The sequence below is a fragment of the Oncorhynchus masou genome, chromosome 28 (genome assembly GCF_036934945.1).
Source record: "Oncorhynchus masou masou isolate Uvic2021 chromosome 28, UVic_Omas_1.1, whole genome shotgun sequence".
Classification (NCBI taxonomy): Eukaryota; Metazoa; Chordata; class Actinopteri; order Salmoniformes; family Salmonidae; genus Oncorhynchus; species Oncorhynchus masou.
In genome coordinates this window covers 60,289,392-60,359,937 of record NC_088239.1, presented here as the reverse complement: position 1 = coordinate 60,359,937, position 70,546 = coordinate 60,289,392, and the positions used below count along the sequence as shown (strand labels likewise).

Below are 70,546 nucleotides of genomic sequence, written 5' to 3'. Positions count from 1 at the left end.
AAAAAAAAAAACAGATTATTTGCACAAGCATTCAAACCCTATGCAATGAGACTCGAAATTGCGCTCCGGTGCATCCTGTTTCCATTAACATTTCTAGGGCAGGCGTTTCGCTAGCGGAACCCCTCCATAACATTCCGCTGAAAAGGCAGTGCGCGAATTTCAAAAATATTTTTTTGAAATATGTAACTTTCACATATTAACAATTCCAATACAGCAAATGAAAGATGCACATCTTGTTAATCTACCCGTCGTGTCCGATTTCAAAAATGCTTTACAGCGAAAGCAGAACATATGATTGTTAGGTCATAGCCAAATCCAAAAAACACACAGCCATTTTTCCAGCCAAAGAGAGGAGTCACAAAAAGCAGAAATATAGATAAAATGAATCACTAACCTTTGATGATCTTCATCAGATGACACTGATAGAACATCATGTTATACAATACATGTATGTTTTGTTCCATAATGTGCATATTTATATCCAAAAATCTCAGTTTACATTGGCACCTTACGTGCAGTAATGTTTTGATTCCAAAACATCCGGCGATTTTGCAGAAATATTCATAAAAAACATTGATAAAAGATACAAGTGTTATTCACAGAATTAAAGATATACTTCTCCTTAATCCAACCGCTGTGTCAGATTTCAAAAAAACTTTACGGAAAAAGCATAATCTGAGAACGGCGCTCAGAACCCAAAACAGCCAGAGGAATATCTGCCATTTTGGAATCAACAAAGTTAGAAATTACACCATAAATATTCACTTACCTTTGATCTTCACCAGAAGGCACTCCCAGAAATCCGTTCGACAATAAATGACTGATTTGTTCCATAAAGTCCATGTACAGTGCCTTGCGAAAGTATTCAGCCCCCTTGAACTTTGCGACCTTTTGCCATATTTCAGGCTTCAAACATAAAGATATAAAACTGTATTTTTTTGTGAAGAATCAACAACAAGTGGGACACACACAACATTTATTGGATATTTCAATTGGATATTTCAAACTCTTTTAACAAATCAAAAACTGAAAAATTGGGCGTGCAAAATTATTCAGCCCCTTTACTTTCAGTGCAGCAAACTCTCTCCAGAAGTTCATTGAGGATCTCTGAATGATCCAATGTTGACCTAAATGACTAATGATTAATACAATCCACCTGTGTTTAATCAAGTCTCCGTATAAATGCACCTGCACTGTGATAGTCTCAGAGGTCCGTTAAAAGCGCAGAGAGCATCATGAAGAACAAGGAACACACCAGGCAGGTCCGAGATACTGTTGTGAAGAAGTTTAAAGCCGGATTTGGATACAAGAAGATTTCCCAAGCTTTAAACATCCCAAGGAGCACTGTGCAAGCAATAATATTGAAATGGAAGGAGTATCAGACCACTGCAAATCTATCAAGACCTGGCCGTCCCTCTAAACTTTCAGCTCATACAAGGAGAAGACTGATCAGAGATGCAGCCAAGAGGCCCATGATCACTCTGGATGAACTGCAGAGATCTACAGCTGAGGTGGGAGACTCTGTCCATAGGACAACAATCAGTCGTATATTGCACAAATCTGGCCTTTATGGAAGTGGCAAGAAGAAAGCCATTTCGTAAAGATATCCATAAAAAGTGTCGTTTAAAGTTTGCCACAAGCCACCTGGGAGACACACCAAACATGTGGAAGAAGGTGCTCTGGTCAGATGAAACCAAAATTGAACTTTTTGGCAACAATGCAAAACGTTATGTTTGGCGTAAAAGCAACACAGCTCATCACCCTGAACACACCATCCCCACTGTCAAACATGGTGGTGGCAGCATCATGGTTTGGGCCTGCTTTTCTTCAGCAGGGACAGGGAAGATGGTTAAAATTGATGGGAAGATGGATGGAGCCAAATACAGGGCCATTTTGGAAGAAAACCTGATGGAGTCTGCAAAAGACCTGAGACTGGGATGGAGATTTGTCTTCCAACAAGACAATGATCCAAAACATAAAGCAAAATCTACAATGGAATGGTTCAAAAATAAACATATCCAGGTGTTAGAATGGCCAAGTCAAAGTCCAGACCTGAATCCAAACGAGAATCTGTGGAAAGAACTGAAAACTGCTGTTCACAAATGCTCTCCATCCTACCTCACTGAGCTCGAGCTGTTTTGCAAGGAGGGATGGGAAAAAATGTCAGTCTCTCGATGTGCAAAACTGATAGACATACCCCAAGCGACTTACAGCTGTAATCGCAGCAAAAGGTGGCGCTACAGAGTATTAACTTAAGGGGGCTGAATAATTTTGCACGCCCAATTTTTCAGTTTTTGATTTGTTAAAGTTTGAAATATCCAATAAATGTCGTTCCACTTCATGATTGCGTCCCACTTGTTGTTGATTTTTCACAAAAAAATACAGTTTTATCTCTTTATGTTTGAAGCCTGAAATGTGGCAAAAGGTCGCAAAGTTCAAGGGGGCCGAATACTTTCGCAAGGCACTGTATGTCCAAATAGCCACTTGTTGTTAGCGTGTTCAGCCCAGTAATCCATCTTCATGACAAAAACTCAAAGTTCCGTTACAGGTCGTAGAAACAAGCCAAACGATGTATGGAATCAATCTTTATGATGTTTTTAACATAAAACATCAATGTTCCAACCGGAGAATTCCTTTGTCTTCAGAAAAGCACTGGAACGAGAGGTAACTCTGTCAGGAGCGCACGTCATGAGACCAAGGCAGTCTGCCAGACCACTGACTCAGAGGTCTCATGAGCCCCTCCTTTATATTAGAATTCTCATTCAAGTTTCTAAAGACGGTTGACTTCTAGTGGAAGCCGTAAGAAGTGCAACTTGACTCCATAGACACTGTGTATTCGGTAGGCCAAGCTTTGAAAAACTACAAACCTCAGATGTCCCACTTCCTGGTTGGATTTTTCTCAGGTTTTTGCCTGCCATATGAGTTCTGTTATAGTCAGACATAATTCAAATAGTTTTTGAAACTTCAGATTTGTCTACCCACTACTACTAATAATATGCATATATTAGCGTCTGGGACAGAGTAGGAGGCAGTTCACTCTGGGCATGCTATTCATCAAAAAGTGAAAATGCTGCCCCCTATCCCAAAAAGGTTAATCATCCTTGAGATGTTTCTACATCTTGATTTGGAAAGGCACACACCTGTCTATATAATGTCCCACAGTTGACAGTGCATGTCAAAGCAAAAATCAAGCCATGAGGTTCAAGGAATTGTCCTTAGAGACAGGATTGTGTTAATCTGGGTAAGGGTACCAAAACATTTCTGCAGCATTGAAGATCCCCAAGAACACTGTGGCAACCATCATTCTTAAATGGAAGATGTTTGAAACCACCAAGAGTTTCTAGAGCTGGCCACCCGGCCAAACTCCGCAATTGGGGGAGAAGGGCCTTGGTCAGGGAGGTGACCAAGAACCCGATGGTCACTCTAACAGAGCTCCAGAGTTCATCTGTGGAGATGGGATAACCCTGCAGAAGGGCAACCATCTCTGCAGCACTCCACCAATCAGGCCTTTATGGTAGAGTGGTTAGACAGAAGCCACTATTCAGTAAAAGGCACATGACAACCTGCTTGGAGTTTGCCAAAAGGCACTATAATGACTCAGATCATGAGAAACAAGATTCTCTGGTCTGATGAAGCCAAGGTTTAACTCTTTGACCTGAATGCCAAGGCGTCACGTCTGGAGGAAACCGAGCACCATTCTTACAGTGAAGCATAGTGGTGGCAGCATCATGCTGTGGGGGATGTTTTTTCAGCGGGAGGGACTGGGAGACTAGTCAGGATCGAGGGAAAGATAAACAGAGCTAAGTACAGAGATCCTTAATGAAAACCTGCTCAGGACATCAGACTGGAGTGAAGGTTCATCTTCCAACAGGACAACGACCTTAAGCACACAGCCAAGACAACGCCGGAGTGGCTTCTGGACAGGTCTCTGAATGTCCTTGAGTGGCCCAGCCAGAGCCCAGACTTGAACCTGAAAATAGCTGTGCAGCGACGCTCCCCATCCAACCTGACAGAGCTTGAGAAGATCTGCAGAGAAGAATGGGAGAAACTCCCCAAATACAGTTGTGCCAAGCTTGTAGCATCACACCCAATAAGACTCGAGGCTGTAATCACTACCAAAGGTGCTTCTTCGAAGTACTGAGTAAAGGGTCTGACTACTTATATAAATGTGATATTTCAGTTTAAATTAGCAAAAATGTAAAAAATAAAAAACGGTTTGTTTTGACATTGAGGCAGGAGGGGTCGGGGGACACTGGCCCAGTCTGACGATACCCTCGGGCAGGGCAAACCAGTAGAATATCCTCATCCACTTTGCCAAGGTACAGCCCCCACACCACTAGAGGGTTATCTTCAAACCACCAACTTACTACCCTGAGACAAGGCTGAGTATAGCCCACGAAGATCTCCCCCACGGCACGAACCCAAGGGGGGCGCCAAACCTGGATAGGAAGATCATGTCAGTGACACGCAAACCACTCAAGTGACGCACCCCTCCTAGGAACGGGATAGAAGAGCACTAGTAAGCCCGTGACAGCCCCTGTAATAGGGTTAGAGGCAGAGAATCTTTGTGGAGAGAAGGGAACCGGCCAGGCAGAGACGCAAGGGCAGTTCGCTGCTCCAGTGCCTTTCCATTCACCTTCAAACGCCTGGGCCAGACTACACTCAATCATAGGACCTACTGAAGAGATGCGTCTTCAATGAAGACTTAAAAGTTGAGACCGAGTCTGCATCTCTCACATGGATAGCCAGACATTTCATAAAAATGGAGCTCTATCGGAGAAAGCCATGCCTCCAGCTATTTACTTCGAAATTTTAGGGAAAATAAGGAGTCCTGCGCCCATGTAATGCTTTGAGTTTGAGTTTATTTTTATTTTTACAGGGACAGTGCACATTAATCAACGTTTCAGTAAAAGTGCCGGTTTTAGCCAGCCGGCTAATTTTCAACCGCAGTCCCTGGGCAGTTTATTAAAAACAATTACAATATAGACAATAGCAACATAGAACAAGCAAGACATAGCATACAGACAGAGCAACATAGAGCAAAAAGCAGCAAGACAAATTTCATAAAAGCAACAAAGTGTTTCCACACCTCACAAGCTACAGACATGGAAAGCGGCAACACACAGCTAGGGACAATGTTCACAAATCTTTGTAGGTTAGCAGTAAAACCTTGAAATCAGCCCTAGTCTTTACAGGAAGCCAGTGTAGAGAGGCTAGCACTGGAGTAATATGATCAAATTTCTTGGTTCTAGTCAAGATTCTAGCAGCCGTGTTTAGCACTAACTAACTTTACTTTAGTGCTTTGTCCGGGTAGCCGGCAAGTAGAGCACTGCATTAGTTTAATCTAGAAGTGACAAAAGCATGGATTAATTTTTATGCATTTTTGGGCAAAGTTTCAGATTTTTGCAATGTTACGAAGATAGAAAAAGCTGTCCTTGAAACAGTCTTGATATGTTCGTCAAAAGAGAGATCATGGTCCAGAGTATCGCCGAGTTCCTTCAGTTTTATTTGAGACTTCTGTACAACCATCAAGAATCATTGTCAGATTAAACAGAAGTTATCTTTGTTTCTTGGGACCTAGAACTAGCATCTCTGTTTTGTCCGAGTTTAAAAGTGAAAAATGTGCCGCCATCCACTTCCTTATGTCTGAAACACAAGCTTCTGAAACACCAACCTGCATCTCTCTGTCTCTGTTTCTCAGTTGGACGGCTCGGAGGAGGACCTGGATATCCATGACGACCGCATGTCATACCTGTCAGCGATGAGCGCTGACTACCTGAGCATGGACAGCCGGCTGACCAGTGACTACGATGACACAGCCGATGAGGGCGGGGCTTACAACGAGCTGGACGAGCCAATGGGCGAGCCCCATCAGCCGGTGTCGGCAATCAGCCGCTCCTCAGAGCCCGTACTGACAGAGGTGGGCTTTACTACTGTCAATCACTATCACGCTCATTCAGTGTCCGAGATAGACTGGCATTTCTCTGTCCATCAACCTCCCTGTTAAAGGTGCACTGTACAGAAATTGCTCTGCCATTTCCTGGTTGCTAAAATTCTAATAGTTGGCCTAATTTCAGTTTGTGACATAAGTACCATCAAAAATGCTGTGAGTCTTATTCATAACTATAACATTGCATTTTCAACTGTTTGAAGCTGGTGTACAAAACTGAAAGTAAAAGATGAAAAAACTAAAGACTTGAAAGCATAGAAATAGCACACAGAACAGATCTACTGCTTTTTACTTGTTTTTAATAATGACAGATCTATAACTGATATTTCTATGTGAATTTGGATCGCCCCAAAAATTCCATATTGCAGCTTTAAGTATACTCCAATAATCCCTGAATCTCCCATTGTTCGTCAAATATCTTGACGAGTTGTGTTGAACTAGTCTGGTTTTTGCGCATTTATGTCTGTTGACACATGTATATGTACATCCCTCCCCTCTCTAGAGACCCCATCTTGCCCCCATACCGCGTATGAGGAGATCAGGGAGCCGAGAGGGGCTGAGAGACCCCAGTCCACCCCCCTCCTTCGTCCCTGAGCCCCCCAAGGTGAAACCCCTTGAAGCCCACCATCACCTCTCAATCCCCTGAACCCTGACTCTGACCCACATCTTGCACTTATAAGACTTACTACCCTCTTCTATTGCAGCAGGTGAGGGTGCAGTCTCGCGGGGGCTACGACTCCCACTCCAGTAGCACCATTAGCAGCGACACTGCCGGGGGGACCAAGTCAGCCCCGCCTCCAGTTGCTCTCAATCCCACCGTGGCCCTTAAGCCTACTCTGAGGGCACTCAACCAGTCATCTGAGGACCACGCTGTCCCGGAGGGAGAGGACCCGGCCAACCGCTCCTTCATGGGCAAGGTGAAGGCCTTTGAAAAGATGGACCACCTGGCCAGAGCCCAGAGGATGCTGGAGCTCCAGGAGGCTGAGCAAGCACGGGTCAGTAGTACTGATAGTGGAAACTAAGTATAGATAGGAATTCTGCATAACTAAAATAATAGAGCTACAGCACCATGCATTCTGAGTGTAATCATGTCATATTCTGGTCAACATTGCATTGCATATACCCAAAGGTATAATCAAGTGCAGATGTTGCCTTATTAGTTTAATGTATGTGCTTTGACTTAACTGGGCTTCCTCCTGATCTCTGACTGTAGCTGGAAATAGCCCAGAAGCACCCAGACATCTATGCAGTCCCAGTGAAACTACCAAAGCCCAACCACAACCGCCCACAGCCAATAGGGTAAGTTTGTATATTAACCTTGTCTGTCACCACACAAATTAGCATTTTTACTGAACTTTCCACTGCCTGTCATAGGTTGGGTTCAGGATGTGTTGAAGGTGTTTTTTTACATACTTGATGCACAACAATCAGAATTAATGAAAATGTCTCTCTCTCGCTCCTCTGTGTCAAGCTCCAGCTCCAACCCGGAGCCCCAGACCCCATCTTTCAGGCCACCGTACTCTGAGAGTAGGGGTCATTTCGACAATGATGAGGAAGAGTACCGCAGACAGCTGGCTGACCAGACCAGACGAGGCTACTACAGTAACCCCCAGAAATACAAAGACACTGAGCTGTAGGACAGACAGGCCCACCTATTGCACCCTTCCGTTCTCACCCAATCAGCGAGGCCCTCACTGTGCTCACTCAAACAGCCTAGTGTTACGGTTGCCTATCCGAATCTTTGGCCCGACCTAGTGGCAGGAGGATATATCCCGTTCCTTGTGACCACTAACCAAGTATGTGTCCTTACCTTGACTGTTTGTTTGCCTCACTATGTGGATGGTGAATCGGCATTTTAACCTCCCAACCTCATAATGTCTACCCTGATGGGTAGTTGATCTTCACCCTCAACCCCTCGGTCATATCTGCCCAGACCAATGGAGTCTGAGTACCCTGTCTTTTAAAAGAAATATAAACCTTACATTTGTGTATATATTTATCTTTATACATGTTATATACATCTTAAGCATTCTTTGTTACATTAATAGAAATGTATCTGGACGGACAGAATATTTTGTCTACTGCTGCTCTATGGTCTGCTAGTGGTGGAGAATCTAGCCTTTATCCTTTTAAATCATGCATTGCATACCCATTTGATTTACTCTACACTTGGACATTTTGTCTCCTTAAATACTAGAGATCAGCACATACAAAGTGCCTTTAGCTCTGAAAGTGTAACAGTGTCAGATCACTGAAAGAACAAACAAGCAGTCAACACTTGGCTCTCAGAGGTGATGGGCAAAACATGCCAGTTTACTTCTGTATTAGCTGCATCCATACAACCTGAGACGATCACATTTTTATGGCATATACAATATATACGTTTTTGTTTTTTTACCATGGTGTTTAGGAGAGTGACTCTTACTGTCTTTAACATGTCTGTTGCTTTGCTCTACATGTCTGTAATCCTCTACTATTTTTATTCATGTTCCTCAGGCTGCTGAAATCGACTGTAGGGAGTTTTACTTTCTCAAACAAATACACAAATAAATAACTTAACTTTCACTTGTCTTAGTTCATTCTATAAATAAAGGTGACAGTGCTGTGGATATTTCTAATGCTGGCTCAAGCAGGATGGCTTCTGGGAGTTAATTCAACCCGGTGCAAATTATAGCATAGCTGCAACATCTAAGAACATTGCCTTTGCTTTGCAGAGTTACATATTTGTACATGCAAGCCTGAATTTAAGTGTTGTTTTTTTTGTCCAATGACAAGCTCATATTTTGGTTTCCATGCCCCCATGGAGACTGTTTGCATGTGTAGTATTATAGTACATTCATAGGACCCTGAAAGACCAAATGTATTCCTTGCTCGTTGTTTTTCTTAAATATGCACATTAAATTCAGTTCTTTGGTTATTGATCAAACGCATCACATTTATACTCTGTCTGGTAAATTAATTTGTGCCTTCAGCGATGCACTTGTCATTCATATGTATAATGAAAATGGATTTTGATTAAGGCAAGTCAGTGCTGAGAAATGGGGAAGAACAAAAACATTTCAAGCATTTCAGTGAGAATGTGAAAATCAATGAATACATGGTTAATAAATAAATGCATGTAATTAAATACAATGGAAATAAATCCTCTTAATGTGGACAGCATTTTCAGATGTAGACTGGCTGTTCCTGGGCAGTCAGCAGACGGTACATGGCTGCAGGCATAGTCTTCATGTGGATCTGCAGCACAAAGAAACAACACAGGTTGCATGATCAGACACATGCTACACAGCCGGACATGAGGCTTCCTACCGTTCTCAACTCAATAAAATCCCAAAAATTAATTGTAGCACCATTTACAGACTAAATTAGAATTATTTCAACTCATTACTAAATTGTCTGAGTTCAAATAGATTGACTCAACCCTGGACTGTAGTACATTCTAGTGTCTTCCTATACCTCTCCCACTGCATTAGACAGGATGTCAACAATCTTCTCATGAGGCGTGGCCACCACACTCTGGCTGTTGATCTCAATGATGCGATGACCGACGCGGACCCCCCCTCTCTCAGCAATGCCCCCCCTCATCAGGCTGCAGATCTGTAGAGGGAGGAGAGAGGGACACAAATAGCTGATAAAGAAAACTACAATTATGTTTAAAAAAAAATATATATATAAGGGGACATCTGTATTGGTTTCTATTGTCATGGTACCCACAATCCCATTCTGTACGCTGAAGCCCAGCTGGTATCTGAGATCTGGCCTGCGGATCAGCACCATGGTGACGGGGGGACACCTGACGATGTTCAACTTGATCCTGCACTGGGCCTTCAGACCCTGGAGAGTAGAGATGAATATTTAGGGGAGGATTGTAACAGGAGTTAACAGCTTAGACAAGGGAAAGACATGCAGATGCTTGCAGAACTGCTTGACCAGGCAGTCAAAGGCAGTCAATTGTTTTCAATGTGTGCTGGCTTGCAGAGGGGCAGACTAGATTAAGGTTGACAACCATGTATCTGATTTTCAGCAGAAATGCACAGTTGGGCTCCAGTGACACAGAAAGGGAGAGGATACTGCGGAAAAAGACTTAAGGAAACACAAAAAGAGAGAAGGAAAAAAACACTGACCTTAATGATACTCTGGCAGGTGGAGAGGGGCAGTCCAACCAGACTTGTTCCATTGATGGTCATAATCTGGTCACCAATGTTGAGTCGACCAGACTTCTCTGCTGGCCCAGAATGCATCATGCTAGCAATGATGACGGTGGGCAGGATAGAGCCCCAGCCTGATTCCACTATGACCACCCCCAGCATCTCTCCCTTCTGCTTCTCGATGTTAACCTGAGGTAGGATACACAGAATAGTATGATATACCACTACTTACACAATTATGGTCAATGCAACTATGTTCACTTGAATGCCTTCATGGTTCTAGTTAGCATTCTGACTGCAATAAGGATGACATTTGTGCATCTATTTGTTACATTAACAAGAAGGGTTGCGTGTATTATAGGTCTACCTCGTACTGTATTAAAAGTAATTGACATATCCACTATAGATCGAAAATCCCATATCAATCAAGCACAACACTGGCCTGCCCCCTAGTGGTTGACTCACGTCTCTGCAGTTCTCTGACTTGGAGAAGTGGATGAGGTCATCGTTGTACATGTCCTGAGTGTTGAGCAGGTCGCTGTACTCCCTCTGACTCAAGTCCTCTGGGTCGATTCCATTGGCCCGCAGGAACTCCTGATATGCCACACTGAATGCCTGGCCAATGGACTGGGCTATGAGCTGGGCCTGGACAGAGAGAAGGAGAGGCATCATACATGACTGATGAATACAAAAATATGCACATATCACATATGTCACACAATTCCTACATCGACAGACTTGTGTCTGAGTCAAACAGATAATTCGTAAACACACACATACACACACACACTTACATCCTCTGACTCAAACACGTGGCAGACCATCCTGTACTGGGGAAGGTCGTCACGGGCAGGGCTGTTGGTGTGGTCAGAGTGGTCAGTGGTTTGGTTCAAGTTTTCCTGAGCGCTCCTGGAGCGCACCATCTTCCCTCTGGCCATCAGCACCACCATGTTGCCTATGTCAGCAATGTAGGAGATGGTCCTCAGGGGCAGGTCCATCATGGACTCCTGCTAGGAACACAGGATAAGGACATGGTTATGTGGCTGTATAGGGAAAGAGAGGTGTTTGGCAGTATAGTATGTGGGTGTAGTTTAGGTGTGTGTGGTAGCAGTGACTACTGGTGAGAGGTTAGTTTGATAACTTGTAGTGTTGGATTTACTAATATTATAGATTGTTTGGTACCTGCAACATAGTGTTTTCTATCCTTGAGTCGATGTAAAGGTGAATAGTATACAGTATTTACCTGAGTGTCTGCGTTCAGCACTTTGATCCTCTGTGTAGACATGAAGAGATCCACTTCAGTGGAGGAAGGAACCTCATCCTCAGTCTCCACATTTAGGGAGAGAGGAGAGCAGCATTTCAACAACATGAGACTTTGTTCACAACAATAACAGACAAGACTTAGTTATAATAATAAAAAGACACAGAACAAACAGCCGTAACACTGTCACTGTACCTTCTTTCTGTGTTTAGCTTGCTTTTGGGCGGTCTGCCGTATGAAATAGCAAAAGCAATAGATCGAGAGAGAGATAGAGAACCAGAGAGAGCGATCAAAACAGTGCTTAGTAAAGAACAGTAAGATGGGGCATGTGTGATGTCAGCGGTCTATCACATCTGACAAAAGTTACTGGTCCAGAGGTTATAAGGCAAACATCCTCAAAAGTTGTCCCTTTATCAATGTGATATGAGCACCCCTCAAGAAACAGACTGCATGTGTTAACAACATACACTAACTGACAGATGGCCTAGGCATTCTTCAATGCTTGTTTATGGACATGAAATAATGTTATTTGGCAGATCTATCAATAACTATTCAATAAAAATGTAATGCACATAATTATATGAATCTAAGGACATGAGAATTATTATCTATGAAAATCTTACCTCCTTGTTAGTGGTCATTTAAAAGATTGAAAAAGGAAAATTAGGGATGAGAATTGGGTCCTAGTTGATATGACCCCCATGTGACTCTCACCCTGACACGGCTCATAGCCTCCTGGGCCTGCTGCATGCGGGCACTCTTAGTGGGTGTCCTCTCTGACAGCAGGTGGGTGGAGCCCAGGTAGCTGGCTGCAAAGATGATGCCATCGATCAGGTCCTCTGGGTCACATGGCCCTGGGACTATAGACAAGACGGTCATTGAGGCTGGGTACAATCAATAGTCATCAGAAATTACAATGTCTGTACATCAGATTTGAGTGAAAACATACCACTGCTCCTGACTTGTTCCATAATGTCATTTGAATTCCTTTATACCACAGCAAAGCTTTGTCTCCAAGAACTGAGACACTCACCTTCCACATATGAGGGAAAGAAGGGCATACTCCTCCGGATCTGAAATTGGAATATTACTGTTATACATCAGTAATGGTGTTGACAGTAACTATAGAATAGCACTTCCTTAAACCTCAGTCATCTCTTTTCAGAGCAGTGTGTTCATCATGAATCTTGTAGAGGCAGCTCTGTAGAGTGGTCACTAGCTGGCACAGCCACAAAGTCATAAAATCTGATTTAAACCTAACCCTAACCTTAACCACACTGCTAACCCCAATGTCTAACCTTAAAGGGATACTTTGGGATTTTGGCAATGAAGCCTTTTATCTACTTCCTCAGAGTCAGATGAACTCGTGGATACCATTTTTATGTCTCTGTGTCCAGTACGAAGCAGAATTAGCTCGATGACTGGAAGTCTATGGGTATCTGAGAGCACACAGACTTCCAGCCATTGCGCTAATTCTGCTTCGAAATTGCACTAGCGCTAGTTAGCAGCTTCCTTCAAACAGCACACAGAGACATAAAAAGGGTATCCACGAGATCATCTAACTCTGGGGAAGTAGATAAAGGGCCTCATTGCCAACATCCCAAAGTATCCCTTCAACCTTAAATTAAGAACAAAAAAAGTGACTTTTTACAATATAGCCAATTTTGACTTTGCAGCTGGCCTAAGGAGAAATTGCTCGGTTCTGCCTCCAGTACAAGACTCATGATAAAACGTCAACCGCATTTGAAACAGTGCACAGCAGTCACTTACCTCCTCAATCGATGGAGGCCGAGGCGGTTCCTTCTGCTCTCTATGCTCCCTGTGCTGTACCTGGTGTGTTCTGGAGGACTCTGCCCTCACAGGACAGACGGGCTCTGGGACTTGCGCCAGAACTTGGGCTGGGGATGGGACTGTGTCGCGAGCTGGAACTTGGGTATAATGTGAAGGTGACTGAGAGACAGGCTGTAGGAAAGATTAAGAAATACATATAGAAAACTTCAGTTAATGATATTATTGGTGGCACATTCTGGTGGCACATTTAAACAGATCAGAGTAAATAACATTATTGCCACTGAGTTGTTCACTATATTTTTTTTGTTGTAAGATTTTATTTTAAACAATACAAAACATACACATACAAACGACAACATCACACAAACAACTATATCACACCTGGCCAGACCCCATTCTCACACACCCATAGAGTTGTTCACTATTATCAATGATGCAATGATCACTGACGCAACTCAACTATGTAAACACTTCTAACAAATATGTGAACAACTATGTAAACACTTCAAACCAATGTTTCCATAGTGATCCAGAGCTGCCTCATACTCACACTCACGTTGCCTCCCGGTGGCTGCTGTGGGGAATACTCCTCTTCAGTAGGACTGACTTCCTGTCTCATCACCCACACAGGCTCTATGGGCTGGTCAGGAGTGTAGGGCGATCTCACCGTCTTAGTCTTCACCTCCTCAATGGCCTCTCGGATGTCCCTGATGGCCAGAAAAATGGCATTCCCTGATCCTCTGACACTGTCCTCTGAAAGGCCTTCCGCTGGAAGCCTGAGCTCCATCCTGGCCTGCTCATCCTGTAACTCGCCTGAACTAGGCTGCCCAGAGCTGGGATACTCTGCCTGGGATTCACCCTGCACGTACCTGGGAGGTGGCCCCAGGCTTTGAGAGCTGGAGCTTTCTTTAAGGCTGTCACCCTCCCCATCAGACGTAGTGTCATCGTAGTGGTGCAGTCTTGAGCCAACTGAGCGACCCTGCCAAGGGGGGCTCGTCTGTGGTAACCCCACCTCCCTACCTGGCCAGGAGGCATGTGGTTGTGGATTAGTGGGTGGCTCAGTGTCTGTAGCTCCCTTATAAACATGCTCCCTCTGTCTACAACTATAGGGCTCTGGGTAGGGTTCTGCATATGGCTCATCAGGGTCGGCCTCAGATCTCATGTGGAGCTCTCTGTCTAAGTCTGGATAATTCATTAATTTCAAGGGTTCGGGGAAAGACTGGGGGTAGGATTTTGCGTAGGGCTCTGTGTAGGATTCTGTGATGGATTCTGACTGTGGGTAGGACTCATAATAAAATTCTGCATAGGTCTTTGGATACGAGTCTGTAAAGGTGAAAGATTCAGAATGGGACAGTGGGGAATCAGTGCAGCTCTCATCGTCAGGCATTATGTCAGTGTCGTGAGTGGGGCTTGGGCTAAACTCATCACTACATTGGTCTGAGAGCTCAGACTGAAGTGGAGGGGGCGAGAATGGAGATGGAGAGGTAGGTGGTGATTGGCGAGGAGGTGGGCTCAGGGACGGAGCCTCCATGCTTAGAGAGGCAGCACTATCAGTGTCAGAACAGTGGCCATTTGTTCCATCTTCCTGGTTGTCCTCTCCCAAATCCCTCTCTCTTGTGTCCTCTTCTCCAAGACTTGTCTCTTTTAGGTCCCCTTCTCCATGGCCCCCCTGCTCTTGGTTCCACTCTAGGTCTGTCTGGATGTCAAATCCACTCTGAGCACTAACAGACTGAGTTATGGATGAGCTGCACCCTTCCTCCTCCTTCTCCTCATCCTCCTGAGGCTGGGGAGAATCTCTGTTGGTAAGGGGTGGTAGCAGCTCTTGAGGGGGGATATCAGGTGCAGGGGGACATGGTGTGTGGTGTGTTGGCGTAAGAGTACCAGCAGTAAGGTCAGGTGCTCCACTGTCCTGTCTGTGGTGGGGTTGAGGGGAGTGCATGAGGTGCTGCTGCTTCATTGTTGCTGGACCAGTCATGTCACTCTGCTCAGTCAGAGAAGCGTCAGATGACCAATGATGTGGAAACGGCGGGTCGTGGATCTCTTGGATGTCTCTCGGCGCCTGTCTCCGTCTGTGAACTCTGACCCTGGGCTCCCCCTGGCGGCGGTAGCGGGCCACGCCAGGGCGGGGCGGCTGGGTGTGGCGAGGAGGCTCCATAGCCACTCCCTCCCCCTGCCTGGACAGACCCTGCCCTGAGGGTGAACGCCTATGGTGCCGTGGGGGGCCACAGCCCGAGCCTTGGTGCGGAATAGAGGGATGATGATGGTGGTGATGAAGATAAGGATCCTGCCCGTCCTGACCGAGCATTTGGCAGGGTCTCCAACTTCTCCGGACAGGGACACCCTCTCCTGCGCCTCCTCCTGCTGTGCCATTGGGATGCCTGTTTCTGGGAGCAGCTGGAGACTTCTGCTCCTCCCCCACAGCATCACCTAGCCGCTCCCCCTGCTGCTTGTGGCTCATCACTCTGCTGTAATCTGTTTACATATAGAACATGGTCCTTCCGTCTCCAAAGAAACACCACTCACAGCACTGCCTGAAGGGAGACAGGAAATTCATGAGAACAGATAGGTCATAGTTCAGGGGTCTGGATGAAACAGCAGGGTCAGGAAGGCATGTCTACAAACAGGATAATGGGATTGTGTTTTGAGAGTGAGTGATAGAGCACCACTGTGGTTATGTAGTATGTCTCACTCACCCAAAATCCATTTTGATGTCAATTCTATCCTCAATTTCGGTCAAATAGAAATATTGAGATTTGCCAATACCACACACATCTACATAGTACAACACACACACACACACACACACACACACACACACACACACACACACACACACACACACAGACACACAGACACACAGACACACAGACACAGACTACACTGACAGATAAGAAGCTGCAGGGCTCCCTATTGTCCAGGGTAAAACCAAATCTCATGTGATTCATCTGGGTGTGTTTAATCTCAGGTTATTCTCCCTGCCCCAGCAGCAGCACCACACCACACCACCACAGCACAGCAGCTGGCATTAAAGAGTAGGAAGGACAAAGCCCCAACACCACCGACCTGAAAGAGAGGAGGCTGGGCTGAATCCTGAACTGTATGCTCAGTGTACAGAATATTGATGTCTGGACTCTGGATAGATTATGCAGTATACTCAGCAGCAGTATACTGATTTCAAAGTATAGTATAGGATTAGCTTTCAAAATTTTGCAGGTACAGTATTTTGTAGCTTTAAGAGCCATAGACTTCTATACTTTATGAATTAATGAGAGTAGCTCAAATGCAAATTGGATGGATACAGAAAGCAGAGAATGTACAGATTTAATCACGGCTGGATAGCTGAGTGGAGACTAGGGGCAGAGGTTAATGCAGAACCTCAGGGTGAAAAGTAATCTTAGTGCAGGCAGAAACAGACAGAGAGGAGGACAGAGTGCAGATGATATGTTCGATTTATGCCCTTTCCTCAGTGCTTGGTGGTGCTGCTGACTGGGCGGGCACCTGGGGGCAGTGCCCGGGTCACAGATGGTCTGGCTGTGGGCAACATGGGCCAGGCAGCCAGCCGACGGAGGGAGCTGTGACCTGTGTACTGCTCCTCCATCTGTCAAGGCTCCAGTGAAAGCCCCAGGGAGGGGATTAACCAAGCCATTAACTCACTGATTTTACACTAGCCACACACACACACACACACACACACACACACACACACACACACACACACACACACACACGAGACAAGGCCAATGTTTAAACAGTTTTTACATGCAGCATCAATAGGTCTACTGGTTACATTTTGATGACATGTTTGTTGTTTCAGCAGGATGGGATTAATGTATAAGCAAGGAGGTGTGTTGACTGACTAAAGTTGATCCAAGTCCCCAGTTTCATTGCCGCAGGCAGGACATTTTTAAAAAGATGCCTGAACGTGAGGGAATGAAAAGGGTGGGACAGCAGGTACCTTGTGACAAATACTCTTCTTTTCATTGGAAACAGCCCAATGGTAGGCTATGTTATTCATGCAATACAATTGCAGTGACGACCAGCATATATGAGACATTTTAAAATAGAAAATACAAATAATTGCCATTTCCTAAAACTATACTAAACAAAAATATAAAAGCAAAATGTAAAGAGTTGGTCCCATGTTTCATGAGCTAAAATAAAATATCCCAGAAATGGCCATACACACATTAAGTTTATCTCTCTAAAATGTTCTCTAAAATCCTTTGCCAAAATAATCCATCCACCTGACAGGTGTGGCATATCAAGAAGCTGATTAAACAGCATGATCATTATACAGGTGCATCTTGTGCTGGGGACAATAAAAAAACATTCTAAAATATGCAGTTTTGTCACACAACACAATGCCACAGATGTCTCAAGTTTTGAGGGGGTGTGCAATTGGCATGCTGACTGCAGCAATGTCCAACAGAGCTGACGCCAGATAGTTAGATGTTAATTTCTCTACCATATGCCGTTTTGGAGAATTAGGCAGTACTTCCAAGGAAGGAAAACCTCATTATGATTGCTGACTGTGTCGGAGCGCAGCAATGGGTGGGACTGGGAGGGCATAGGCCCACCCACTGGGGAGCCAGGCCCACCCATTGCTGCGCTCCTGCACAGTCATGTGAAATCCATAGATTAAGCCTCATGCATTTATTTCAATTGACTGACATCCTTATATGAACTGTAACTCAGTAAAATATTTGAAATTGTTGCATGTTACGTTCATATTTTGTTCAGTATTAGTTATAGGCCTATGTGCAATAAAGTGGCTTTTCAACCGCGATATGTCCGGAGTCCGGACAGAACAGTCACTATTCTATGGGATGAGAAAGCGCTCTCCCGATTCTGTCATCCTGTGTCACAGCCCAAAAGGAAAGCAAACAGTAATTTATGCGCTCGATCCTGTGGTTAAATAATACATTTTTGTTATTGACAACTGCACTACGAATGGACTGTCGTCATATTTAAAAAAAAAAAAACAGGCACCTGTCTGAATGTCCGACGACGATGAAAGGCTGTACAATGTGACACATCTAATGAAATTATCCATATGCCAGCTGCTTTTCGTGGTCAAATAATCGGCGCAACCTCCTACCTTCATTCATTCCATTCCAATCTATATACTACCGACGGAATGCGGTCGACATGCCAGTCGCTGTCATGTTAATCGTTGCCCTATATTATGGATGATAAATATAATCTTACCTGTTCGTCAGTATGGATGGGTTGGTCGCGTAACAATCCGTTTCACCATTTTTGCTGGTCCCTCTGTACCTTCAGACAATTTGCATGGATTAGGCCTGAGCGGTCAACTCCTCCTGATCGTGACATCAGAGCGGATTACCGACGCACAAAGCGCCTTTAAAAGACTGCTGTGTTTCAACATAATATTTAAGGAGCTGCACCCGCCGTATTCCGCCTCTTCGTAGGCAACACTGCTGTGTGCTCTGCACCACTTTTTCGTGAGGGCAGTGAGATATCAGAGCCCGCCAATTCTACCCCTGGGTCTGAGAAACACCTGTGTAAACTAAGCAAAATATCCATACCCCGGTGTCAACCACACAAAACAAGCTATTCAAGGACACTCGCTCCCTGCACTTATCAGAATATACTAGGCTATATATAGGCTGTGGGCTACGTTATCTCGGGAGAACATTATTCCCTAGAACGCACTCCCACCTCAGTCACATGACTCTCTTCACCGTAACAGAGCAGTCGTTACCGTGACAACACGTGACTGAAGATACTGATGTGAGTCGTAACCATGGTAATGGTATCCAATCTTTGATCACCACCCCTCCCCCAGTAGCAGTGTGTGGGTAAAATCACTGGGGAAGCCAAGCCAGGAAAAATGTGCCATATTACAACCTGTGTTGTGATCATTGTATGTTTGCTCTACAACCTGTTAGTTCATATGCCTTGACACTGTGATATTTAGGGCTGAGGTTGAGAGACAATAAGAAGACACAGTAGCAGAATAAATTCAACCACATCTGTGTTTCATCACAAAACCAGAGAGCAACCTGTCTGGTGAAGTCCACAAAGCATATTGTATGTTACAAACAGTTAAATGACCTACAGCTTGGTCAAGCAAGTTAATGTTTCTGTCATTTTCAAGACTACTAAACGTGATTTAGAATCACAGTTAACGTAAGTCACAAAGAAAACAAGACTATTCCAGCGAGCACCATTTAAACGTTAACATTTCAACCTCATCAAATCACCAATACTTAGTCTAATACAGTGACAACTAAAATATACCTAAAACAATTTAGTTCAATCAACATAAGCAAAATATGATGTGGCTGTCCATGCCACTGATTTCTCTGTGTGTGTATGTGTGCGTGCTGGTAAACATGCTGACTCACCCTACCTGTAGAGAAACACCAATGCCATCCTCCTATCTTTCATGTTGCCTAAACGGTCTATCACTCTGTCATACAGTACACACTTTTAGTTTTTGTTGTCCTAGGCTACCTGGCTAAAATGCTTGATCGCTAGCCTAACTCCTTTGATGGGCAACGATGAGCCTGCGAGTTAACATTAGCCTTCTACATTAGCTACATATTGAACTTCCATCCTCTCAGGCAAAGGGCACAATGTATGAAATAATGGTTGGATCAGAATCGCCATTATAATCATTGGCCAGTACTGAGAATTAAGTCAAACCACAAGTCCAAATCCCTATCTCCATCCATGGCTAATTTAGGAAAGGGACCATTTTAGCTACCTAGCTAGTCACTGGAGGAGAAAAACAATGAGATCCAGCAATAATATTTTTTTCTGTAAATGGAGTTAGGCTTTTGATGTGATGTGATTAGTGTGAAGCCAAATCCAAACTGCCTTCCCTTGACACTATTTTTTGGGGGGTGTGCCAGGACAATTGAAATGTGAGCTCACTCAGCTGATTGGTTATTATTTAATTGTAAAACAAATTCAAGGGAGGCCAAATGCTTGCTGGCTTCTCTTGCATTCAATACTACGGGCGGCAACAACATCATACTCTTTTTGACCAGACAGCATCAGAAGAACCTCAATATTTATTGGAGAGGAGCATCAAGCTCATCATCTTGCATATTCACCACCCTGTGAAGTTCATCATAATTTATTTAATCTGTAGCCTAATAAATTGCATTGTTTTCTGAATCGTAGTGGGAGGACCACACAACATATCATCGTGTGACTCCAAATTTACTTTGATGTGATGGTTATAATAATCCTCAGTTTACAATTGGCTCATTCATCCCCCTCCTCTCCCCTGTAACTATTCCCCAGGTCGTTGCTGTAAATGAGAACGTGTTCTCAGTCAACTTACCTGGTAAAATAACGGATAATAATAATCATTATTATTATATCAATATTTGCTCATAAAGGCATTTCCACCATCCTTTCTCACATCGTTCATTTTACCGACACAAGATTATCCCACCATGTCAAACGAACAAATTGTTTGTCGGCATTTATACAACTGTCCAGGCATTTCATGTTTTTCAGCCCAGTCATTACTTTTTCATGTGTCAGGTAATTCATCTGCATGAATGGTTAGATGGAAACTTGGGCTTCCGAGTGGCGCATCGGTTTAAGGCACTGCTTCTCAGTGCTAGAGGTGTCACTACAGACCCTGGTTTGATCACAGGCTGTATCACAAACAGCTTTGATTGGGAGTCCCATAGGGAGGCGCACAATTGGTACAGCGTTGTCTGGGTTAGGACTTGGCTGGAGTAGGCCGTCATTGTAAATAAAAATGTGTTCTTAACTGACATGACTGGCTAAGAGCATGCTTAAAACCCATCTCTGAAAATACCATTCATAAATGTTTGATCAGGCTCATTACAGTGTTGTCACGCAAAACCCAAGGGCCACATGCAATACCTCCAGAATTGTTCATGCAGTAGCCTTCTTCCAGGCTTAAACTACACTGAAGAAAGCAAGGGATGGATGGTGTAGTATTGCCTGGGCTGGGCTGCAGGTGGCACTGTCCAATAGCTGAACTGTTCTTAATCTTCTGATATGAGTTGACCAACCACATGGTATCAATCTCCTGTGTTTATAGAATATATACTGCATGGCTTAAACCATTTCCATAACAGTCCACTCCCATAAGCAATGTGTGACATTTGAATATATATTAAAGGGTAATGTCCTATCTCTTGCATTATTACAGTAATAATATTATTACTTGGATGATCTTTGGTGCAGTTCAAAAACAGGGAGTTCATACAAACTCACACTGGTAACTTCTGGGCGAGAGACAAATGATTTTGGGATTCTGTCGTTGATGATTGTTCTGAAAGGGGGGAAAGGGGGACTAGCTATTATCCATCTGGGCTGGGCAGACCCCGCGGATAGGTGGGGCCCAGAAGGACCAGTCCTCTGGCACCTTGCCACATTCTGAACAGAACACGTCAGGGTATCAGCTTACACACAAATGCACTGTGTCGACCCAACTAGGCTACAGATGTCATATTTTTAAACCACACGTGGGTGTTAATGAAACCATTGTCCCAATGTTTACAAGGTGCTTGAGAAATGGCATGCTGTTATTTATACTGTTTTTGTTGATTGTCATTTCATGACGATTGGGGTAGTTTCCGTATAAATGGATTTCTGTGTAGCATGCTGGTTCAGTTCTCTCAATGCTTGGCCTTACAATAGACATGACCCCACTCTTCTCTCTTAGCAAATTAAATGGATTGATTGCTCAAGTGTGGCCCTCCTTCACATAATCAAGTGTATATACTGTAATATTTCACCCAGAATGGACTCCATCTGTTTTTCTCTCATAGCATTTCCCAGCACCTTCATGAAAGAGGGAAAGAAAGACCAGGCAGTTAAAGTACATATGGAGAACAAATGTGGGATAACATGTGTCTTATGACTAGCATCAGACCCTCTCTGCACAATCCATCACCCTGAAGCCTGTTTACTTTTATCTCCCTCTGACATTCATTTGCTTCAGTTCTGAAGAAGATGACAAAATATAACAGAGAACCATCTTATTATAAAAGCCACTCTAAAGCTGGCTGTCCTCTTGTGATTTACCTCTGATACTTTTTACACATAATTCCTTCCAATCAGGCCACTTTTTCAGTGTGTGTGTGCGTGTGTTTTAACAGCAAGGAATTAAGGGCTAGTTCATGATGTTCATTTTTGCATGTCATGGACATGTACACAAACCTATAACATGCATCACAGACCGGCCAGGCAAAAGGAATTGCAGCTTACAAATGTTTATTATATTTATTATATATTTCAGCTTTATTGGTAGCATGTCTTACTTGCTGAAATTGTTTTGTGTTTTGTATTATTATTATTTTGTTTCCTGTAGACAAAATGCGAGCCATAACTGAACATCATATTCTTGTGAACTGAGAGCCAGTGATTGACGTTCTGGAGAACCCAGCCAAGAACAGCTGGAGTCCAGGTTACTTTGGGACTGACTGGTCAAGAAATACCCTGGGGTAAACACACCGATGTTAGGCTATGTTATTCATCAATACAATTTCAGTGATGACCAGCATTATTAGAGACAAATAAAAATAGAAAATAAAAATAATTGCCATTATACAAAACAAAAATATCAACGCAACATGTAAAGTTTCATGAGCTGAAATAAAAGATCCCAGAAATGTTCCATTCACACAAAAAGTTTATTTCTCATAAATGTTGTGCACAAATTTGTTTACATTTCTCCTATGCCAAGATAATCCAGCCACCTGACAGGTGTGGCATATCAAGAAGCTGATTAAACAGCATGATCATTGCACAGGTGCACCTTGTGCTTGGAACAATAAAAGGCCACACTAAAATGTGCATTTTTGACACAACACAATGCCACAGATGTCTCAAATCTTGAGGGAACATGCAACTGGCATGCTGACTGCAGGAATGTCCAACAGAGCTGTTGCCAGAGAATCAAATGTTAATTTCTCTACAATAAGCCGCCTCCAACATCGTTTTAGAGAATTTGCCAGAACATCCACCCGGCCTCACAACCACATACCACGTGTAACCATGCCAGCTCAGGATCTCCACATCCGGCTTCTTCGCCTGCGGGATCCTCTGAGGAGGGGTGGTGCTGAGGAGTATTTCTGTCTGTAATAAAGCACTTTTGTGGGGAAAAACACATTTTTATTGGCTGGGCCTGGCTCCCAAGTGGGTGGGCCTATGACCTCCCAGGCCCACCCATTTCTGCGCTCCTGCCCAGTCATGTGAAATCAATAGATTAGGGCCTAATGAATTTATTTAAATGGATTGATTTGCTTCTATGAATTGTAAAAGTAAAATCTTTCAAAGTGTTGCATTTCTGTTTTTGTTCAGTATAAATACAAAAGCAGTATACCTCAAAGGCTACTTCCCACAATGTAAATTAAGACAAAATCTTGGGGAATCTGAAGTGAGAAAAATGAGAGATTTCTGGAGCTCTGTAAGAGTCTGGTTCAGATTATTACCAGAGTCTCCCTCCCTCCTTCCCTCCCTCTCTCTCTCCTCCTCACAGCACTGCTGTCTGGACAGAGTCTTCTTATCTGAGACTGTACAGTGTGCTGGCAGTTTGTGAGCTTGAGAGATTGATATTGATTGACAGACACAGACACACAGGACCAGACAGAGAAATACTGACGGTGTGGACCACGGGCTGGCTTTGATTTTGGTTGGGACACACAATCGCTCGTGCATTAGTTTGAAGGTACTTCCGCTTGTCTCCTGTTTTGGGATTTTTTTTAAATTTAAGACTGCAATGCTTCCATTCTACCTCTTCACCCTGTTTGGTGAGTATAGAAAACAAATCTACAGTGAATATGTGCATGTTTTTATACATGCAGTGGTGCTTGTTTTAGTGTCTATATGATTCATCCATTTTCTCTCTTCTCCCAGCCACAGTCCAAGCCCAGATCCAGCACTTGCCAGGCTCCTGTAGCTTTGAGTCCAGCACCTGTGGATACACGTCAGACCCAAACTTTTTAAGCTGGACGCTCAACAAAGATGGTAGGAGACTTTGAAAAAGGTTGAAGACTATCCCCTTTAATAACACTGACAAGTGCCTATAATACAGTAGCTTCCCACTGCACACAGACATCAATTCAACGTCTATTCCACATTGGTTCAACTAAATTTGATTGAAATTACATGGAAACTACGTTGATTCAACCAGCATGTGCCCTGTGGGTCATCCCCCTTAAAGTGGTTGAAATACATGACAACTTGTTGCTTATTGAAAACATGAGAAGACTGTCCTCTCTTCTATACAGCAGAGATGATAGGGATTTATTACAAGGATTTTAGGTTTCTAGTAGTCTGTAGTAGTGTCTGTAGTAGTGTCTGTAGTGGTGTCTGTGGTAGTGTCTGTAGTAGTGTCTGTAGTGGTGTCTGTGGTAGTGTCTGTAGTAGTGTCTGTGGTGGTGTCTGTAGTGGTGTCTGCAGTAGTATATGTGGTAGTGTCTGTGGTAGTGTCTGTAGTAGTGCATGTTGTAGTGTCTGTAGTAGTGTCTGTAGTAGTGTCTGTAGTGGTGTCTGTAGTGGTGTCTGTGGTAGTGTCTGTAGTAGTGCCTGTAATAGTGCCTGTAGTAGTGTCTGTAGTAGTGTCTGTAGTGGTGTCTGTGGTAGGCCAAGCTGTACTAGTTGTTGTACTTGTTGATGTGGTTCATGCAGTTGTTGCTCTGATGGAGAGAAAGTGGGGAGAGAGAGAGAGCCATCTGGACTGCGTTTCCAGCACACATCTGGAAACAGTGAAATAACAGATTTAGGCATTCAAACCTCTCAGATTTGGTACTTAGTAGTACTATTATATCCCAGAATGATCAAAGGACACATAAGAATGCAGATTTGATTTTTTATGACAACTACTATATGTAATCATTATGTTTGCCTTAAGACGGGGACTACTATATGTAAACTGTAAGAAGAATGTGTCTCTTCCTGTTTTTGTCTATTACTTGTGTCCTGTTGTGGCAGACCATCCACCCTCCTTCCTCTTCATCATCTGTTTCCTCTCTTCCTTTTTTCATCCATCCTTCCCTGCCACTGTCACCCTAGGCATTCTTAGAAAAAAGCCTAATGACAATGGATTAAGTAGGTCCTGTTATACTCTCTTCCTCTCTTGCTCTTTTCATATAACTTCTATTCAAACTGTTTCGCTGTTCTCAGGGTCTTTCATCTCAGTGGACCCAGGCCTAGAGGACCAGGATGGGCAGGAAGAGAGGTCGGAGGGAGAGGAGAGGTCAGAGGGGGAGGGCAGGGCCGTTCTGCTGGGCCCATCCATGGAGCAGGAGGACTGGAGCTGTCTGAGGCTGGTGTACCAACTTTCCGGGTCAGGCTTTCTACAGGTCCAACAGCGCAGAGAGGGCGAGAGCTTCGACCGGGCCCTGTGGAGCACCCAGACTGCCTCCGACAGCTGGCTCATCTCCAGCATTGACCTCCAGAACAGCACCGAGCCGTACAGGGTAAACAACACACCCTCAGGAACATGGGAGGCACATACACACTATTAAAATGTATGGACTAATATAAACACTGCCATACCTAGGTGGAGGAATGGGGCCCGGAAAATATTCTAAAGATCCCCCCCCCCAAAAGATAAACATTGATAATTTCAAACATGAAATGACATGCATGTACTGTATCTGCTGTTCAATCTCAGGTCTGGTCGGATAACTGCTGTTATGTATTGTATGTGACATCTTAATGGTGCTTCCTGCTGCACTCAACCTGACTGGTTTGATAGAAATAAGGGAGCATGATAGAAACATGTACTGCACACAGGCAGTCAGGCACGAGCATTACAGTAACTAACCATGCACTTGACCTTGAACCTGCCTGGAGGGACCTGCCTTAGCTACACTCACCTGGGAGCTGGGAACTGTACCATTAGCCTATGGTGGTATAGTCTATATGTCGTACATTCCCACCCAACATAATGGGGCACAGACATACTGTCCAATACCTCCATATCCCCTCCTCATTCATTACCTATTGAGGGCTATTACTGAACATGTTTCCCAACAGATTGCCATTGACGGGAGACCTGGTGAGAGCAAAGGTAGTAGTGTGGCCATCTTTGAGATACGCATCAACCCTGGATACTGCTTAGGTCAGTGAGTCACACCCATATCATATACCCTTGAGATTTGTAAGAATGCACACACACACGCGTGCACGATGACTACACAATGACTGATTCCGTATCACTTTTCATCCAACAAAACATGTTCATTATGTGACAATAACATTACAATAGTCACATTTATATTTTATCTAGTGTATATGAAATCTTAATGATATATAATGTATGTGCTTTCCTCTTTTACTCCTTTTATCATCTGCCTGTTTAACTTGCTCTATTTACTATAATAAAATATAACAAGAAGGTTTTAATGAGAGAGGCCCCTCGGTCCGCTTCCTCACAGTGAAGCGTTGTATTAATGGTTTACTGTCCTGTTGTCTCAAGAGTGTGACTACGAGGAGTCCCACCTTTGTGGCTACAGAAACCAGTGGAACACCAATGTTAACTGGTACAGGGGAGGAGGAGCTGCCCGGGACACTCAGAGCAACATACCTTACGTCCACACGTCCACACGCACAGGTGAAGCCTTAGCAACTCACACATTTAAATGCTAGTAGATGTATAGCAGATATCGCAGCTCAACACTCAAAAAGAATATACCACTGCTCAACACAGGCCACAAGCAAATGACACAGTTAAAATGAACAAGAACCAAAACAAATAAATCAATAAAGTATTAACACTCAACAGAACAAGGGCATTTCGTACGTTCAGCAGGAGACACTCAATTGGCCTCCTGCTAAGTTCACAAAATCGTTTTTTTTTTTTTTTTTCATATGGCATCAGGATGCCAAAATATTGTAGCTTGAGGTAGTACAATGGACAATAGAATCTAGGGAGTTTGGTTGGTATCATCCATAATGGCTTCAAGTTGAAAATCAAAGCTGCCATTGCCTTCCCAGGTCACTACATGTATGTGGATTCTGTGCACGCCAAGACATTCCAGGAGGTAGCCAAACTGGTGTCCGCTATGACAACGGTGCCCATGTCGGGCTGCCTAAGCTTCCAGTACCAGCGGGGTGAGGAGCGAGGGAACCTGTTCTCTGTCTACACCAGGGACCAGGCAGGCCAGTACCAGGAGCTGTGGAGAGCAGACCCAGAGGACCAGAGCCTTAATGACTGGACTGCTACCACCTTGGAGTGGATACCTGTGCAGGTGGACATCAAGGCCCCTTTCCCTCTGCAGGTCAGTGGGGTGCAGATGTTTTCACAAGGAGTGCACATTGGATTTACATTCTGATTGAATACTGAGTACAGTGAGCAGCATGTTCATTTCTTGATGTGTTTGCCTGATCTGTGGATGTTCGATGAGTGTGATTGTTTGTGTACACCGGCTCTCTACAGGTGGTGTTTGAAGTCACCTTCAACAGCCCCAGAGGGGGTCACGTGGCACTCGATGATATCGCCTTCTCTCCTGAGTTCTGTAGTGCAGAGACAGGTGGGTCTGTTTGGTCTCTCTCCTCCTGTTTCCATCACACAGTAGATTTACATTTTACTTTACATTAACTTTCATGACTGATATGGATGGAGTTGAAAGGTAAAAGAGGAGAAAAGCATTATGTTAAAGAGTATTGGGCTGCAGCGTCCTAATGTGTCCCATCTGTGCTACAGAGCCAACATTTGATCCCTCCATCGCCAACTGTGACTTTGAGGTGGGTTTCTGCCACTACACCCAGGATCAGATGGAAGGATCCCCATGGAAGAGAGTGTCAGTCAAGCCCAACATCTACAGGACTGGGGACCACACAACAGGGGCAGGTCAGAAATTATACAATGTTGACCACACAAAGATACAAGAAGCGCAATGAGTAAACAACAGATTGTTTCTCTAGATGCTACTGTTGACCATTTGCAATGCATTCAATTTGACTTTGGTAAAACCTGAAGCGTTTTAAGTGTCAGAAAGACCAGTGCCTGGTGCAAAGTGAAAAGGTTCCATGGCAAAACGATAGACAGGAAACAGAGCTGCCAAAGACAATATTAAGAGTTCTTTCTCTCCCCACAGGGTCCTTTCTTCTAGCTCACTCTCGGCTGAGTCCACGTGCTGGCTATATTAGCCGCCTGCTCGGGCCTCCTCTGCCCGGCAACATGAAGTACTGTCTGAGGTTCCACTACTCTCTCCGTGGATTCCTACAGACAGACCAGGCACTCACCGTTTACCTTCAGGGTCAGAGTGGAATCATACAGGACAGGATATGGACCCAGAACGACAAGTCCAGAGGTGTCTGGATAGCAACGGACATCACCTTCCAGAGTCCACAGGCTGCAAAGGTAAAATGTATTAAAATATATTAACCCTCTAATGCACACATTTTGGTTTAAAATATATATATATATATATTCCATCTTATTTTTTTGGAAGATTTAGGCTTTCTGATAATGTATCAGTAATAAGAATTTAAAAAAACTTTTACTCCCCCACACCCAGAAATGTATTTGTTGCCTCAGGGCAACGCTGTGCCGTAAGGGTACTAAAATACCAAGGAAAATCTGATCTTTTCAGAACACTTACATTTCATTGCCTCTCGAACCTGATTCTGGGGTCCATTATTCCTTGCTGTCACTTAGGCGACAGACCCCCACCACTATCAGATGGTACGATTCTAACTCTTCGATTAGGCTACTTTCACTGATAGAATGTCCATGTGTCCATTGCCTGTGAATATCAGTAGATATGTTGGCAAAAACATTGACCATGGCCATCATTTTACATTATTTTATTGAGCATGATATTGCCCTGAAAATTCACCTAACTGCACAACGTTGCAAATGTTTTGAATATAGATAAAAACAAAATATGTTCAAAAACGATCAAATATGCTAATTTAGATGTCCCTACACAAGGACATATTTTTTTATTGTCAAGTTCTCTCTATTTAAACATGCAAAATAATGAAATAAATGTATTGCTCACACCATGCACTCACATCGCTCTGCTTCCTGAAAGAAGGCCCCTGCCCCAATTCATACATCATACCAACTTCTGCATCTCATTGGAAATTTTGCAGACATGATATCACATATTGTCATGAATTTCAAAATAATGCCTGAGGGCAATGATGTGCCATAGAGGGTTAAGTAACCCCAGTAGAGGGTTAATCCCCTCTTTAGTTTGTCAGTTGTTTTCCTTCCTCGTCACAATTGATATCCTGTGTATGCCCTGCCTATAATGTTTTATATGTAACTGAAACTCTTGTGTTGGGGGCTTTGAAGTTTGTTCAGCCTTACATAGCTCATATCTTTGACATATTTTTTTTATTCTCAGTCCTCTGGTTTGGCTCCAGCTTTGTAAGCAGCAGCAGTTAGACGACCAGGTTTAATATGTTTGACATCAAATGAAACAGGATGCCGAAGTCAGTAGTCAGAGATTCTCCCCACTGGGTTTTCTTTGTAAACTCTTTTGCCCTGATAAAACATGCATTATTTGTTCAAAATCTAAACATTACCCTATCACAGTTAATTACTCTAAATTAGGTGTAACTCTGTCTGCAAATGCATTATGCAGTTACATTTTTTCAGAAGCTATATCTATGTATGTTGTTGAAGGCTTTGCTCCTGCAAAAAAAATGCTAATTGCTCCTGCTGTCCAGGTGGTGTTTGTCAGCACATGTACAAACTTCTGGGACTGTGGTTCAGTTGCTCTGGATGACATCAGTGTGAGCCTCGGGGACTGTGATCTTACAGCAGGTATCTTCACCCTCACTGATGCCCACAAGATCTCTGGGAGTTATAGTGTCTCTATGATAAACACATTGTCCCTTGAGACTCATTTTGGGTGTCCATCTGCAGGTTTACTCCTGTCTGTCCCTGGGCATTGTAACTTTGAGATGGGTCACTGTGGGTATATTCAAGACAAGGAGGATGATAAGGGTGACTGGGTACTGGTGAGAGGGCCTACCCCTACCTCCTACACCGGGCCGAAGGGGGATCACACCACAGGAGTCGGTGAGTATCCAATGCCCTATAACGTTCCTTAAAAAGAGTAATTGTGACATTGTAGTCTGTTTCCATGTTATACTGTGATAGTTGGAATTTGACCCTGTGAAACTCTGTTAGGGTACTACATGCACATTGAGGCATCTAACATGCTGCCTGGTCAGAATGCCCGGTTACTCTCCAGTCCTCTGAGGGGGTCCAGTGGTCCTCAGTGCCTACGTTTCTTCTACCAGATGTACGGCTCAGGCACAGGTGAGCTTAGCATCCATCTGAGACAGGATGGAAAGGATGTGTTGCTATGGAAACACACTGGAGAGCAGAGCATCACCTGGCTGAAAGCAACTGTGGAATACCAGAGTGACCAACAGCATCAGGCAAGTGGTGAAAAATTTCACTTCTCCTCTACACACCACCCCCAAATTACAACAATATATTCAGGCAACGATTTGAAGAATTAAAGCACCCAGTCTTATTCACATGTGCTCAGGCTAAATATTGTTTTTACTGAGCATTACATTTGTTGTCCTTTTTCTCCTATTGTTCTAGGTTGTTTTTGAGGCCATCAGGGGTTCCTCAATAAGGAGTGACATAGCCATCGATGACATTGTGTTTGAAAATGGACCATGCCCAGGTATCTGTTGCCCGATTAATGTTATACAACCTCTACAAACAAGGATTGTGTTGAATTGTTTTGCTTTGTGCAATCTTTTAACTCATGGCTCATTTTATTTTTCGTCCACAGATATTGAAGTCAAAATGACCCATTCCCCAGGAAACTCAAATTACATTGAGTGAAGGAGCAGAGGACAGGAAGAGTGCTGAATAAGATGCATGCATCAATACTATGTTGCACATACGGACAAAAATGTACACAAACATTTTATTTTATTTTTGCAACTGTACTAACAGCACTGAATCGTTTTGCACATATTGAGGTCAAACAAAAAATGCCTCGAATTGAGTAAAAGAGATTCTGCATTTACAACCAATCAAATTATATCACTGTACACGTTTTTAATTAGTCACACCTGACCCTACTTGCTCTTTGTAGAGAAATTGGTAGTTGTCAGTCAACATTTTCCCAGTAATAGAGGCTGTGTTGTATTCAAAATAATATGCATTAGATTAATGCTGAAATAAAGAGGGATGCTTATTCAACATGTGTCCTTGTCTTGATCTTACTAATTAAATGTTTTATTTAACTAGGCAAGTCAGTTAAGAACAAATTCGGGATTACAATGATGGCCTACCAAAAGGCAAAAGGACAGGGGCTAGGATAAAAAAATTTTTTTTTAATAAAATATAAATATAGGACAAAACAGACAACATTACATAAAGAGAGACCTAATAAAACAACATAGCAAGGCAGCAACACATGACAACACAGCATGGTAGCAACACAACATGACAACAACATGGTAGCAACACAACATGAGCAGCAATAACAAAGCATGCCTTTGTCTTATGACTGTCTTCATTTTTAAAGGTCTACAAGAGTATTGGCACATATTTTCTGGAACTATAGCTAATATTTTAAGAATATTTGGTATTGGTGCACCTCTTACTGTATTCTGACTGACACTATCTGGCAGACAGAGATACTTCATTACTGTAATAAACTCTCTTTAGTGTAGGCATGAAACATAGGGCGTTAACTGACACCTAGTGGACATGAGCTGCATGTTGTGTTGTTGGTGAACTACGCTACACGTGACCCACCTTCTCGAATCATCAATCGACAACCGTCCATACTGGGCGCGCGAATTCCACAGAAAGACTGCTAGGACATCTTCGAAGTTTTAAGTCAGCATCATGGCTTCTGCGGGCAAGAAAAAACGAATAAGTAACGTAACGAACACACAACCTTCAAATAATGGAGCAGGTTCGTCCTCTGGTACCGTTGGAGATGGCCAGGTGTCTGGATTTGTCGAAGGATCCATAATTCGCATCACAATGCAAAACTTCCTGTAAGTCAACTCAACTGTAACATGTTTCCAAACACGCTAGCTAGCTAGCTAGCTAGAAAAAAAAGCTAGCTAGCTATTACGGCGTGATAGCAATTTACCTAACGTTAGATAGCATATAGCAGCGTCTATGAATGGGGGTACTAACAAACGTTACCTTTAGCGCCAATTGACTATCTTCTGGCCGTGAGAGTCGTAGAGCCCCGACGCCTGCGCTAATTAAACGCGTTGACATGCATTGCTTGCGGTGTGTTTTGTAAACATCGGGGACGTATGTTTCATATCGTCGAGAAATCATTTCCCCCCAAAAAGTTACTACACACCTTTTAACATTACAGGGTTAGGGTTCCGACACGGCCATATTTCCATGTTAAAGCTCCTGTTTACGGAAAATGGGTCGGAAGATATTTGACAACCTGTTTGACGCGACGATGGTGTTGTCGAATTCACATCTCTAACGTTAATATCCTATCTAAACCGATTTGACACCAATATCGATACATTCGTACATCAACTTGTAGTGACACAACACACTTTTTCGCCATGAGCCGTCCATTACCGAGAACCTCATACCGGATTTTAACAGGGTCGTTAACAATTATATTTTTAAATCGGGTATTTGTTGCGCCTACCTAGCTCAAATTCTAGACGTCCGATTAAAAGGAGACTAGAGTAGGCTGGCCACATGACATTTTTAACAAAGCTTTTTTTTATACTAGTTAATTGCATCGGCCATGGAGCCCAGTTTCATAATATTGCCGTATGTTCCAACTGCTTGCCGTAGTTTCGAAGTAATCGCGAAAAAGCAGGCCTTATTTTATGATATTTTTCATCCTGTCAACAACTACTTAGTTATATTGAGCACGGTGGCACCAACACTCATTCCGAAAATTCTATTCCGAGCAAATTGTTCTGTTTCGCTAATGCCGGTTTCGCTATTGTTAGCAATTAGATTTACCCACATAAACCTTGAATGTTTACCTCAGGTAAACTGACAGCGTTTTGCAGTTCTTAATCTTAAAATCTCTTCATATACTCCCCCAGGAAGAATATTACACTTTAAAAAGCGACAGTCATTTTCATACATTTTTGGAATGTTTGGTAAATATGTATACTAAGGCATTTGTGAAAATACTATAGCAATTTAGAGTGGGAAAGTGACCTTGAGTTTGGCCAATTAATAGACACTGCCATAAATACAAATGTCTGTCTTGACCAGGACCAGTCAGATCAGAGCTGCAGTAGGCCTTTATGCATACAAGCTATTTGCCACACAGGCCTGCCATCATTCACTTTCAAGTGGACTGTGTGTTTACAGGCAGTTGTGACTTTAGATCATTAGAAAGCATTCGCCAAACTACACCTCAATGGATTTCTGTCAATACCACGGGAGTCCTCTTACATTTGAACTTTAGTCCTATTGATCAAACAACCATGAAAAGGTAGGCTCTCTCCCTTATTTATGCACATCAACAAGATAGGCCGCCAATGCTAGCCAGAGCAAGATGTGATGATTAAATCTCATGAAGGAACATTAGAGAAACTTCTAAATCTTTTGTGGCTAGTTGGCCATCAAAATTTCACTGATAAACGATTGGGAATTCTAGCCTACTTGTCCTGCAGCTTGTCTGCCAATGCTTCCTTGTACCAACCAACCACCGACGCTGACTGGTTAAAGTTCAAGCTAGCCACTTCCAAACATAAATTAGCAAACCCCTCACTCTGACCATTTTACATTCCCTAGGAGAGCTTGTTAGCTAGGCTGTTTACAACTTATCTAGGGCGTTCATGACTAACTTTTTTTTGTGCTTACTTTTACTAACACCAGTAATATTCCGCGGGTGTTGCACATTTGTAAATTTATCAGTTATTCTGCGCTTTGGCACAATGACGAGTGCTCTGAAATCGGAGTAGATAGCCAGAGTGAATTTGTGAATGCTAGAGATATGCTAACTGGATAATGTTCAAGTTCTTGCTTGCTAACCAAATGACACCTGCATCTAGCTGTGTTTAGTCACCAAAAAATGAGGGGGGGGAATTCTGTCACTCACTCCACTCCTCCAATTACATGACATCCTCGTAGCAGATAGCTATCTAGCTAACATTAGGCTCTGTGTCTTTAGCTTGCTACATAAATGGATACGCTAGCCTATTAGCAACGTTATGACTGACTTGTGATCATTACCCTTGCTAGTTTGATTGTATTGACATTCCTAGCCTTAGTTATATTTATCAGTTGTCCGAAATATTGAGTCATTGACACTGAAATCTGAAATGGTGCATCCCGAATGGAGGCAGTAAACAATGTATCAGGCCAGCTTTGATATACAACCTGTTAGTAATATTTTCTTTGACTACCAACAAATGTATTTGAGTTAAACTCCGTTGCAAACTGGATGCATGTTTTGGATTAAAAAAAATAAAAATTGTACCGGCTTCTCTTTTCACTCTGCCATTTAGGTTAGTATTGTGGAGTAGCTACAATGTTGAGCCATCCTCAGTGTTCTTCTATCACATCCATTGAACTCTGTAACTGTTTTAAAGCCACCATTGATCTCGTAGTGAAATCCCTGAACCGTTTCCTTCCTCTCTGGCAACTGAGTTAGGAACGATGCCTGTATCTTTGTAGTGACTGGGTGTATTGATACACCATCCAAAGTGTAATAACTTTACCATGCTCAAAGGGATATTCAATGTCTGCTTTTATATTTATTTTACCCATCTACCAATAGGTGCCCTTCCTTACGATGCTTTGGAAAACTTTCCTGGTCTTTGGTTTAATCTGTGTTTGTAATTCACTGCTCAGCGGAGGGACCTTACAGATATTTGTCTTTGTGGTACAGAGATGAGGTAGTCATTCATGTCAAGCACTATTATTTCACACACTTATGTGACTTGTTAAGCACATTTTCATTCCTGAACTTATTTAGGCTTGCCATGAAAGGGGTTGAATACTTATTGACTCAACATTTTGTTTTTAATAAGTTGACTGTTTAAAAGGTATTTTACCTTATCACATCTATAGAGTTTAATAATTCGGGAGATGGTAACTAAAGATCCGCTCTCGTGTTGCCCCAGATTCTAATGAGGTAATTTTTTACCTGATTAATTAAAAAATAAATTAAAGGGTAACAATTAAACCTAGTTGACTAGATAAGTCTTCAGATTAATGTTAAGTAACAACGAGCACCACCATGCCAATTCCACCCATACTCTACCAAGACTTTCCAGCACACAGCTTTGACCTACTACAGTGTTTTCAGAGGTTAGGATCATGGACACAGACGGTGGTGCAGTTTCAGTGCTCAATTTGGATATTTTCCTGTACATAAAGATCTGGCATGATCTTCATACTGAAGTGGGTGTGCGATGGGATTTCCTAGCGTGGCTCAGCACTTTCACCATATTTTTAAACCCTTTGTTTTCCACAACAGAGTATTGCCTCGTCTTCAGCGATAAACATCCAAATAGATTTGGAGATGGCTTTAGTCCGGTCTGATTTTGCATCAAAGGGCTTCTTAAATTCCGCAGTGAGAAGTTGTCTCTTGGCGGAGTTGCCTCCCGTCACTGACACAACGGGGTGATGATGCTTTAAATGGGTGTCCATGCTCGATGTATTTCCATGATTTATATGGCTTTCTTGTGGCGCAATGCCTACACACCTTAATGGTGTTGTCTGCCACCCTTCTGTCATGTTTGACAGGGAAGCCAAAATGCTCCCATACATGAGACTTAAATTAAGCAGGAGGCTTTTCCAGTTCTTCAGCTCCTCCTCCTTTTTTCCTTTGCTTTTTGCAACGCGAGCATCCAGGATTGATTCGGTGGGATTCAACATGCCCTGTTCACGTGAACAGTAAACAACTGCTTTTTAAAAACAATCAAATCAGGCTTGGTATACTGGCCATATACCACACCTCCTCGGGCCTTATTGCTTAATTATCCCTCTGAAGAGTATGAATTAGGCTGTTTTGAGAAGGGTTTGAATCCTAAGCAACTACACATAGTTAGAAGTCCAATACCAACATAGCTACTGTAGTAGGTCAAAGCTGTGTGCTGGAAAGTCTTGGTAGAGTATGGGTGGAATTGGCATGGTGGTGCTCGTTGTTACTTAACATTAATCTGAAGACTTATCTAGTGAACTAGGTTTAATTGTTACCCTTTAATTTATTTTTTAATTAATCAGGTAAAAAATTACCTCATTAGAATCTGGGGCAACACGAGAGCGGATCTTTAGTTACCATCTCCCGAATTATTAAACTCTATAGATGTGATAAGGTAAAATACCTTTTAAACAGTCAACTTATTAATCATAACCTTGAATCATATCATTCTGAACAGTCGTAACCTCCTTGCATCTGTAAAAAACGTAGCCTTATGATTCAGTACTACACATTGGTTTAATTATTTATTTATTAGCTAACTAAATGGAAACACAAGATTAACCTACACACTTAATACGTTAACAGGTCCCTAGCGGACTGATAACAATATGGCTGCTTGTTACAAAAGACAGAGGGCGAGACATTTAACGTTGGTACATTTTAGAAACTACTCTCACTTACAGCACTCCTTTACTTTACACACAAACCACCACCTGCTTGGAGTAAGAAATCATGAATGTATTTACGTGAAAATGCCTTGGTTCGCTGTGTATCTCTGAACCGGGCCTTTTCACAGCATGCTTCATGCTTGTAAGGCTCTTGGTTGTCCAAAAGGGGTCCCCACCCGTCTTCTACTGTTTTCCTCTGCAGTCGTCTGGTACCGGTGATTTGTCGTGTAGTCCTGAACAGGACTAGTTTATTCTACTTCCATTCGCTCCTGAAGCTTCTTTTGAAGGTAGGCAAGCCAGCCGTGCCGATGGTTCCCAGTGGGCTCATGAGAGTAGCGGAAATACGATGGTTTGAAAAGAGTAGTAGAATGGTCCCCGTGGGTGAGGGGATCTGGTTGAAGTTACTTATTGCAAAGCTGATCTGATCTATTTGGATCCTCACTGGACAGTCATGACATCGTGAATTCAGACCAATTCCTATTCTCACTTTAGCTATCTGCCTGTGACTGTGTAAACGGAAGACTGACACCACAAACCTGTTAGCACAGACCGATTTTGTAGTGACATCTGGAAACCCTTGACGTATATCCAATATAACTTTACCTTTGTGCAAAACTACTGGCTCTCTAAAGTCGGGTAAACAATAGTTTCCTGTTGATGTTTTCTCTAATTTCGAGCAGCTTATTCAACGTTCGGACTTGTAAGGAACATATACACGATTTTGCAGACATTTGTTTCAGGCTGTATAAACCAATTCATTATATATTGCAGCCTGATTAATCAGTCTAGCTAGCCGTGAGATGTTGCTGTTTTGCAGAGATGCCTGCTTGGACATGGACAACAGAGTCAAAGATTATAATAAATAATCTGTGACTGAGTCTTGTAACCATCTAGCTAGGTAGCTAAATGTTGCTGAATTTGCATGTGTCTGACAGAGGTTGTTTTATTGTAGCCAAGGCGAGTTAAAAATCTTGGTTGTGAGGTGTCCTGTTCTTTCAACCAATCGATTGGTCAAAATGTTTAACCTTATTCTCCATATATAGTTTGAATAAAATCAACTACAGATGCACTGAGCTTGTCTGATGCTTTAAGCACGCTGTTTGATTAAGTAATTACGACACAAAAATGACTAAAGAACCCGATGGTTACACTGTTTAAAATAAATGACAGCACGTGCCTGTGTGACTGGTGCAAGTTCTCTCCTCCCTACTGCAATAAAAAGGCACCACAGCAAGTGTTTATTGCCTGTGCTGAAGCAACATAATTTCAGCCATTTAGTTTCTTATTTAATTCTGACTAAAGTTCTCATACCGAAATCCCTATTTTGTTTAGGAAAACCTTCCCAGCCCTTGCTCTCTTTACATGAAACATGTGAGCATCACATGCATGTGACCAATAGGCTATAGGTCAGGCCCTATCATAATCACATCAATAAATTGGTTATAACAAACTCCGAAGACAGTAACACGTGACAGCAAAATGGATACGGCGGATGTGGAAACTTGAAACTGGCAAATGTTAAACTGGTTGCTCAAGAGGAAAAGGACAAGTCAGATCTGTAGAAGACATTTGTGTTAGTTGCAGAAACTACTGGAAACCAAGTTAAAGGAGGGATAATGAGCAAGCAATGCGTGAGTATTGTGTGCCAAACAGTTGCTGTTAGATTACAGTATAATTTTGGGGGACCATTTGGAACAGTAAAAAACACCAAATAAGTGTACCAGGGAGTCTGTTCTAACGGGGGGGGGGAATATATAAAAATCCTTTAGGCTAATTATTCAAAGTTACCTTTAGTTTAAAAAAATAAATAAAACACTTGTTTGCATTTCAAAGCATGAATGTGTCGTATGCTGTGTGATGGCATGAACAAATGATTTATTGATATAGTAGCCTATATATAGAAATATAGGCTTAAGACTAAACCGGTTGCGATCTTAGTGGTTATACAAGGCTACAATACAAAGCCTACTGGTGATAACGTTACTTATTATAATCACGATCATAATTGTAATAATGAGCTGAAGAAAATGGAGGGTATAGGAGCGAGAGCTGTGGTACATGTTTTTGTTATTTTATTAGAATCGCTGTTGCAAAAGCAGCAGCTACTTTTCCTCTGGTCCACATGTGACAAACAGGTGCTGTTAGATTACAATATTATTTTTTCTGCCTGTTTGGATCAGTGTAAACAACACTAAGTAATACCAGTCTGTTCGAATGAGAATTTGTGAAGCCTTTATCACAGCATAGCAAAGATTAAAAACAGACTAAAATGGCTTTATCCAACATTTTGCCGTTACATGAGGCTCGGCGCACATGAATCAGTAGGTTATTCAACAGGCACCCAAAGCAAGATCTGTCTTATTTCTGTAGATACAGTACCAGTCAAAAGTTTGGACACCTACTCATTCGTGTTTTTCATTTTTACTACTTTCAACATTGTAGAATAATAGTGAAGACATCAAAACTATGAAATAACACACGTGGAATCAGGTAGTAACCCAAAAATTGCTAAACAAATAAAATATTTGAGATTTGAGATTCTTCACCCTTTGCCTTGATGACAGCTTTGCACACTCTTGGCATTCTATCAACCAGCTTCATGAGGTAGTCACTTGGAATCCATTTCAATTAACAGGTGTGCCTTGTTAATTTGTGGAATTTCTTTCCTTGATGTGTTTGAGCCAATCAGTAGTGTTGTGACAAGGTAGGGTTGGTATACAGAAGAAAGCCCTATTTGGTAAAATACCAAGTCCATGTTATGTCAAGAGCAGCTCAAATAAGAAAAGAGAAATGACAGTCCATCATTATTTGAAGGTCAGTCAATCTGGAAAATGTCAAGAACTTGGAACGTTTCTTCAAGTGCAGTCGCAAAAACCATCAAAAGCTATGATGAAACTGGCTGTCATGAGGACTGCCACCGGAAAGGAAGACCCAGAGTTACCTCTGCTGCAGAGGATAAGTTCATTTAGAGTTACCAGCCTCAGAAATTGCAGCCCAAATAAGTGCTTCAGAGTTCAAGTAGGACACATCTCAACATCAACTGTTCACAGTAGACTGCGTGAATCAGGCCATCGTGGTTGAATTGCTGCAGAACAATCACTACTAAAGGACACCAATAAGAAGATGAAGAGACTTGCTTGGGCCAAGAAACACAAGCAATGGGTATTATACTGGTGGAAATCTGTCCTTTTGGTCCAAGTCCAAATTTGAGATTTTGAGTTCTAACCGCCATGTCTTTGTGAGATGCAAAGTAGGTGAATGGATGATCTCTGCATGTGTGGTTACCACTTTGAAGCATGGAGGTATGGGGGTGCTTTGCTGGTTACACTGTCAGTGATTTTATTTAGAATTCACGGCACACTTAACCAGCATGGCTACCACAGCATTCTGCAGCGATACGCCATCCCATCTGGTTTGCGCTTATTCCCACTATCATTTGTTTTTCAACAGGACAATAACCCAAGATACACCTCCAGGCTGTGTAAGGGTTATTTGACCAAGGAGAGTGATGTAGTGCTGCATCAGATGACCTGGCCTCCACAATCACCTGACTACAACCCAATTGAGATGGTTTGGGATGAGTTGGACCACAGAGTGAAGGAAAAGCAGCCAACAAGTGCTCAGCATATTTGGGAACTCCTTCAAGATGGTTGGAAAAGCATTCCGGGTGAAGCTGGTTGAGGGAATGCGAAGTGTGCAAAGCTGTCATCAAGGCAAAGAGTGGCTGCTTTGAAGAATCTATAAAATATTTTGATTTGTTTAATACTTTTTTAGTTACGACATGATTCCATATGTGTTATTTCATTGTTTTGGTGTCTTCAATATTCTACATAGTGAAAAATAAATAAATACCCTTGAATCAGTAGGTGTCTACTTTCGACTGGTATTGTATATGGATGATTTTATAAAGCCAGGCACATTAATAAGAGTTTTGCTATTGATTATAGACCTAATTAAGTTGGTTTCCTTGTCTCTGCTGCTGTTGCACTACCCCATTGCTCTCAATCCCAATATGCTGGTTAACTTTGCTATTATGCACATAGCAACAAAAGGAAAGGCGCCAATTCTACAGTGACCATATCCAATGTGAGCTTATTTGCTATAAAATAATATCTGATTGATTAGTGTTGTACCATTATTTTTACATAATTTATAAATACAATTTCTGTATCAGATGTCTTGGTGATGGACTGTGCCATCCCCGTGGCCTCTGCAATAGATTAATCCACTGAGACGGGTGCGAAATATTGCGACTGCTCGACTAAAGAAATGCTGTTGGTCAACCGCGATATCGACCAGTCAACTAAATGGAGTCGGCCCTACTCTGCTAACTGAATGTGCTAACATTGGCTAACAAAGTTGCAGTACTTAAGTTAAGCTGACACACTCCCCTCTACTTCCCCCACAGGACCTATGACCACTCCATAGTTCACCCTGGACCAAACCTAAACATGATTGTGGGGGCCAATGGAACTGGCAAGTCCAGTATTGTCTGTGCCATATGTCTGGGTCTGGCAGGAAAGACTGCCATCCTGGGCAGGGGGGACAAGGTAGTTGGCTATTTATTATTAACTGTCCTAGCTAGCTACACTTAGGATATGTTGTCAAACTTTCCTTTGAATGATTTTTCATTATTGCATATATGACACTATATTGACTTGTATTTTTTTAAATTCATTTTTTAAATTTTATTGGAGATTTTATTTTAACTTGGATATATTCTGACTAGGTTGGGCTGTATGTGAAGCGTGGGTGCAACAAAGGATCGGTTGAGATTGTACTGTAAGTTTGTTTTAGATTATTCAGAAATGCCAACATGGATTCCCTCTGTCTTTGTATAATAACATTGAGGGAACCCTAACTGTGTTTTCAGGCACAAGGCCAAGGGGAACCTGGTGATCAATAGAGAGATCCATGTGGAGAATAACCAGTCGACGTGGATGCTTAATGGGAAACACTCCAGCCAGAAGACTGTGGAGGAGGAGGTGAAGGCTCTACAGATCCAAGTGAGCAACCTCTGCCAGTTTCTGCCACAGGTGAGTGTAAACTTGGAGGTTGTCTTTCTTGCTCATTTACTTGTTATTTTTCTTACTCGATCCACTCATGTCAAACTTCAAATTCTCTGACCACCGTTTGTGCCCTGTGACTTTGCAGGAGAAGGTGGGTGAGTTTGCCAAGATGACCAAGATTGAGCTGCTAGAGGCCACAGAGAAGTCAGTGGGACCTCCAGAGATGTATGAGTTCCACTGCGAGCTCAAAACCTTCCGCACCAAAGAGAGGGAACTGGAGGTGAGAACAGTTTTAGTTCTAGCTCTGGATAAATTAAGATTAGTTTTTTTTATTTTTATAAAGAATCTTTTGCTGCAGTGTTAATGGCTCAGGGAGAGTAGGTTTTAAGGTAAGCTGTTTTGTTTGGTAGAATGTGTGCAAGGAGAAGGCCAGCGCCCTGGAGAAGTTCAAGCAGAGGAACGAACGGAACAAGCATGACGTGGAGCGCTACTACGAGAAGAAGAGACACCTGGACAACATAAAGATGCTGGAGAAGAAGAAACCCTGGGTGGTGAGTGGTCATAGAGAGATGTGACACCTGGGTCATATTTATTAGTTCACACCAACATAGACAGTTTATTCACTCTACAACAGGGGTATCAAACCCATTCCATATAGGGCCTAGTGTCTGCAGGTATTAGTTTTTTGCTTTCAATTAAACCCTAGACAAACAGGTTAGTGGAGTTCCTTACGAATTAGTGACCTTAGTTCATCGATCAAGTACAAGGGAGGAGCGAAAACCTGCAGACACTCGGCCCTCCGTGGAATAAGTTTAACGCCTGTGCTTTACAATGTGGGGGAAACGGTTTATTGCAAAACATTTTGCTACAGTGTGCACTTACGTATACAACCCTATAGTCATTTATAGCTTGTTAAAAGAGCCTGGACATGGATAGATACTCCTCCATTTAAAAACAAAATGAATATGTAAGTATGTTATGTCAGCATTCATGTTAACAATCTTTGACAACCCTCTGTTCTTTCCAGGAGTATGAGACTGCCCGTAAGGAGCTGGAGGGGGTGAAGAAATCAAGGGAGGACGCCAAGAAGCAGCTGAAAACCGTGAGGGAGTCCCAGGCCCCCATGCTGAAGAAAATCCAGCACATCGACAGTCAGCTGAGGCCCATCGAGAACCAGATGAAGGACAAGGTCAGAGACTGGCTCCCTGGGCTTATTAGCTGGGCTGGATGGAGGGAGAGGGAGGTCCATTTAGCTCCAGGCTCGCAGCTTATGCCTTTTGAGACTGGGTCTTGGGGAAAGCATGTGTTGTATTTACTTGGTGGGTGATACTGCAAAGACATTTGGGAACCACTGTGTTGTCTAGCCCATAGACAACACAGTGGGGTGGCAGGTAGCCTAGTGGTTAGTGTTGGGCCAGTAACCTAAAGGTTGCTGGATCGAGTCCCTGAGCTGACAAGGTAAAAATGTCTTGCCCCTGAACAAAGCAGTTAGCCTACGAGGGAACAGTGGGTTGTCATTGTAAAAAAATAATGTGTTCTTAACTGTCTTGCCTAGTTAAATTTAGACTGGTGCTGGTGATGCATCCTTGTTGTGTTCCAGACGGTCAGCATCAGGGAGGCCTCTCAGAAGTGTAAACAGAAACAGGACCAGCTGGACCGGAAGCACAGAGAGGTCTGGCACTTTTTTTCTTTTTTTTTAAACGCATTTTTATCTATTTCTGCCTTATTGATACCAATGGAAATAGAATGATGTTTTAAATAAGTTTGATCCTCCCCTATCCCTCTAGATTGAGGATATCAAGCAGGCCTTCAGCCTGAAGCAGACAGAGGCGGCGGACCGGCAGAAGCGAATCAGCAACACCCGGCGCATGATTGATGATTTGAGGGCGGAGCTGGCCAATGTAGGCGACCAATCAGACGTGACGCCGCGGATCAATGCAGTGAATGCGGAGCTGAGGCGCATCCAGGAAGAGAAAGCAAAGATGGAGGGAGAAAAGGCCGACATGCGTAGGGAGAAGGACAACTTGAACGGAGAGTGTAGACGTAAGACACACACACACACAGGGTCTGGGGAGTTCTGGGTCTCAAACTGTCTTGGCACAGAGGCTCACTGCACCGTTTTAACCATGGTGGAGCGTTACACGTACCATTTGACTTGGTGTAACTCTTCTTGTTTCCTGTAGTGTTGAAGAACAGGCTGAGGAGTCTGGATGACATGATGAAAATCAAGGAGGAGAAGCTGAGAGGGCGCTCCAAGGATACCTACGCTGCCGTCCAGTGGCTGAGGCAGAACAAACACATCTTCAGTGGCAATGTCTATGAACCTATGATGCTAGTGGTGAGGGCACGCTACATGGATTGTTAAGGCTATATGGGCCTAATTCCTTCCATATACTTTGAAGTGTCATTGTCAAGCGCCCCTCCTACTTTTCTTTGTTTGCTGTTTCGTGGAGACCTATCTGAACGTTGAAGTTTTCTTTGATATGTTATCAACTATGCTTCATTCTACACCCCAATATCCAAAAATGGCCACAGTAGAGTACCACAGTATGAGTCATAATATCCATTAAACTGAGCAGTCCAAGGAAATGGTTCCAATTGTTTTTTTCCACAAAATCTTTCCCATAGGGTATTTTAGAAACACTTAAAATAAGGCCTGTGTTTCATGCAGGCTTGTGATGTTTTGAAAACTGGAAATCTCTCCAGGACAAGGGGACTTGTCCTAATCAATATATTCACCAGTATTTACACCCCCCGAAAACAAAATGCTAATGTATCTATCATAAAGATCTACACATGCCATGATGAGCTGGACAAGCCTGTCCAATTGAGGCAACTATAAGAATCTCTAGATGAAGTGTTTGTTGGCTAAATGTAGTAATTAATACTTTGGCTACATTTATTTTAAAATTCCCTAGGTGAAAAATGATTGGAACCATTCCCCATTTGACTGCATTGTTTTAAGGGTATTATGACACCTCCAATGTGGGGCTCAATTCCTGTTGCTCTTTTTATTTTTTTATTTTAATGAAAAGACAACTTGGTTTGAAGAACAGAATGTATGGCTGATTTGTAAACATAATTTGAAAGCCCATATGTAGACTTAGAAAAAAATGTTCTGCTCTTTTCAGATTAGTGTCCGCAACCCTAACCATGCTAAGTACGTGGAGAACCACATTCCATTCAATGACCTGCGAGCCTTTGTCTTCCAGAAGAGGGAAGACATGGAGAAGTTTATGATGGAGGTGAGGCGGACCTGTTGGTAAAGAATAGAAAAAGTAATACTCAGTCATTTGCACTATGCTATGATATAGGACCCTGAGTTTTTAATATGTGACCCACCTAACCCTGCCATAGTTATAGGCTCTAATTAAAGTAATAAGTGCGTCAGTAAGAGTTCTGATGATGGATTTGTCCTCAGGTGCGTGACAGCCAGAACCTGAGGGTGAATTCAGTCTTCGCCCCTGAGGAATCCTGCGCCACCCGCGCTCCCTCCCGACCCATCGAGTCTCTGAAGTGAATAGTCTTCTCGTACTGTCCCAAGATGGAATGTAAAGGTATCAACCCTATACCTTACCCTTTTTGTCTTTTCTTGTCTGTAGGCGTTTTGGGTTCTTTGCGTACCTGCGGGAGCTCTTTGATGCTCCAGAAGAGGTTATGAGCTACCTCTGCAACCAGTACAAGGTGCACGATGTTCCCGTAGGAACGGACCAAACCAAAGCCATGATCAAGACGGTACGTTCCATACCCTAGAGTGCCTGAGAGGATTGAGAGTCCTAAATGTCAATGAATTACTTCATTTTCATAGCTTATTTAATTTCTGAACAGATTAGAATCTAAAGTAAGCTGATCCAAATTCTAATCCTTCGACCATATGTCTCAGGTGATTGAGGAGCCCTACCTGAAGGTGCTTTACACAGCTGAGGAGAAGTACTCCCTGAAGAAGTCCTTTTACTCGGGCAAGACCAGTACCAGTAACTCTGCCGTGCGGCCCTCCCAGTACCTCACCATGGCCGTGGACGCCGAGGAGAAATGCCAGCTGGAGGAGCAGATCAGGGTGAGGCCAGAGACACCTGTCAAGCACCTCCCCCACTTGGATAAAATAAATTCCAATAAGTGATGAATTTGAAACGACACCTTTACACTAGCAATAAACTACACTTGGCCTTTTACACCAAATAGGAACTTTTCAAGAGTTTGACTAAACACCTTAGAGATATCAGACACTCATAGATGCATAATGATGTAAGTTGACATGCATAACCTGCAGTGATGTTGTAGTAATAACCAGATGTTTAGCAAAGCACTGATATAGCACTACAGCTTGGAAATTAAGTGTAACTTTTGGCTATGCATAGACTGCTGAAAAGAGCATGCAGGCCATTGATGTCCAGATGAGCGCCATGCAGGAACGTACTGCCAAGCTGGATCACTGTGACAATGAGCTACGGGCCCAGAAAAAGGGGCTCTCGGAGATGAAGGGTAAAAAGAGACAGTTGGAACAGAAGATCAGCACCAAGCAGGACAGGTGGGTGGCACACACACAGGCTGTGTCCGAATACCCATACTTGTGTCCTAAATAGTAGGTTGTTTGGGTATGGGGTAACATTTAATTAACTTCTTAGGGATGAAATCCCATTAACGGGATCGATTTGACGACAGCCAGTGAAAGTGCATTCAAATTCCTCAAACATACAAGTGTTATACACCATTTTAAAGGTAGCCTTGTTGTTAATCCCACCAGTGTCCAATTTCAAGAAGGCTTTATGACGAAAGCATACCATGCGATTATGTTAGGTCAGAGGCTCGTCACAAAAAAACAGCCATTTTTCCAGCCAAAGAGAGGAGTCACAAAAAGCAGAAATAGAGAAAATTAATCACTAACCTTTGATCTTCATCAGATGACACTCATAGAACTTCATGTTACACAATATATGTATGTTTTGTTCGATAAAGTTCATATTTATATCCAAAAATCTGTTTACATTGGCGTGTTATGTTCAGTAATGTTTTGCTTCCAAAACATCCAGTGATTTTGCAGAGAGCCACATCAATTTAACGAAATATTCATCATAAATGTTGATGAAAAGACAAGTGTTATACATGGAATTAAAGATATACTTCTCCTTAATGCAACCGCTGTGTCAGATTTCAAAAAAGCTTTACGTAAAAAGCACACTATGCAATAATCTGAGAACAGCGCTCAGGCACCAAAACAAGCCTTACAGATACCCGCCATGTTGTGGAGTCAACAGAAGTCAGAAATAGCATTATAAATATTCACTTTGGTCTTCATCAGAATGCACTCCCAGGAATCACAGTTCCACATGAAATGTTTGTTTTGTTTGATAAAGTCCATTTGTGTCCAAATACCTCCTTTTTGTTTGCGCATTTAGTTCACAAATCCAAATTCATGAGGCGCAGAAACGCTTAGTCCAGACGAAAAGTAAAAAGTTATATTACAGTTTGTAGAAACATGTCAAACGATGTATAGAATCAATCTTTATGTTTTTAACGAATCTTCAATAATGTTTCAACCGGACAATTCCTTTGTCTTTAGAAATGAAAAGGAACGCAGCTAACTCATTTTCTTTAGCTCATGGCATTCTGCCATACCCCTCTCACACACCATTTCCTCTTGTGTGCGTGTGTAGTCTTCGGCAGATGGAGCAGGGGGGCATTGACCTACAGAAGGCTGAGGAGGAGACCAAGGCCCAGATCTCAGCAGTCAACTCCCAGAAGGTGGCCATTGTGGCTGAGTTCATGGCCCACATGAAGGTACACAGTCACAGGTTAATGCTGAAGGCTCCAGATATACAGAACCTGGGTGGTGTATACTGACTGCCTTAAGTCTCTCTCTTTATCATTCTCTCGTTTCCCTCCATCTCTAGCTGAGGGCTAAGTTGAGCATGGAGAAGGTGTACATGGCTCTTGAGACCGTGGGCATGACAGCAGAGAAGACCAAGCTGGAGACTGACTGCAGGGAGGGCTCGGCCGAGCTCAGGGTCCTAGAGGTCAGGTCACGCACTCATACAATTTCACACATTAAATTGTAATCTGTACTCACTGTGTGTGTGTGTTTCCTCTTCTCCCCTCTCAGCAAGCGTGTGCCATGCTGGAGCAGCGCAAGGCCCGTCTGTTGGAGATGTGTAAGGGCCTAATGAGGAGGGCCAGGGAGATCTGTAACATGGACCCTGGGGAGAGTGCTGTACCCCCAGACCTACACACGGTCAGTATAGTACTACACAACTCCACACTGAGTCCTCAATTCATTCTACCAGTTTTAATGCATTCATTAATTTGTGAATTTCTTCATTTGTTTTCTGTAGGCCTTCAGCCAGCTGCCCGACACTATGGATGAGATAGACGCCATGCTGAATGAGGAGAGGTCCAGGGCAGAGTGCTTCACTGGCCTCAGTGAGAATGTAAGTCAGAAGGCTCCTCAAAGCGTGTGCACATATTAATTCTGCCTCACCATGTAACAACCCCCCCCCCCCCTTCCCCAGGTGGTGGATGAGTACAACAGGAGAGAGCAGGAGATCAAGAACCTGGAGAAAGAACTGGATGAGAAGAGCAATGCCCTGAAAACCTACAGACAGAACATATCAGAGGTACTCTAATGACAGATTAGTGAATCAGTCTGTGCCAATTCTATCAAAAAATGTCCTCCTGAAAATGCCTAGCAAATCAGTGTTGGATAGTGCATGTTTGAATTCATTATGCCAATTCTGTTGCAAAATGGAAGCCAATGGAACCAAGTGGGGAAGGACTTACCTGAATTTGTCCAAAAGAAACTCTTTTAAAAACTTTCCGTTTGGACTAATGATTACACCCTAGGTTTGATGTCATCTACAGAGATGTTTCCCTCCTGAAGACTTCTCTCTGTGTGTTGACAGGCAAAGGAGCGCTGGCTGAATCCTCTGAAGCAACTGGTAGAGCAGATCAATGACAAGTTCAGTGATTTCTTCCGCTCCATGCAGTGTGCCGGGGAGGTGGACCTGCATTCAGAGAACGAGGTAAGGCACGCCAAACACCTGCTGTATCCTCTAAGGGGGAGGTGTCCGAGTGTCATCTTAGATGTTTGTGGGAGCTCTAGAAGCAGTCACATAGGGTTGTCACCATACCAGTGTTAACTCAATGACACAACAACAAGGTTCCAGTTTAACAATGTTTACTAAAACGTATTAGCACACTACATGGTTGCAATTGCACTCAGGCCAGGTTCATCAACAACGAGAACCCTACGCAGGCGCACTAATAACAGAGTGATAGCCCCGTAATAACAGAAATATAGGGATACTTAAAACATCAACTTAACAATCTTCCACTTTTCTTTAAAGACAAAACATCAACAACATAATTAAATGTCCAAGTATTATTCAAGTCCCCCATTACAAATGGGTTGTGTGACAGTTTTTATTTGTATTACTCAAGCTGCCACTTTCCATTACTGAGTGCCTGTAGGCGCACAAGACTGCTGGATGCGCCCTTTTTAGTCAGTCAGCAAGCTGTTTCTTTTATGGTTGACCACAGAATCCACTGGATTCTCTTTGTGTAAATTCCTTGATGTGGCTCATCTCAAGACAAAGTCTTTTCTCTGTGACAGACTTGGTTGTCTTCACAGCATCAACTAAGGAGTAGTTGTCAGTGACAAACTACAGGTAGAATGTGCTGTTTTGTCTCACCAGTTGTGAGCTCTGAGAACAGAGTTGCAAGAAAGATTGCATTGTCAATTCCATCCGCAAGAGCAAGTGTTTCTCCAGCCTTTGTGCTTCGGACAACCCTTCTGATTCTTTTTGACTGCCAACGGATTGGTGAGAATCTTCCTCCTTCACCCATTAACATGATTAGATGTCCACCTTGTGTGCCTCCGGTGATGCTTCCCTAGGGCACCTTACAGATGAAGACAACTAGTTTCAGTGTTATCTTTTCTAACATGCTGAAACTTGAGTTACTTGTTGTGATTACAATTTATGAACAACTTTGTTTGCTTCATGAATGATTTGTACAGTGGTGTGTTGTTGGATGCCAAGTTGCAGCCATCAAACATTACATCAGGTCTACCCATAGAATTTGACCCATCTTTGACCTCAATTGATCAGCTTAGATTCCACAGAGAGGGGAATTCCTTTGTACGGCTCTTGAAGAATCGATGTGGCTAGGTTGAAAATTCTTGATTTAGCTCTCCTGTTATCAGTATTGTTCCATCAACTGTAATAAACTCTATGCCAACATAACAATTATCATGCTCCTCATGGCCGACCTGGAAAACAGCTTAGAGGTGTGGAATCACAGTTGTAGCAAAGGTCTTTGAGCCACCCCAGATGAAGTCATCAACATGACAGGCAAGTACTCCAGTCACATTGCAGTCTTGATCAAGCCAATAGAAGACTGCAGGATCCACTGCAGGATCTTTGACTTCCTCAAACACATTTTTGTTCCTCCAATTACTGAGCTCATCAAGCTTAGCTGAGTCAAATGACACATCCTTTGTTTCAAGTACATAATTTTCAATGTCATTCTGTTTTTTGTGGGGTTTTTTTTTTTTTTTTCATTGGTTCAATTCTGAGATGATCTACAAGTGACAGGTCAGCTGACCCTGTTGTACCAGAAAGTGTAGCTGGTTCAGAGTACTGCAGTTCTGCTGTTTTCCTTTGGCTTATCCTGCTCGTCCAATGACGGTTGCTGTATGCGGAGTACCACTTTCTGTGTCCATGGATTTAAGTTTGTCCAGTTTTCAGATTGGAACAACCATGTTGTCTTAACACATGTGGCTGTTGAATGTTTTCCTCATTTGAACGCGCAACAGTATTACCTGTGGCATGGTGGAAGGTGTCTGCTCCATTTCCTGTGTCAGTTTGTCCCCATATCACTGGATGTGACATCTGGTAGGTTTGTGTCCTTTTTGTCATTTTTCATTAGCAGGCTGATTCTCAGCAACAGACCCTCCATCTTGTTGATCGTTTACTTTCCTTGAGTGACGCACCCTGACAATGGTGCCTCACAAATATCACCACACCATCTTGGCCAATGACTACTCCCGGTCCTTTCCACTATTGACAGTCAACTTGTTTGTTGTACACTCCATGTGCTCTGTGTCTGTCAGAATCTCATTTTTACATGGACTCTGTCTTTTGTCTAAAATGTTTACACAATAGTTGCCTGAGGTAGTAAGTTCAAGGGTCACTGGTTGTTTAAACATCACTGCCTTGTCATTTTTTTATTCCTAGTACATCCCCTGCCTTCTTGAGGGAAGCTTTACTTCATAGTAAGGGGATATCTGTAGGGACCACCTGTTTCAATGTGACACTTAGTCTGACCAATTTTGCTGGTATTTGACTCTCTTGGTAGAATGGACGATTCTCCCATCTCCAAATTTGAAAGCTCTGTAGCTTAGTGTGCCAATCATGTTTTGTACAACTTTCATGTTTAGTTCACTGACATGGCGATCAAGCCATTTTGCACCACACACTATGTGTGTGCACATGTAGTATCAATCACAACAGATCGTAAGGATTCAACTATAAAGATCTCCGTATCAGAAGCAGATTTGTTTGAAAACAGTGTAATGTTACACTGCGCTCTCTGTTTACATTTTCCTGTTAGTTTAAATTGTTCATTTTTTAAGGACAGTCTTTAACCCAATGGTAAGTGCTTTGACAAATGGCACATTTTGATCTCCTTCCATATTTGTCTAGTGGATTTGTGCTTGGAAATGGCGCCCTCTTCTGGTTGTCTTGAGTATGTGACTTGTTGGTGTCTTTACTCTGCTGCTCAGTGTAATATGCTGCGTCACTCACTTGCATTCCATCTGTTATTGGCGTGACAGACGTCTTTCCACCAAAAATTATTTTTAGTGCCGACTTCATTGACTCAAGTCAGCACAGTACAAGCAGTCAAAGCCAACTGTTTCTCCCTACCATCCAGACAGGTAGCATCTAGCAACTTGAAAGCTAACTGCATCCGGGAGAACCATGTCGTACTTGCGCATCCTATTGTACCTCTGTTCAAAATCAATGAGGTAGTCCGTCATTGCAAACAAAATATCTCTAACACGGTCCGTTTGAATATGCCTCGTAGGCACGGTCTTTCTCTTTAAGAAACCCCTAATCCAGTGCTCTAATCAAAGTTTGCATACCGTCATCCTTGTTCAAATCCTCAAGGGATATTTCCAGTTCTGTCTCTCGCTCTTCCATCGAGCGATAATACCACAAAAGCCTTTTCCCGTCCAGATTAGTAACCCGTGTCTAGATTCCATGTTCATTTTTCTTCTTGTCGAACCGAGGTGGCGATCGAAATGACACAACGACAAGGTTCCAGTTTAACAACGTTTCCTAAACCGTATTAGCACGCTACGTGGTTGCCATTGCACTCAGGCCAGGTTCATCAACCACAAGACTCCTGCGCAGGTGCACTAATTAACAGAGCGATAGCCCCGTAATAACAAAATAGAAGGTTACTTAACATGAACTTTAACAACCAGTATCATGATATTCAGGGGTATTGTGGCAAAGAAACAACATGAAGTGGATTGAATTTCCTGCAGAAAACAGTCCTAATGTTGGAAACAAAAAGCCTTACGTGATTCTGGGTGACAACATATCTTTTCCAAGCTATAGCATACAATATTTTACATACAGTAGTTTTTTTTTTTTTAAGGACCAAATAGTTTAGTCTCCTTTCTTTCCCTTTTTGCCAAGGAAAATCCAGTATCGTGACAACCCTAAATGTAGTAAGTCTGTGTCTTACTGGTGTCTGCTTCCTGTAGGAGGAGTATGATAAATACGGGATCCGTATCCGGGTGAAGTTCCGTAGCAGCACGCAGCTCCACGAGCTCACAGCACACCACCAGAGTGGAGGGGAGCGCAGTGTCTCCACAATGCTCTACCTCATGGCCCTGCAAGAGCTCAACCGCTGTCCCTTCCGAGTGGTGGATGAGATCAACCAGGTATGTAACAGACACCAACTGCTGCCTGCTTAAGTGGTAAAATCACTTGCACATCCAGACTGTATTCACACAGGCTTTGTTTCTTCCTATTCTACCCAGGGTATGGACCCAGTCAATGAAAGGAGAGTCTTTGACATTGTTGTACGGACAGCCTGCAAGGAGACAACCTCCCAGTACTTCTTCATCACACCCAAGGTAAGTGTCACTGCAGAGGTGGTGACTTACTAGTGATTGTTGTGAATTAATGTTTCTGTTTTTCTCCAGCTCCTTCAGAACCTCCAGTATGCAGATGAGATGACTGTCCTGTGTGTCCATAACGGACCTCACATGCTGCCCCCCAACAAGTGGGACGAGAAGGCCTTCACGAGACGCTGCCTCCGCCGCAAGGGCAAATAGTGAAATGACCAGTTCATGATTTTCTGAGCTCTCATTTTTGGTTTGACAAAAGATTTGTTGACACAATCATTTTTTTTTTTTATATACACTGTTTAAATAGATACTTTGTAAATACTGTTCGATATGCGTTGTTCAAATGTTATCTTTGAGATTGGAATGACTCCTTTTCGCAGAGTCATTCCAATCTCAAAGATAACATGCTAATTGTAAAGATGCAAGTGCTGTTCTATTTTGGGTTGAGCAAATTAATAGTGGATTAAATGTTCTTGACGTGAAGCAGTCAACAAGGCATGATATTTTTTTTTTTTTTTTTAAATCTAATGGCCTTTGCCTAGTTCTTAGGACATCATCAGTGTGAAATCAACAAGTTTCACCCCCCCCCCCCCTCCCTCTCATTCTATCAATGGTCCTTTGATCAAATTGGATGCCTTTAGACAATCAAAGACCATCGAGGGCAACAAAATACTTTTTCGCTCATCACAATGTGATCACACAATTGTACTAGAGTTGACAACTTCCTATGCAAATGGGCCACGGTGTAACAGAGTACCATTTGATTTGTTTAACCCTTTAATATTGTAATGTTTCTGTGCTTTTTTTTTTCTTTTTTACATTTTAGAATAATGATCAATGACATGAGTGATATTCAGTCTGCATAGATGACACTTTTTTTATGCTACCCAAGATTACTTCTATTATTTAAGGGTGTTCTAGTAAGCTATTGTGCAAAGTAAACAAGTTATTACTCAAGTGACTTAATTTACTCCTGTTGTGTGTTGTTGGGGCACCATGTCCAAGCCTACGAATGATGACAGTTGTTTGTTTTGAGGTGTTTACTACTCAAATTCACAGCTTTCCAAAACATCCGCAAAAATTATTCAAAATGGTTACATTGTAGCTAATACTTGGGGTATGTGTTGCATGCTGGTTACATATCAGCGACGACCGAAACTAGGTGCCCCCTACACTCCTGTCTTCCAATCAGAGGGTCGCTATTTTCCATGACGTATGTTACCACTCGTACTAAAGAAGGCAAAAAAAAAAAAAACAGAAGCGGAAAACAGTCAGTAGCTTCTCTAGCGGGCGTACTTTTAGACGGAGCCCTTAGTATCTCAGGAAGGGGAACGGAGAGTCTGCCAGGACTTTTTGTACAGCGAACGACCAACTAACGTTACAGTGCAAAAACACTAGTTCTGACGGTAAGTTAAACTCCTTTACAAAATATTTTCCAGCGAACTCGCTTGCGCGTTATGAAAAGCAAAGTAATTGTTGATGTTTAACGAACGTTACTGGCTTTTGAGTGTCTTTGAAAGGGTATCGATAACGGTAGCTAACGAGCTAGTTTTACCGTTAAAATACAACTTAAATTTGTTTAACTAGCTATTTAAACCTAGTTTCATTACTTTACGATTACACAATGATGGTCAGTAGCTAGCTAAATACAGATATGTACTTTTTTTTCTCAATACATGAGGGGTTAAGTTACGCTAGTTAACGTTAGCTGGCTGTTTATTTGGGGGGGGTCAAATCTTTTTTATTACTCCGCGGAAAACCATTGTTAGCAAGTAGGACTTATCGTCCAAAGGCTTCTCATGAGCCAGCGCCGACCTAAAACGGCGACTATCTGATTCCGTATGCGTCGTCGTTAGCTAAGCTAGCTTGAATGTGATGTGGATCAACTCGAGGCCACTTGCTCAACCTTCGAATATTTTACATGATTAACGTCCCTGAAGTCTGTTTAAATTGACATCCGTTTTATTTGACTGTCGCTACAGCTGTTTTGGTATACGTCAATTACTGGAAGAACTACATTTGTTCATGTTGAATTGACAAAACGGGAACAAAAGGAAAAGACAAAGCGCTAACATTCGCTAGCTAACGGTAATCGTCGTGACTTGGATGAACCACATTTCACTAGTTATCTTGCTGGATCATAGTAATTACTGCTGTATGATCATTTGTAGTTAGCTGAACATCTATCACGACGTTGTTTGGTAGTACAGTGATGGTAGGCTAACTTAGTTAGATGTCGGAATTACAATCTTCACTAGCTACGTAGCCTAGCGTGACTCAGTGGATTTAAAGAGCAATCGAGGCCTCTACTCTAGCTGTACTGGTATTGCACCGTCTGATTCGTTCCCCGGAACTGTTGTCCCAACTAGCTTGCCAGTCTGTGTGGGGGATTTATTAAATGGATAATGGTAGATCCATTGTAGTTTTGTATAACATTGTTAGTTGATTAATGGGGGGCTCATCGGTATTGCAGACATCAAAATCATATGTGCTAAGAGATGGGACTGTTGGTGTTGGCTTATAATGTAGCTACCTAGCAGCACACTGGTTATTATATATGTGTAAGGCAAAGCCACCGCTCTTGTCAATACAATTCAAGGCGTGTGTGGCATTGCAGCTTGTATGTAAACATTTACCATATCTGTCAAACCGTGAGCGCCCTCCACACTTTTCTGTAGAAACAAATTACGAACGGACTCGTCTCACTGTGAGCAGGCGCTACGGTTTGGTGACGTAACCAAACTTTAGTGGGGCTTCCAGGGTTACCTATAAATAGCGTAGCGAGGTCGTGTGGATGCGCCTTTGAGATCAGCCTGTCACATTGCACCCTTGTGACAGGCGAAAGCTAATACCCCGTCCATGCGAGTTTGGAGCAGCAAAGAGCACTGCAGTCAGCAGGCATACACGTGATGCGGCGTTTGAAGTGCCTTTCTGGGGGAAACCTCTGACGCATTTCGCTAGAAAGCGTGGCATGGGCTTGTGAGTCTCCCCACCCCTGCGCGGCACTCCTCGGTTCCTAGAAGACTGATACAAGTGCCTCAACTTGCTTTTCGTTTTCTTCCATGACCAGACTAGTTGGCTACGGTTAAGCTCATGGAAACTGGCTACTTAATTTGGGGTATTTATCAACCTGCCTTAAGACTGTTACAGTACCACTATCCCAGTTGTTTGTAGCTGATCAGAAAGCTCTGGGTTGGGGAAAGGTTCACACACCACTCTTCATCTCTGGACATGATAGTGAGTGATGCAAGCAGAAGGACTGGTTGCTTCTTGACAATGATTGAACACTGTTTTTACATCCCGCCCTCTGTTTAGACCCCTGTCTTGTCTGTTGACGATAACCAGGCAGGCAACCACACATTTACTGTGATGAACTCACCGGTGGTGCTATCAACCCCAACTGATAAACAGTGCTGAAAGAGTGACTGACAGATGGTGCTGAAATGAATGTTGTAAAAATATATATATATTTTTTTAAACTACCTCCAGACAGCGAGGCTATTAAAACCCTGGGATTATCAAATCTCTGTTTAGAGAACATTCAATGTGCCTCCAAATAAACCCACTGTGAGCGAGTTGAGTTGAACCCGTAGATCGAGGACCCTAGTGCCCAGAAACCTGCTTTAGCATGGGCAGCGCCATTGTGGACTTTCACCATTTTAAGTAGTTAACTGAAGGAAATGACACTGAATTATACTCATGAGGAAACCTTCCTTAACTACAGATTGCGGTAAATCACCATCCTTTACTTAATAAGAGTTGGGCGATACTCCAATGTAATTGGAGATCAACAATGTCTGATGTCGTGATGTGACGGAAGCAAGTAGAATTTTTAATAGACTCTTGTTTTAACTTGGCTGGCACAGCTGGAGTCGTGCACCACTCAACAGGAAACATACCAAATGACCTACCTATTCTTATTTGCCATAGTCTATTTTAATGAATGTATATGGTGCCAAAAGCTGTGCAGAATGTCTGAACATTTCTCTCACCTCTTAAATGTCGGATGATTATGGGCCTTTTGCAGCGGACACTCCATTGTCTGGCTTGTTTTAAAAGCTTTCTTTCCCCTTTTCCCCAAATCATCATTCTATTTGAATGTGACTTGTTGGCTTAAGCATATAGCCTACTCTTTCATGATCAACCTTCAACTGAATGTAAGAAGCCATTAACTGAGTCTCTCAAAGTTTTATGTTTGTGAATAGCCTAAATAAAAACATGGTACAGTAATATTGACAGAGCGAGAACCATCTATTACAAAATGGATTAATCAGATGAGGAGTTTAAGCAAACATATGCATTTCTGGCCTTCACCTGACCAAAGCTTTAGGAAAAACTAATTGTGTGCTGCTGGAAAATCCCTCCTTGCAAACCAAACAGTTAATTATATAGGCCTACACCAGGCTGTCAATAGCACTTCCAGTGCACATTACTTGTACAAGTTAAACATATAAACAAATGTTTATAATATTGTCGAAGGGTTTATTCATAGCCTTGAATTGAGCAAATGGCATTGCATAAGCTCCTACAGCAGCACTTTCGATAAGTGGTAATAAAACCCTTCTGCCTATTATTTTAGCCATATCTTACAAAAAAGGTTTCTGACAAGGAACACAAGCATTTTATATTTTTCTGGCTTTAACCACCTAGAGTCGATTGGCGCACCGGTGCGGACTACCAAATTCTCTGAAATTACATTGGAGGCAGCTTATGGTAGAGAAATGGACATTCAATTCTCTGGCAACAGCTCTGGTTGACATTCCTGCAGTCAGCATCCCAATTGCACGTTCCCTCAACTTGAGACATCGGTGGCATTGTGTTGTGACACAACTGCCCATTTTAGTGTGGCCGTTATTTGTCCCCAGCAAAAGGTGCACCTGTGTAATGATCATGCTGTTTAATCAGCTTCTTGATATGCCACACCTGTCAAGTGGATTATCTTGAAACAAGGGACCAACACTTTACATGTTGCATTTTATATTTTTGTTTAGTGTGTCTCTGTCTAGAACTTTCTTGTATCTCCTAGATATAAGCTAAACACTTAACCTGGTTTCTTATGATTTGTTTTTGACTGTTTTGCCATTTATGAATGTGTCATTCAATGCATTTTTCTGGGCTATAGTAGTAGGCCAAATTCAGTATTTTATTTATACCCAGAGGGGCCTAAAAATCTAATTGCCAAACGATCCATAATATGACCATCTTAAAACAATAATTAATAGAGTTTGATTGGGGAGTGTTGAGTGAGTCTGAGCTCATCACGCAGTTCTCTTCTCGGCTAGCTTTTTGGAGAACACACCATTGATAGCTCGACGGACACCAAATGCTCTGTCAGTGTTGGCCTTTTCCTGCTTAAGAGAATTGTTTGTAACATTGAGATTGTGGCCGAAACAGTTCAGCCATGGCCATTCCAACAACGTTAGCGCCATTATCAGTTGTGATGCAGGATTCCAGACATAGCCCAACCCTACTATATATCTGTTCAAACAAGACTCTAGGTGGCAGTGTGAATGCACCCTTTCAGGTTGTTTGCCAACGTAGTCTTAGTAGTGGTCTTAGTCGTAGTAGTCTTAGTTCAAAGTCTAAAGGAAGATGGCCTCACTGGCGACGCTGTGCTCTGACGCCGTAATGGGACAATGGTTGGGTATATATGGTTACCTGAATTAAGTGGCAGGGATTTTCTTTTAATGGTGTCAAGCAGCTCAATGCTGCAGTGATTACAGGACTGCCCTGAGAATGCTGGAGTAGGCATGTTGCTTCTTAGGTTGTGGGTTCAGTATCTTCTATTGGCACAGGTTACATTAGCGTTCAGAAATCTACATTTTCAAAACCTTTAAAAAAACTTTTGACCCGCGTTTTATATCGAAAGTGTTATTAAAAAAATGTATTCCCATTTTCTAAGGAATCTCTATTTTAATTATTTTTCAGGACAATTCAATCAGCAAAGATGGCACAGGAGACCAATCAGAGCCAAGCGCCCATGCTTTGTGCCACCGGCTGTGGTTTCTTTGGAAACCCCAGGACCAGTGGCATGTGCTCTGTCTGCTATAAGGACCACCTGACCAGACAGAACAATGGAGTGAGCCCCCTGAGTGCAATGGGTAAGATCTGCCTTTCCTCCATAATTGTTTTTTAAAATCTTTATCTGTTTGAGAAGCAGATGCCTTACAACTCCATGTTTTTGCAGTCAGTGCATTTTCTCTGAGTTTATCTAATCATGTATGGTTTCATTTAGGTGGCAGTGTGTCCAGTAGCCCCACAATGGAGACCTCGACTATCCAGAGAATTGAGGCATCCTTGAATAATGCTGCTGCTGCTGAAGCGGAGGCCGAAGCTGCCAGGTGAGGGTCTGTTGCTTCTCTGAAATGACCATGGAAACCATTTTTTTAAGACCAAGTATCACCAAATGACTCCTCTCGCACCACGTTTGTTATATTGTTACATCTGAATGAGATTGCTAGTATGAAGTGGAGAATTTTTTCTGGCCTATAGCACCTGTTTGCTTTCTCTCACTGTAGTGGGGCAGCAGCTCTTCCTGTTACCCAACAGATGACCGAGATGAGCATTTCCTGTGAAGAGGAAGGAGCGTCGCCTAAAGCAGAGCTTGCAGAACCTGGTGCGTGTCTGATTCATATGGGTGTTCAGTGCCTCATTGGGTGGGGGTCACGTGAGTGGTGACAGGCCTGTGATGGGAGGTGGTTGTGAATAGTCTCTGGGCTCTGTTGTTTTGATGTCTTATTTTTCTGGTCTTTCCAGTGGTCACTCAGCCCACCGCCTCAGCTTCCCCTCCTAGTGCTGCCGGCAGTGATGAATCCAAGTCACCCGACTCCGCCAAACCGAAAAAGAACAGGTGCTTCATGTGCCGCAAGAAGGTTGGCCTCACAGGTGAGGACAAACAATCCAGTACTGCCAAAGAATGTTGCTTATTCAGTCAGACCTCAGTCAAGACTATGGCTTATGTGCCTGTCTATGATTGAGTATATGTGCAGAGGTGATATGAGCTGGGTCTATTAGTGTGACTGACTCACTGTGCCTTTTTGCTCTGTCAGGTTTTGACTGCCGCTGTGGGAACCTGTTCTGTGGACTCCACCGTTATTCAGACAAGCACAACTGCCCGTATGACTACAAAGCCGACGCCGCCGCCAAGATCCGCAAGGAGAACCCCGTGGTGGTGGCTGACAAGATCCAGAGAATATAAGACCTTCTCTCACTTTGACCTTGAACACTTGGAGTGATTGGCAAAAAAAAAAGGACTCGCGCTTGACCTGCGTTCTAAAGGACTCGTTTTTTTTTTGTTTTTTTTTTACAGTATGGGGGGAATCCAGTTGTCTGCAATGCATGAACGATCACATTTTTCTTCTGTTTTCTGTCTGTCTGAGCTTACGATTTTACAAAAAATTAAAGACAAAAGAAGAACTAAAAAAAAATCAGCAGACTAGGACACTCTTTTCCAGGGACGCCTGGACCTGGCTTAATTCTTAGTGTTTTTTGGGAATCTGATTGTTGTCAAGTAGGCGGTCTGATGTGTTGTGGTTGTCATGAGTTTACTACTTTGACTCTGTATTTATGAGATTTCTCTGAGGAGAGGGGGGACGTTGTAGCCTATGAGACTGTTACAGCCCCGACCGGATCAGTCCATTTATATGTACTACCAGACATGTTTGTGTCTGTGCTGTATGGGGCCTCAATTCAGGGGAGGCCCCCAAGCACATTCTCTATTGTGAGATCAGATGTGAAGAAGTGACTTTAACAAATGAAGTCTTTTATTTTTTTTATCACCTAAAGAACAACCTGTTCAAGATGCTTATGAAATGATCATCCAGTATGAATGGTGAAAGCGGCACTGACACTTGGAGGATGGATGTGTTCTGTTCCAGCCCTATAGGTTCTCATCAGATTCATCTGAATCAAACAGAATATCAGTGTACTCATACAAGCCTGCTCCACTGGTTCATTCTTCCTGCAATGTGTGCTGCACTAAAAACCATTGCTTAGGTTTACTTGTATCTGTTAAAGATGGGGTTTCTAAAAGTATTTAGGTCTGATGCTGTGATGTAATGTGTATTTGAAGGGGAAACTTGGCGCTGCCTTTGTCTGGCTGGATGGGAGACTGGCGGAAGACCGTTCACTTCCTGCAATTGAGATCAGGTCATGTGACCCCAAACTGTTGTCATGTGACAGTGCTGATGCACATTCTGTGATCTTATTTGAGGATATGGGATGTTTTGCTTGGGTTGTTGTATCAATGACAAATAGCCTAAATTAACCAGATTGCTGAGGTTGGAAGGGTTAGGTCCACTAATCTTTTGATCAATATTTCCCAGAAAATGTGTGATATATTTCTGATTTATATTGTGTAGTGCGAATCACATGCTATGTATTAAACACATGTCTAATGTATGCCATTTGATGGATGGATGGTGGCTGAGTATTGTGTGCAAGTACCTGTGTTCCTCAGTAGTCAGAACTGATCCAGTGGACCTTTTTTGTGTCTGGCTGCTCAGCTCTAGTCTCTCGGTAGGGCTGTGAGATTTCACCTTTTTCATTTTAACCCTTTTTAGTTATGCAAGTTTGTACAAACCATCTTTATATTTATGTACCGCACATATAATCTTGTTACCCAACATTACAGCAAAATTGTACCATGTAAATAAAATTATGTACAGAGATATAGAATCATGTACTCTGTGGCAATTTATTTCACTCATATAGTGGCTTGAGAGTTACCTTTTAACTTCCTGTTGAATTGAGGGAAAGCTTGGTTTGTTTTGAGTCTCAACTGTTCTATTGAAAAAGTTACTAGCTAGCTACCTTTTTTTGGGGTCCCGCGATGCGGTTTGTGTCAGCAACTAACTGTCCATGGATCCTGCCAACCAAGGATCTGGGGAACTGCTTGGCATAGCAGCCTATCAAGCTAGAGGGGTTTTCTTGACGTGAATGCCGCCTGCGACGGGATTATCCCTTGTAGCTGGGATAACGGATTGTCCCGGGTTTGTGTCTGTCTAGATCCCTGCTGTTTCATGCTTCCTTGTGACTTGCCCTTTCTGGAACTGCGAGGAGTAACAGCGTAGCCTACGTTGCTACTATGACAAAGACCAAAGCCAGTGGGAGTACAGTTGAGGACTGTGATGTCTATCACCGGTGAGTGGGAGTACAGTTGAGGACTGTGATGTCTATCACCGGTGAATGATCTTTTAAACTAACAAAAATTGTTCTACAACCAGTTGTTACAACAAGAAGATGGCTTCAAGTGTTGTCTAAATACTGGTGGATTCAACTAATAAAAGAATGAACTACCTGAGGGGTACAGGACCCGAAGAGCAGTTTGTAGTTCCCCCAGGGTCAGCTCGATGAGTTTAAACAAAACTGCAAGGTGACAGCAATCTGTAAGTCATTGAGAGAGGACATCATTTCTGTATGTGAATCCATGATCACAATGACAGAAATCAGATTCTCGAGGGACAATCAAGGTGGAACAACATTGTTGGGGAAGGAATTGCAGAATCTCCACATAAGACCTGAATGGGGTCTAAAGACAAAGTGAGGGAAGTTATCTCAAAGAAACTGAAGATTGATCACAGGAAGATTTGAGGTGGAGCGCACCCACAGGACTGGAAAACCCATCACCAGCCCAGGTGACGGGCCCAGGTCGATAGTGGTCAAGTTCCTGAGGTTAAAGGACAAGACAGCTGTTCTGGAAAGTGCCAAGAACTTGAGAGGAACTTACATCTTCCTCAACGAGGACTATCCTGCAGCTGTGCGCCAGAAGAGGAAAGAACTTATCCCAGCCATGAAAGCTGCTAGAGCACTTGGTGACATTGCTTACATCCTTTATGACAGGCTCATTGTCCTCCCTCCCAAAAGCCTGGAATGGATGAGGGAGCCAAGCCTATAGGTTAGTAGCTTCAACCCAGCAGCACACGAACAAACTTACCAACACCAACTGATTAATCGACTGCTGAATGTTTCATTGCTTTGCTCTTTTCCATGTTATGTCTATCACTGGTAAGCTACCCAGGAAAGGGCTGAAAATAGCCCATATTGACAATATATGTAGCCTTAGAAATAAGGTTCATGAAATCAATAACTTGCTAACATCAGATAACATTCATATATTAGCCATTTCTGAGATTAATTTCGATAATTCCTTTGTAGCAATCAATACAAGGATATAACATATATAGAAGATACAGGAATTCCTATGGGGAAGGCGTTGGTGTATATATTCAGAGCCATATCCCTGTAATGCTTACAGTATATCTCATGTCAAGTGTTTTTGAAGTGTTGTGGCTGCAGGTTCACTTGCCTCATCTGAAGCCTTTTCTTTTGGGGTCTTGCTATAGACCACAAAGTGCTAACAGTCAGTATATAAATCATGTGTGTGAAATGCTTGATAGTGTATGTGATGTAAACAGAGAGGTCTACTTTCTTGGGGAGCTGAATATTGACAGGTTTTCATCATGATGTCTGCTCAAGTGGAAGCTTTTCACTGTAATCAGTGACTGTAATCTGGTTCCGGTTATTAATCAACCTACCAGGGTGTTTACAAACACTACAGGAACAAGATCATCCACATGTATTGATCACATTTTTACTAATAATGTAGAACTTTGTTCTAAAACTGTATCCGTACCCATTGGAAGCAGTGATCACGATATAGTGGTTATGTCCAGGAAAGCCAAAGTTCCAAAAGCCATGCATAAAATAGTGTGTAAGAGATCATACAAAAGATTTTGCTGTGACTCTTATGTGATGATGTTAAAATATCTGCACTTGAAGAATATGAAGAATATATGAAATTACTTCTTCCAATTATTGATAAACATGCACCTGTTAAGAAACTGACTGTTAAAATTGTTAAGGCTGAAAGGCGTGGCCAACGGAGTGGCTAATACGTCTGGCTGCACATCTGACTGGCTGACTTATTGCAAATTGACAAATCATGTGACTAAAGTCAACAAAAAGAAGAAGAAAATGTATTAAGAAGCCAAGATATATGATATAAAGAATGATGGAAAAACACTTTGGAATACTTTAAATGACATTATGGGCAGAAAGAGAAATTCAGCTCTGACTTTCATCAAATCAGGTGGCTTATTTATCACAAACCAACTTGATGTTGCCAATTATTTGAATGATTACTTAATTGGCAAAGTGGGCCAACTTAGGTAGGAAATGCCACCAACGAATAGTGTGCCATCGTACTCATGCATAAATAAACAAATAATGAAATAAAAGCATTGTAAGTTAGAATTTTTTAAGTTAGTGTGGTAAAGGTGGAAAAATTGTTATCGATCAATCATGACAAACCTCCTGGCATTGACAACTTAGGTGGAAAGCTACCGAGGAGGGAAGCTGACTCTATAGCCACTCCTATCTGTCATTCTTTAATCTGAGAAGGAAGTCAAATTCATTCCGCTACCCAAGAGTGGTAAAGCTGCCTTTGTTGGTTCTAAAAGCAGACCTATCAGCTTGCTGCCAACTCTTAGCAAACTGTTGGGTGAAAAATGGTGTTTAAACAAATACAATGCTATTTCTCTGTAAACAAATTAATAGAATTTCAGCATGCTTATAGAAAAGGGCATTCAACATGTACTGCACTGACACAAATGACATGATTGATTGAAAGAAATTGCTGAGAGGATTTCAGTGCAGCCTTTGATATTATTGACCACAACCTGTTGTTGAGAAAATGTATGTATTATGGCTTTTCAACCTGTATTAAGAGCTATCTAATAGAACTGAGGGTTTTCTTCAATGGAAGCTTCTCTAATGTCAAACATGTAAAGTGTGATGTACCGAAGAGCAGCGCTCTAGGTACTCTACTCTTTTCTATTTTTACCAATGACCTGCCACTAGAATTAAACAAAGCATGTGTGTCCTGAGGATTCAACCATATACACGTCAGCAACCACAGCTAACGAAGTCACTGAAACCCGTAACAAGGAGTTACAGTCCATTTTGGAATGGGTGACCAGTAATAAACTCATTGTGCACATATCTAAAATTAAAAGCATTGTATTTGGTACAAACAGTTCTAGACCTCAGCTGAATCTGGTAATGAATGGTTGAACAAGTTGACGAGACAAAATCCATTGGTATTACCTTAGATTGTAAACTGTCATGGTCAGAATGTATAGATTCAATAGCTGCAAACATGGGGAGAGGTCTGACACCACACTCCACAAAGTCTGACACCACCCCCCCACCCCCCACCCCCCACCAGACATGCCACCAGGGGTCTTTTCACAGTCCCCAAGTCCAGAACAAATTTAAGGAAACATACAGTATTATATAGAGGGACTCCCATCGCATATAGCGCCACTGAACAGCAAACCTGGTTTTTTAAAAACAATTAAAGCAACACCGCAAGGCACAAAGGCTCTGCCCCATGTGACCTGCTTGTTGTGTGTACGTACTGACATGTATGTGTAACTGATAGATGCGTGCACACATGATCACACTACATGTTAATGTTTTAAATTGTAAAGTATTTTATCTGTAATGTCTTTTTCGTTATGTGTCGAACCCCAGTAAAGACTAGCTTTCGCCATTATTGTCGGCTACTGGGGATGCAAAAAATATACAAAATGCCATCATCAGCTATTGTAACCTGTTTTCACATTGTGAGTCTTTAATACATGTTGTTGCAACATTGAAGGTGATTTATTTCCCTATGGCTCTGAGACTCCAATGTCTTATATTTGCTAGTATCACTATATAACTGCAGTGGCTTGCCACACTGCCATGCTATTTTAATATGACCAGAGGGACAAAACCTAAATGACTGTGATGTTCTTCCTCAGTGCTATGACAACTGTGGCGGTTCTGCTTTTTTATAGTCTGTGTCTCTGCCTATAGGTAAATATAGAGATGTGCAACCTTCAGCTGCATGGCCTTCTCTCACGTGAAATACTCACCCCCAACTTCCACCAGTACAGGACCCTGTTTCCCAAAGTCATTTTAAGGCTAAGTTCATCTTTGGAATCTTGGGAAGAGCATCATTAAATCTCTTCGCTATTTCCCAAAACCTTTGTTACTAAAGTTGCACTTGAAAACGCTCGTTCAGACCACTCGTATAACAATGAAGTGTGCTGTTTTTTTTCTTCCTTTCACTGTACTGGCTACACAGGTCTCTGCTGAACATAATCAAGATGTTTATCTGTCACAGACCACAGATAACTTCACAATGAAGTTGACTACAAATAATTGCCATGTCTTTGCAAATGTTACAGTCAAGGGAATGATACAAAATATTATTGAAATTAAAATTGTATCGGTCTATATAATTCAATAATATTGAAATCAATTTCCTATTTTGCTTAATTGTAGGCAACTGTATTTTGTCTCAATATATTTCATGATGTGTATCGTGCGCAATGTGAATACCTTTGATTTAGTGCATTATTGTAGGGTAAGCATTAGAATAAGCCTCATCAATATTTGCAGCCATAGGTGATAGGCTATTATCTTTCTAGAAGCTGATCGGTTGTCAGTGTTGTGAAATAATTAATGTCGGATTTGAGAAAGCTGATCCAAGATCAGCGCTGCCTTTCTTTCGATCCTATTAGTATCGACACATGCTCTAACGATGACGTTCTCCCTACATGGAATTTTCAGGAAACACTTTTTAAGTCTTAGGCCGTTGTAGGAAATATTAATCTTTAAAACACTTGTAAGCCTAAATTCCATCGCTATTGGGGAAGCAGGCCCAGTATGCTACGTTTAGATGCACACTGTCAGTCGAGCAGGCATACACAGACTAAAACAAGCAGCACGTGTTCAGCTACAGAACAATCCACGGTTCACAGTCACATCTGGCACCCAGTGGATTACTATAAAAAGCCCCCAAATAACACGTGTGGGAGAAAGAAATCTCTGGGCAACAAGTTGAACCTCATGTTATTGCCAGCTCTCTGACAGATGTCAACACATACAGTGCCTTGCGAAAGTATTCGGCCCCTTTGAACTTTGCGACCTTTTGCCACATTTCAGGCTTCAAACATAAAGATATAAAACTGTATTTTTTTGTGAAGAATCAACAAGGTGCACTGTGCAAGCGATAATATTGAAATGGAAGGAGTATCAGACCACTGCAAATCTACCAAGACCTGGCTGTCCCTCTAAACTTTCAGCTCATACAAGGAGAAGACTGATCAGAGATGCAGCCAAGAGGCCCATGATCACTCTGGATGAACTGCAGAGATCTACAGCTGAGGTGGGAGACTCTGTCCATAGGACAACAATCAGTCGTATATTGCACAAATCTGGCCTTTATGGAAGAGTGGCAAGAAGAAAGCCATTTCTTAAAGATATCCATAAAAAGTGTTGTTTAAAGTTTGCCACAAGCCACCTGGGAGACACACCAAACATGTGGAAGAAGGTGCTCTGGTCAGATGAAACCAAAATTGAACTTTTTGGCAACAATGTAAAACGTTATGTTTGGCGCAAAAGCAACACAGCTCATCACCATGAACACACCATCCCCACTGTCAAACATGGTGGTGGCAGCATCATGGTTTGGGCCTGCTTTTCTTCAGCAGGGACAGGGAAGATGGTTAAAATTGATGGGAAGATGGATGGAGCCAAATACAGGACCATTCTGGAAGAAAACCTGATGGAGTCTGCAAAAGACCTGAGACTGGGACGGAGATTTGTCTTCCAACAAGACAATGATCCAAAACATAAAGCAAAATCTACAATGGAATGGTTCAAAAATAAACATATCCAGGTGTTAGAATGGCCAAGTCAAAGTCCAGACCTGAATCCAATCGAGAATCTGTGGAAAGAACTGCTGTTCACAAATGCTCTCCATCCAACCTCACTGAGCTCGAGCTGTTTTGCAAGGAGGAATGGGAAAAAATTTCAGTCTCTCAATGTGCAAAACTGATAGAGACATACCCCAAGCGACTTACAGCTGTAATCGCAGCAAAAGGTGGAGCTACAAAGTATTAATAATTTTGGGGGGCTGAATAATTTTGCACGCCCAATTTTTCAGTTTTTGATTTGTTAAAAAAGTTTGAAATATCCAATAAATGTCGTTCCACTTCATGATTGTGTCCCACTTGTTGTTGATTCTTCACAAAAAAATACAGTTTTATATCTTTATGTTTGAAGCCTGAAATGTGGCAAAAGGTCGCAAAGTTCAAGGGGGCCGAATACTTTCGCAAGGCACTGTACCTACATGTACTTATATTCGTCCAATAACAGGTTTATTTGTCTACTGGCTTGCAGGCGTAGTTCCTAAGTAATATACTTAATATAACATTGGTGAGAAACACTGTTAGGGCTTGTTATGTGACGGTCATGTCAAGGCTAATAACATGCTCTAGAGGGAGGCATGAGACACAGCAAGGTAATTTTCTTTGGCACATCGTTCAATTGAATTTCCTCACACCTTCATTTTATGGGACATTATTTTCTTTGATTGTGAAACCATCTGATGTTAAATGTTCACCACTCATTGGTCCTTACTGTATGGATTATGCTCAAGCAAAACACCCCTTCATTCACAAACCAATGCTAATATCCCTATTGTCCAGTAGGTGACAAGCTGGAGACTGCTTTGACGGGATCCTTTGTTTTTGTCGCCCCCTTATCAGATCAAGGTTCAATGTGGATTTGTGCACAAAATGTACTTGTAACCACATTGAAAGACATGTTAGACTAGGTTATTGTAGCCTACATGATTGTAGTGGGTTTTTTTTGCCCAGATTGTACATGAAGTGGTATTACTTCACATTTAATTACACATGCATAATTCATGGAGAAAATGCATTAAATAGATTTACAATAATCTGAGAAATGTTTAAACAGGAATGTGTTCAGAATTGTATGATGACTATATTTGCATGAAAGCTGTTGATCATGATCTGGGGTTTACTTTTATCATTGAAGGTGGAATACTTTCAGGAATATTATTGTTTGGAATAATGTGATTGTAAAAACATGATTGCACAGTTTAACAAAAAATATGTATACTGGTGATAGATGCAATGTCTTATACATGTGTGTTTTCTACTTGACAGGGCTGATGACCATAGTTTATGCTGTGGAAGATGAGCTCCCCTCCATTATTTAATGGGGACCAACAGGTGTGTGTGTTCTATATCTTTGTGTGTGTACTGTATGTGTTACTACATATATTCTATAGTCTTACTCATTCATTAAACTATTTATGGACAATATAGTCCTCCAATATTCTGCATGTAGTGTATCAATTGCACATTGAATATGTAAAATGTGCATAATGTGTTTGTTTTACCTAATGGGTCTTGAAAAGGAAACCTAAACTTTCATTAAATCTTTAAGGCTGTTTGTCTTGGTCCCTGTGTGGTCATGGTGTCTGGTGTCCAGATGAGTGAGAGTGTCTCTGTTTGAACAGATGAGTGAGAGTGTCTCTAACTGTTTAAATGTCCTGGGCCCGGTTTCCCGATAGCGATGGAACTTAAGCTTACAAGTGTTTTAACGATGCATCGTTCCTATAACGGCCGAAGAACTCACATGCATTTCCCAAAATACCACATAGGGAGAACTTTGTTGTTGGAGCATGTGTCGATACTGATAGGATCGAAAGAAATGCAGTGCTGAATTCAGATCAGCTTTCTCCAGTCAAATCTTACCTTAACATTAGAATTATACTGAATACGGATCAGCGCCTATTATCACTTACATGGCTGCAAATATTGCAGCTTATTCTAAAGCTTATATAAGGGCACAATGCGAGACCAAATGCAGACGTAGGAGGTAGATGGTTGAGCTCCGATATTTATTATGACAAAAGGGGTAGGCAAAAGGCAGGTTGGATACAGGCGAGAGTTCATAAACCAGGTCAGAGTCCAAACGATACAAGACTATGTCGTCCTACCTGGGCGCATACCTGGCGATGAGGGCTGGATTCATGATGTCTCTAGCGGAAACCCAGCACCTCTCCTCTGGACCATAACCTTCCAAAAACTAAGGACTCTAGAGATGGGAAAAGGACCAACGAAATGGGGGGACAGTCTGCGGGACTCCACCCAAAGGGGCAGGTCCCATGTGGAAAGCCATACCCTCTGCCCAATGCGGTAGCAGGGAGCTGGAGTCCGGTGGCGATCCGCTTGTGAACGATACCTGGACTTGGTCTTGAGAATTGCCGCCCAAGTTCTTCTCCAGGTACGTCGACAGCGGCGGACAAACATCTAGGTCGTGGGTACGTTGACTTCCTGCTCTTGTTCTGGGAAGAGTGTAGGCTGATACCCCATGGAGCACTCAAAAGGGGAGCGTCCCGTAGCTGAACAGGGAAGGGTGTTCCGGAAATACTCCACCCAGACCAGTTGCCGGCTCCAGGGAGTGGAGTTAGTTGAGAGCAGGCATCGTAGGGTGGTTTCCAGGTCCTGGTTAGGTCGTTCTGACTGGCCGTTGGATTGGGTATGGAATCCGGAGGATAGGCTGGCTCGACGACCCAATAAGAGTGCAGAACGCCTTCCAGAACTGAGACGAGAACTGAGGATGGACCCCGGTTGGAGACAATGTCCACTGGGAGTCCATGGATCCGGAAGACGTGCTGCACCATGTGCTGGGCCATCTCCTTGGCAGAGGGTAGTTTGGGGACAGGGATGAAATGGGTGGCCTTGGAGAACCGATCCACCACCGTCAGAATGACGTTGTTGCCATCAGACGGAGGGAGCCCAGTGACAAAGTCCAGAGAGATATGGGACCAGGGACGATGAGGGACAGGTTGTGGCTGAAGGAGGCCA

General features: G+C 42.6%; 5 protein-coding genes across 11 annotated transcripts in view; 4 read left to right on the top strand and 1 right to left on the bottom strand.

The window, feature by feature from the left end:
• The window catches only part of LOC135518013 (tight junction protein ZO-2-like), a 30,605-nt gene extending 22,090 nt beyond the window's left edge, over positions 1–8,515 (top strand). For 2 of the 5 annotated variants that reach the window (XM_064942823.1, XM_064942822.1), the window contains 5 exons: positions 5,702–5,920; positions 6,453–6,554; positions 6,655–6,945; positions 7,164–7,249; positions 7,422–8,515. In XM_064942823.1, coding sequence (XP_064798895.1) covers positions 5,702–5,920; positions 6,453–6,554; positions 6,655–6,945; positions 7,164–7,249; positions 7,422–7,587 — 864 coding nt within the window. In that variant the 3' untranslated portion in view covers positions 7,588–8,515. The remainder of the gene's footprint in view (positions 1–5,701; positions 5,921–6,452; positions 6,555–6,654; positions 6,946–7,163; positions 7,250–7,421) is intronic. The other 3 variants (XM_064942827.1, XM_064942824.1, XM_064942826.1) reach the window with 3 other exon arrangements.
• LOC135518014 (amyloid-beta A4 precursor protein-binding family A member 1-like) lies at positions 8,234–18,791 on the bottom strand. Of its 2 annotated transcripts, none has more exons than XM_064942828.1 (13): positions 18,359–18,791; positions 13,701–15,681; positions 13,130–13,321; positions 12,393–12,432; positions 12,074–12,219; positions 11,555–11,587; positions 11,342–11,425; positions 10,893–11,108; positions 10,564–10,743; positions 10,075–10,287; positions 9,665–9,784; positions 9,407–9,547; positions 8,234–9,187 (listed from the first exon to the last, which is right to left on the bottom strand). In XM_064942828.1, exons 2-13 carry the CDS (start codon positions 15,606–15,608, stop codon positions 9,116–9,118), a joined length of 3,345 nt encoding a protein of 1,114 aa, XP_064798900.1. In that variant the 5' UTR covers positions 15,609–15,681; positions 18,359–18,791; the 3' UTR covers positions 8,234–9,115. The 2 variants fall into 2 exon arrangements, with proteins under 2 accessions (XP_064798900.1, XP_064798901.1); XM_064942829.1 differs by having other exon boundaries at positions 10,893–11,105.
• A 4,840-nt stretch (positions 18,792–23,631) lies between these two features.
• LOC135518012 (MAM domain-containing protein 2-like) lies at positions 23,632–31,307 on the top strand. The gene is made up of 14 exons (XM_064942821.1): positions 23,632–23,922; positions 24,029–24,139; positions 25,298–25,593; positions 26,156–26,240; positions 26,598–26,732; positions 27,116–27,399; positions 27,558–27,651; positions 27,825–27,971; positions 28,219–28,484; positions 29,804–29,900; positions 30,003–30,158; positions 30,270–30,523; positions 30,696–30,780; positions 30,892–31,307. The coding sequence occupies exons 1-14, from the start codon at positions 23,892–23,894 to the stop codon at positions 30,942–30,944; spliced, it is 2,094 nt and encodes a 697-aa protein (XP_064798893.1). The 5' UTR covers positions 23,632–23,891; the 3' UTR covers positions 30,945–31,307.
• Positions 31,308–31,881: 574 nt separating this feature from the next.
• smc5 (structural maintenance of chromosomes 5) lies at positions 31,882–53,769 on the top strand. Of its 2 annotated transcripts, XR_010452101.1 has the most exons (25): positions 31,882–32,116; positions 41,071–41,212; positions 41,392–41,444; positions 41,536–41,698; positions 41,817–41,951; positions 42,082–42,222; positions 42,699–42,860; positions 43,272–43,343; positions 43,459–43,714; positions 43,855–44,009; positions 44,803–44,916; positions 45,093–45,187; positions 45,274–45,406; positions 45,555–45,728; positions 46,030–46,199; positions 47,326–47,449; positions 47,563–47,685; positions 47,772–47,900; positions 48,001–48,096; positions 48,178–48,282; positions 48,568–48,687; positions 52,440–52,619; positions 52,719–52,814; positions 52,884–53,153; positions 53,208–53,769. XR_010452101.1 is itself a non-coding variant. In XM_064942818.1 (24 exons), the coding sequence occupies exons 1-24, from the start codon at positions 31,962–31,964 to the stop codon at positions 53,013–53,015; spliced, it is 3,225 nt and encodes a 1,074-aa protein (XP_064798890.1). In that variant the 5' UTR covers positions 31,882–31,961; the 3' UTR covers positions 53,016–53,769. The 2 variants fall into 2 exon arrangements, 1 of the variants encoding a protein (XP_064798890.1); XM_064942818.1 differs by having other exon boundaries at positions 52,884–53,769.
• A 243-nt stretch (positions 53,770–54,012) lies between these two features.
• Positions 54,013–61,484, top strand: LOC135518010 (AN1-type zinc finger protein 5-like). Its single transcript, XM_064942819.1, has 6 exons — positions 54,013–54,214; positions 58,737–58,909; positions 59,044–59,149; positions 59,327–59,424; positions 59,565–59,693; positions 59,858–61,484. The coding sequence occupies exons 2-6, from the start codon at positions 58,756–58,758 to the stop codon at positions 60,004–60,006; spliced, it is 636 nt and encodes a 211-aa protein (XP_064798891.1). The 5' UTR covers positions 54,013–54,214; positions 58,737–58,755; the 3' UTR covers positions 60,007–61,484.
• Positions 61,485–70,546: the final 9,062 nt, after the last annotated feature.

What these genes read in the sequence shown, in the direction of transcription:
- LOC135518014 (XM_064942828.1), bottom strand. Translation starts at nt 15,608, where the DNA reads ATGAGCCACAAGCAGCAGGGGGAGCGGCTAGGTGATGCTGTGGGGGAG. An exon ending in GGCCTCCATCGATTGAGGAG is followed by an intron (nt 12,433 to 13,129) that starts GTAAGTGACTGC and finishes TTCCAATTTCAG; the next exon opens with ATCCGGAGGAGTATGCCCTT. An exon ending in TCAGCGTACAGAATGGGATT is followed by an intron (nt 9,548 to 9,664) that starts GTGGGTACCATG and finishes CTCCCTCTACAG; the next exon opens with ATCTGCAGCCTGATGAGGGG.
- LOC135518012 (XM_064942821.1), top strand. Translation starts at nt 23,892, where the DNA reads ATGCTTCCATTCTACCTCTTCACCCTGTTTG. An exon ending in CCACACGTCCACACGCACAG is followed by an intron (nt 26,733 to 27,115) that starts GTGAAGCCTTAG and finishes TTGCCTTCCCAG; the next exon opens with GTCACTACATGTATGTGGAT. An exon ending in GGACTGTGATCTTACAGCAG is followed by an intron (nt 29,901 to 30,002) that starts GTATCTTCACCC and finishes GTCCATCTGCAG; the next exon opens with GTTTACTCCTGTCTGTCCCT.
- smc5 (XM_064942818.1), top strand. Translation starts at nt 31,962, where the DNA reads ATGGCTTCTGCGGGCAAGAAAAAACGAATAAGTAACGTAACGAACACA. An exon ending in AGAAGAAGAAACCCTGGGTG is followed by an intron (nt 42,223 to 42,698) that starts GTGAGTGGTCAT and finishes TGTTCTTTCCAG; the next exon opens with GAGTATGAGACTGCCCGTAA. An exon ending in ATCAGCACCAAGCAGGACAG is followed by an intron (nt 46,200 to 47,325) that starts GTGGGTGGCACA and finishes GTGCGTGTGTAG; the next exon opens with TCTTCGGCAGATGGAGCAGG.
- LOC135518010 (XM_064942819.1), top strand. Translation starts at nt 58,756, where the DNA reads ATGGCACAGGAGACCAATCAGAGCCAAGCGCCCATGCTTTGTGCCACC. An exon ending in GAGCCCCCTGAGTGCAATGG is followed by an intron (nt 58,910 to 59,043) that starts GTAAGATCTGCC and finishes GGTTTCATTTAG; the next exon opens with GTGGCAGTGTGTCCAGTAGC. An exon ending in AGCAGAGCTTGCAGAACCTG is followed by an intron (nt 59,425 to 59,564) that starts GTGCGTGTCTGA and finishes TGGTCTTTCCAG; the next exon opens with TGGTCACTCAGCCCACCGCC.